The sequence below is a fragment of the Myotis yumanensis genome, unplaced genomic scaffold, assembly GCF_028538775.1.
Source record: "Myotis yumanensis isolate MYYU_CA2020_CCGP unplaced genomic scaffold, mMyoYum1.0.hap1 SCAF_16, whole genome shotgun sequence".
NCBI lineage: Eukaryota > Metazoa > Chordata > Mammalia > Chiroptera > Vespertilionidae > Myotis > Myotis yumanensis.
The window spans coordinates 14,038,310-14,109,022 of record NW_027223767.1 but is presented as its reverse complement, the minus strand read 5'-3'; the positions used below and the strand labels follow the sequence as shown (position 1 = coordinate 14,109,022).

At 45.9% G+C, this 70,713-nt stretch overlaps 3 protein-coding genes and 1 pseudogene across 3 annotated transcripts; 3 read left to right on the top strand and 1 right to left on the bottom strand.

Moving 5' to 3' along the window:
* The first annotated feature begins 22,823 nt into the window (after window positions 1–22,823).
* On the top strand, window positions 22,824–33,362 carry LOC138994085 (polyunsaturated fatty acid lipoxygenase ALOX15). The gene is made up of 14 exons (XM_070393730.1): window positions 22,824–22,995; window positions 24,559–24,763; window positions 25,075–25,156; window positions 25,248–25,370; window positions 25,581–25,684; window positions 25,867–26,027; window positions 26,678–26,821; window positions 28,157–28,366; window positions 30,249–30,335; window positions 30,433–30,602; window positions 30,781–30,902; window positions 31,516–31,616; window positions 31,748–31,915; window positions 32,025–33,362. The coding sequence occupies exons 1-14, from the start codon at window positions 22,861–22,863 to the stop codon at window positions 32,202–32,204; spliced, it is 1,992 nt and encodes a 663-aa protein (XP_070249831.1). The 5' UTR covers window positions 22,824–22,860; the 3' UTR covers window positions 32,205–33,362.
* Window positions 33,363–37,486: 4,124 nt separating this feature from the next.
* Window positions 37,487–40,347, top strand: LOC138994975 (proline-, glutamic acid- and leucine-rich protein 1-like). The gene is made up of 3 exons (XM_070395359.1): window positions 37,487–37,502; window positions 39,641–40,074; window positions 40,237–40,347. Exons 1-3 carry the CDS (start codon window positions 37,487–37,489, stop codon window positions 40,327–40,329), a joined length of 543 nt encoding a protein of 180 aa, XP_070251460.1. The 3' UTR covers window positions 40,330–40,347.
* A 3,571-nt stretch (window positions 40,348–43,918) lies between these two features.
* LOC138994974 (ras association domain-containing protein 3-like) lies at window positions 43,919–51,299 on the bottom strand (annotated as a pseudogene).
* Window positions 51,300–69,437: 18,138 nt separating this feature from the next.
* LOC138994973 (SNRPN upstream reading frame protein-like) lies at window positions 69,438–69,686 on the top strand. The gene has a single exon (XM_070395357.1). The coding sequence runs from the start codon at window positions 69,438–69,440 to the stop codon at window positions 69,684–69,686; it is 249 nt and encodes an 82-aa protein (XP_070251458.1).
* Window positions 69,687–70,713: the final 1,027 nt, after the last annotated feature.

The window sequence follows — 70,713 nt, the reverse complement described above, 5'->3', positions numbered from 1 at the left end:
GTGGGACACAAAATTGGAATGCTAGTCTGTATTCTGTGGCTTAGCAGAAAGGGGATTCAGAAGTAGGTGCGGGACTCAGAAGAGCCTGCCTCCTCCAGGCTGCTTCAATCAAGAGCTGGATGGAGCTGGGCAGGTGGTGATCAAAGGAGGCACTGGGGTGGGGTTGGATGGGTTTGTGGCTCAGGAGCTAGGGCTTTGTTCTCTAAGTAGCAGAGATTCCTTTCAAGTTTAACCGGGAGGAGGGAAGTAACTAGTTTTATTTTCCATCAGCTTTGGAAACCTGTGGAGGAGAGCTGGAGCCCAAGAGACCAGGGAATGTGCTCTGGGCTGGGCAGCAGCCATGGTGGGCATGCAGAGGTCTGGCTGCCTGGCGTCTAAGGGTGCCCGTGGTCTGCTGTCTGGGGCAGGGCTGCCACCCAGTCCCGAATGCTTCAGTTTTGGGGACACTTGCTGAAGGCTGGCTGGGCCTCACCTGGGCGCAGTGTCTCCTTGGGAAGAGCGGGCTGCCTCGCCCAGGCCTTTCAGTCCATTGTCACTCAGTAGGCTGTGTCAGTGTCCTTATTGCTTATAAGCCCCCAGAGAGGGGCCTTTGGGATAACCCCCAAACGGCAGGATCTGTAGCCCAAATAGGAGCAGTTTTAGGCTTTATGGAGTGCTGATGGTGTGCCAGGAGGGTACCAGGCATTGGGGAAATAATACATTAATTAGATCTTTCTCGAAAGGAAGTCACAGTCTGGCAGTAATTTAGAACATGGAAGCCACTGGGTAGGTGGGGTTTGGAGCTCGCGAAGGGGGTTCAGGGCTGCAGAGAAACTTGGGAGGGGCCAAGGCACCCAGGGAATATGATTGGAATGAAAAGAGAAGTGAGCTGAGTATGGAACCCAGATGACACCAACCTTTTAGGATCAAGAGGTGCCTGTAGCCCTAACTGGTTTGGTTCAGTGGATAGAGCATCGGCCTGTGGACTGAAAGGTCCCAGGTTCGATTTCAGTCAAGGGCAAGTACCTTGGTTGTGGGCACATCCCCAGTAGGGGGTGTGCAGGAGGCAGCTGATCGATGTTTCTAACTCTCTATCCCTCTCCCTTCCTCTCTGTAAAAAAAAAGTCAATGAAATATATTTAAAGAAGAAAAAAAAAAGAGGTGCCTGTAAAGGAGAGAAGAGAACTTGGAGAGGGTCGTGTCCTAGAAAAGGAGAAGAGCTTCCAACAGGAGGGGAGCCTCAGTGCTGCGGAGGAATGGCAGGGGGTGTGTCGGCAATCAGTGCGCTCAGGGAGAGCAGTCTCAGAGGGCAGGGGGTAGAGCCCGTGGGAGGATTGGGAGGCGAGCCGAAGATTCTGCCCGTGAGGAGGGAGGAGGGCACCGGCCCAGGCTCTGCGCCACTGCCATCTCCACCCAGGGACCGTGGCCACCCGCTGCTCCGCAGCCACCCACGTGCCCTTCCTGTTCAGTTCCTGGCCTGTTCTCTGGTTTCTGTCTGCCAGGGAGGGTCGCTCTCCAGCCTCTCCTCAGCCTGGCATGTGGTTCCTGTCTCAACCGATAGGGGGAGGCAGTGTTTCCCAGATCCCCGCCAGGCTCTGGGCTGGGCCCTCTCTCAGGGAGGCAGAGATTTGATGTTTTCAGATGGCTTTACTTGGCCATGCTGTTGGAAATCACTTCTTCTGCCCCCATCTCCCATTGTGAAGCCCTTACCCTGCCCCTTGACTTTAACACATCACCACCTGATATATGCTATTTGTTTTTTGTTTTTTTTTTTTTAAATATATTTTATTGATTTTTTACAGAGAGGAAGGGAGAGAGATAGAGAGTTAGAAACATCGATGAGAGAGAAACATCGATCAGCTGCCTCCTGCACATCTCCTACTGGGGATGTGCCCGCAACCCAGGTACATGCCCTTGACCGGAATCGAACCTGGGACCTTTCAGTCCGCAGGCCGAGGCTCTATCCACTGAGCCAAACCGGTTTCGGCATGATATATGCTATTTGATATAAATTTGTTTAGAGTGTGTCTCCTCCCAAAAGAATGCTAGCACCATGAGAGCGGAGACTTTATTTTTGCGCTGCCCACTGCTGAATCTCCTGTCCCACGTTCCTGGTTCATAGTGGGGACTCAGTCACCTCCATGTGGTGGCATAGTGCTTACGCCACATTTTTGGGTCTCAGACACCAAGAATCTAAACCCTTTAACACTTCGATTATTTCAGTCCCTATCAACCAGCCTGGAGGGTACTTGCTTTCATTCGTAATATTCCACCTGTTATGGGTAGAGGAGGTAAAAGAGGCAGGAAAATGAATTTGCGATGGTGTTACCAAAGAACCCTCCGGTTATCCCATCTGTCTGTCTGTCCATCCAACAGGCCATTCCTTCACTCACTGCTTCCACATGTCCATAGTACTTCCTGCAGGCTGCCCATTATGCTAGGTGCTGGAGGTTACAAAAATGAGAGCTACAAGGATATCTCCGTTTCCTGGGAAAGAGAAAGGTAAATAGAGGAATACAACGCAGTGAAATTATGTTGTTGTAGAATACAATGGGGGCCCCAAAAGAGAGCTGTTGGGGATAGTGGGGAGACATATGGTACCAGAGGGCTTTGTGAGAGCAATGCCTCTTGTGTGGGCAGTCTGGGGGGCAGGCATTTTGGATGGAAGAAGGTTGGGGAACTCCACCAATCCTGTCACTGGAACCAAGAGGCAGGACATTTTGACATTCACACTGTAGCAAACAAAGTATTTTAGTTTTGAAAAAATAATTTAAGCTTCCTAACAGACATTTTTTTTTCAAATCTGTAGGGTAGTTAACAGAATAGCAGTATAATAGACACCCATATACCTTTCAGTTAGATTAATCAAATGTTGATATTTTGCCTCATTTGCCTTCTCTATATCTATATTTTTTTCTTGAACCATTTGAGGGTGTGTTGTATTTCCTGGTTTTGTTTCTTGCCTGCAATCAAAGTAAGCTGTATTATTGTGATACTTTACCCTTACATACTTCCACACCCCTAAATATTTATACAGTATTGCTTGATTAGTAACGTTCTCTTACATAATTATGATATGTTTTGTCAGCCAAAAATTTAACAATTGAGAGAACACTGTTACATAATATGTTGCTCATATTTGAATTTCCTCAATAGTCTCACTAATGTCCATGAGAGCCATTTGTGAGTTTCAGCTTTTTAATGCCATTAAGTTCCAGGTACTGTTGTCTCATCTCTGACCTGAACTCTGTCCGTTGTCCCATTCCTGAGCCTCATCCCTTTCCTGACCCCCACCTATGTCCATTCATGGCCCTTAGAAGGATCTCTATGGCCTGGGCCACCTCTGCTAAGTCCTGCTCAGTTGTTAAAGCTTGAGATTCTGGATTTAGTATTTACCTCTTCCTTTCTCTTCAGTCAAAAGCATGAATAATCCCAACTAACAGATATTTATAACTTTTAACTAAAAAGATACCTGTTAAACATGAATGCCATAAAGTCCAGGTTGTGGCAGGATTGATAGACTACCAGGCTCCCACCAAGCATCTCTCTCCTCTCATCAGGCCACATAGAGGCATCAAGGGAGGAGCCCTTGGCCATTGGAATGAGGACACACACACACACACACACACACTGGACCTAGTCTTACTGCTTGTGTCACTTCAGTTTCCGCAGAACACTGAGGCTGGCACCCAAAACGACCTGTGAACTTACTGGTCAGACTTGAATAGGTGATACAATTGCTCCTTTTTTTTTTATTTGTTTGTAAATAATCACCTGAAGATATTTTTTCCATTGATTTTTAAAGAGAGTAGAAGGGAGGGAAGGGAAGAGAGACAGAGAGGGCGAGAGAGAGAAACACTGATTGGTTGCCTCCCACACTCACCCCAACAAGTGCTGGGGATTGAACATGCAACCCAGTTATGTGCCCTTGACCAGGAATTGAACCCAAAACTTTCAGTGTGTGGACCGATACTCTAACTGAGAACACTGGCCAGGGCACAATTGCTCTTTTAACAACACAGTTTGCACTCATTTTTGTGAACTGAATGAAATATAAAGGGATAGTTGGGGAAGCCAGGCATTGACTGGACATCAGGCAGCAGGACAAGATACTTTGGGATTTGTTATAGCTATGTCCTTATTAGTTGGCATTGCAAGTGGGAGTAGGAGAAAACAGATAAACTAATATAGTGCAGAGAGCATTTAATGGAGAAATCCATCTTATTCCTTATCGTTTGTTGTGACATCTCTACAATAACTTTAAAAATATTTCTACATCTTAACATTTTAATTTGTGTATATTTTCAAATCCTCACCTGAGGATGTTTTTATTGATTTTAAAGAGAGAGAAACATCAATCAGTTGTCTCCCATATGTGCCCCAACGAGGGATGGAGCCCACAATCTAGGTAAGTGCCCTGACCTGGAATTGAGCCCCAAACCTTTTGGCGTACAGTACGATGCTTCAAACAACTGAGCCACCTGGCCAGGTATAATTTGTATTTTAATCAAAGTAAAACTTTGTCATTCATTCATTCATTCATTCATTATATGGATATACTTCCTTCTTGACTCTAGATAGTTCTGTAGACCTGCTATTTAATTGTTATTCTCTCACCATCATCCTTGGGAATTCTCTTTGCCTTTCCTCTGTTTCCTGGATCCCATGCCTTCTTTCTCAGCTTTTTTTCCTTAGGACAGTGGTACACATCCTCCAGTAGCTTCTTGAGAAAGGGTCTTTAGGAGGTATAATGGTTTACTTCTTGTATGTCTGAACAGAACCTTATCTTCACATTTGATTGACAATTTGGCCAGGTATGTGGGTCAGAACTTTCCTCAAATTCTTGTAGGCATTGTCCCACTTCTTGTGGTTTCCAATGTTGCTATTGAGGAGTTTGATACCATTTGGACTCTCTATGTGACTTTAAAAAATTCTCTCTGGAAGTGTTTAGGATGCTTTTTCCTTGTCCCCAGCATGCTGACATCTCACAGTGGGATGCCTGGTCTATGTGTTTTATGTTCATTTTGTTGGCACTTGGTGGGTTGTATCAATCTGGAACTAATGCTCTTAGTTCTAGAACAATTTCTTATTTTATAAGTTTTCCTTACCCTTCTCCCCGCTCTTCGCTCATTCACAAAGTCTTAAAGTCTTATTTTCTTTGTCTTTTTCTGGGCGATTTCACTAACTCCTCCTCCAAACCTTCTTTTGAAACTTTAATTTGTGCTATCAAATTTTTATTATCAAGGGCCCATCCTTAATCTCTGAATGGTCATGTTTAAAAAACAATTTCCTGGTTTTGTTTCTTGGCTGCAATATCACCTCTTATCTCTCTTTTAATGTCATCAATAATTTCAAAAATGTTTTCTTCAGTCCCCTCTTATCTGTCTTTTGCAAGTTCCCTTTCTCTTAGGTCTCTGTTTTTCATATTAGAAGCTTTCCTCAGATACCTGGTGATGCTTGGCTATCTTTCATTTTACAAGCAAGGCATTAGGAGATGCCCATTGGAAAGTTTGTGTGCACCTTCCATTGGGACTCTTCTACTGGAGGCCTTTGCTGAGGGTGATCAGGCGGGACCCGGCTGTTCTGTGGGAGGACCTTAAAGCCAGTATCTGTAGATCATTTCACTTGGTCATGCTCATTTCTCCAAATAGGCGTCCTTATCTCAGTCTGGCTACTGCTGTTTCATACAGGTTGGGCAAAAGTAGGTTTACAGTTGTGAATACGTGAAACACAGAGTTTATTCTTGTTTATTAATTATTGCATTATTTTCCATACGAAAAACTGTGAACCTACTTTTGCCCACCCTGCATTAAAAACCCACAGAAATAGACAGGAGATGAGATGTCAACAAATGTTGTCATTTGAGGCTTGCAAGGGTGACAATTTGAAGCTTGGGTGGGTGGGGGAGCTGGGAATTCCCTGCTCAGTAGGTTGTTTTCATGATCAAATTGCTCTCTCACGCTGTCTTGCCTGGTGTTCCCAGGAAGTGCACTTCTACTTTTCCTCCAGGGCTGGGCAGAGGCAGTTGCCTGGCTGAGCAAATGGGGGAAAGATCTGCTGCCTTTAGGGATTGTCAGTGAGTTCTTCAGTGTCCAGTCCTCCTCTGCACTCGGGCCTTGGTATCTAGTTTTTCATTTTTTTTTTTTTTTAAATTTAGAGAGCCTTTATTGACTGGCCAGTGTCCGCTCCTCCACTCGGGAAGCCCAAGAGAGAAGCGGCCCCGACCATCTGCAGAGTTCAATATTTAAAGGGGACAACTACATCCGTGCTCAGGTTCCCATAACAAGCAAAGCCAAGTTACAAAAGCTAATTGTGTAGTTTTAGCCAAGCTATTCACCATCCTCCTGTTACTCATTTCTGGGTAATTTAAAGATCAGGACTAGTCTTAATTTTAATCTGTCTGTTCTTTGTAGGCCATTGCTCAGGTGTGTGAGCTCAGTTCCTAGAAACCTTGCACAGGCTGTCAAGCTGCTGAGGTGGCTAGGTAATTAAGCAGCCTAAAAATTTTTCTACTCTGTAACAATGGGTCGACACTCAACCACTGAGACACACCGGCTGGGCTCTGGTTTTCATTATATTCACATCACTGTCTAAAAGTACCAATTGACTGGATTGCACACTCAAATTTACAACCGCAGAAGATTCCAAATATCAAATAAACAACATACAGTCCCATTTTGTAATTAATAAGAAAACTGTACATTTGCAAGAAATCCTCAGGTTTTGTGTCCTCATGCTGCTGTCCTCCTCACAGACTAGCCCTAAACTTAACCACAGTCTTCCCAGCCCTGAACTCTGCTGGACAGAAAGGCACAGGGTCACGCTGCCCCAAGGCTCAGGGCGACACTAGGGCGCTGTGGCCCCCGCAGTCCTGGCCTGGGACGTCTCCTTTCTCCTGAGTGGTGGCTCAGCAGCAGCCTGCAGGGAGAGTCTTCTTTCACAATCCCACCCCCCTCAGGTGGCGCCCATTCATCATCCCCTGGCCACTGAAGGCTGCGTGCATGCCTGTCTTCAGGCTGCAGTTCTGTTCTCCATTTCCTTCCTCTGCTTCTGGTCTACACGCAGCTCCAAGGGCTGCTCTCCTGGCTCAGGAGCCCTCGGTCCTGGCCAATCCAGACAGTAAACTTCTCACACTCCGAACAGGCTTGGTGCAGCCTTCTTTGTGGGTGGCTGTGTATTGTTTCCCCCACGTCCTGCGTGGTTCAGGATAGATCTCGAATTCTGCAGCTGATCGTGGGCTTTGTGTGCGGTGAAATATCTCCCCACCTATACGGTGTGCCCACCTATCCGGTGAATAAATCTCCGTTTGCGCCAGATGTGATGTGTTTCCCCACATCCCGCATGGTTCAGGGTTCAGGATCTGGAAGAGGGGCTGCACGCAAATGAAAGAGATAATAATTTGGAAATTGGGGGGCCAGGCGAGAGCCCATCCCAAGAGGATGGACTCCCTCATCTTTTTCTTAAAAAAACAATTGATTTTAGAGAGAGGGAGAAAGAGAGGAAGAGAGAGAGAGAGGGGAAGAGAGAGAGAGAGAGAGAGAGAGAGAGAGAGAGAGAGAGAGATCGGTTGCCTTTCACTGAGACTCGAATCTGCAACCTGGGTATGTGCCCTGACTGGGAATCCAATCTGCCATTGTTTGGTGCACGGGAGGAAGCTCCAACCAACTGAGGCATTACACTGGCCAGGGCTACTCTTTCATCTTTAATCTATTAAGGCTGTTATCACCTTATTGCTTCCAGGTGATAAAATTTATTGACATCGCTCATCTGCAGCTGTCACCTCTCCTGCTGCCTTTATTCTTGTGGGTTTTTTATGTTTAAAAAAATTGCACTGCTGTCATTATATTTTTATTGATTTCAGAGATGAAGGGAGAGAGAGAAAGAGACAGAAACATCAATGATGAGAGAGAATCATTGATTGGCTGCCTCCTGCACACTCCACCGTGGGGATTGAGCTTGAAACCTGGGCATGTGCCCTGACCCAGAATCAAGCCGTGACCTCCTGGGTCATAGGTTGATGCTCAACCACTGAGCCATGCCGGTCTGTCTGCACTGCTGTCATCATAGTGTCATTAGGAGGGGATGGAGGTAAAGGTGTGTTTGATCATCCATGTTTTTGAAACGTCTGCAATTTCTCTTTGGACTGAGAAGTACTGCCCTCATCCTGGTTATAGAGGCAGCTTTCTCAGGAAAAGTATAGAGTGGACAGATGTATCATTTATGGAGGAAAAAGGGCAGATGATAAACTTTTGTGTGTTTATTTTGTGTATTGCGTGCTCTGTGTTTGAGGCAGGCTGTAGGGACCTCTACGCAACCCTATTCCTTGCACCTCCTTGAGCCGAACTCTGCTCTTCACTATGGGGAGGCAGGTACACTGGTCAACAATGCTCCAATTCTTTTTTTAAAATATATTTTTATTGATTTCAGAGAGGAAGGGAGAGGGAGAGAGAGATAGAAACATCAATGATGAGAGAGAATCATTGATTGGCTGCTTCCTGCACGCCCCACCCTGGGGATTGAGTCTGAAACCCAGGCAAGTGCCCCTGACCAGGATTCAAACCGCGACCTCCTGGTTCATAGGTTGATGCTCAACCACTGAGCCTCGCCAGCCGGGCTCTAATTCTTGAGATCCCTCCTGTCTATGCTTATGGACCACAGATTAGAGGGTCACATGGGGTGTTCTTCAGCTCAGTCTGAGTCTTGTGAGAACTAGAGTGGAAACTACCTGGGACTCAGGAAAGAAGATTGTTAGAAGCACCAAGATAAAACCTTCTGATCAGCTGAAGTGTGGTGTCTACAATCCCGAGGGCAGGATTGAAGGAGAGAGCTCTGCGCAGGCCCCTGAAAACCTCCCTCCAGGTTACCATGGGCTTGTTAAGCAGCTCCCTTGGGAGGCAGTCACTCTGCAGTAGAAGTCTAGAAAAGGCACCATCATAAGTCAGTGGCAGAGATATTCCAGGCAGTTAAGCTTCCCCTGGCCAGTCCCTGCATAGAAAATCGTAAAGTTGTGAATGTGTTAGAAATGTTTCTGGCACAAAGGCCCTCGCTCAGCTCTCTCCTCGCAGGCCTGTCAGGTAATGGCCTTCGTCAAACCTGTTTTCTATGGATTTATCTATTCTGGGCATTTCATGTAAGTGGAATCACACAATATGTGGCCTTTTGTGTCTGGCTTCTTTCACTTAACATGATATTTTCAACTTCATCCATTGTACATGCATATTATTAAAATTCAACAATGACTTCTGCTAAGCCCAATGCAGCCTATCTTTCCCACTGATTACAGTGGGAAATTCTGAACAAATACAAACTGCAACTAAGGACCTGAGGAGTCTGTGAAGTTACTTACTAATGGCATGCAGACTGAGAGGGAAGCCAAAACTTGAAAGTCGGCCCTGAGATGACTCAGCCATTGGCATTAGCAGACAAAGATGTTAAAGCAGATGTTATGACAGTTCCTTGGTAAAGGGCTGGAATGGAGAAATAGATGTTCTTGGCTGAATAGAGACTATAAAAAAGAATTACGAAAGTTTTAGAACTGAAAAATACAACATCTGAAATAAAAATTCACTGGGATAGCTCAACAGTGGCATGGAGGTGACAGGAAAGAGGCAACAAATAATTGGACATTTTCCAATCTGATAAACACATAGAGAAAAAAATGTAAAAAACAATAAATAGAGCCTCAGTGTTCTGTGGGACAATATCAAAAGTTCTAACATTCGTGCCATTAAAGTCCCAGAAAGAGAGGAGAGAATACTTTGGATGCAAAAAACATATTCTGCTAGAGCATCTCACAGGACTCACAGAAATATTTGGCTTACTAGATCCTTGGTTTATTATAAAAGGATATAACTGAGGAACAGCCAGGTGGAAGAGATGCATAGGACAAGGTAGGGGCAAAGGGTGTGGAGTTTCCATGCCCTCTCCAGGTACCACTCTCCCCCATTTAGAGAGCTTCAAACCTGGAAGCTCTCTAAACCCAGCCCTTGGTTATACATAGGTGGGATTGATTAAATCATTAGCCATTGGTGACTGAGCCAACTTCCAGTCCCTCTCCCCTCCCCAGAGGACTGGGAGTGGGGCTGAAAGTTCCAACCCTCTCCTCAGTTTGGTTTCTTTAGCAACCAGCTTCCATTCTTAGGTGAACAAGAGGCTTTCCCAAAACCACCTCATTAACATAGTAAAAGACACCTTTCTTGCTCTTATCATTTAAGAAATTCCAAGGGTTTTAGGAACTCTGCCTAAAATGAGGAGGAAGACCAAATATATATTTCTTTTTTTAAAAATTTTTTAATTTTTTTAATTTTTATTAGTTAAGGTATTACAAATGTGTCCTCTCCCCCCATTAACCCCCAACCTCCCCCAAAAATATATATTTCTTATTAAAAATCGCAATACCAACCCTAGCCCATTTGGCTCAGTGGATAGAGCATCAGCTTGTGGACTGAAGGGTCCTGATTGGATTCTGGTCAAGGGCACATGTGCGGGTTGTGCGCTCGATCCCCAATAGGGTGCATGGAGGAGGCAGTCGATCAATGATTCTCATCATTGATGTTTCTATGTCTCTCTGCCTCTCCCTTCCTCTCTGAAATCAATAAGAATATATTAAAAAAACCACAGTATCAGACGGATGAATGGGAGGGAAGGGAGGCGAGCAAGACAGTACAGACTCAGGGTACCAGGAGGAAAGTCTGTTACTACTACTGTGATAGGATGCTGGAAATTACTATTAAGGACAAGGCTATCCAATGAAGCCTCATCGAATCTGCATGACTCACAATTTGCTACTTAACTATGGTCTCTAAGGCAAAGTGGAAATCTATCACCCTCACAAGCCCAGGCTGAGGAGATGACCAAGTACATAGTGATGACTACATAAAATTCTTGCACTCCATCCTCCCAGATAACACGTCTGAGTACAGCAGGCAGCTGCAGAGATTCAGTGCTGGTGAGGACGGTCCAGTGCTTGATGGCCTGTTTGAGTTCTGCCAGTTATCTATTGGTGGCTCTGTGGCAAGTGCTGTGAACCTTACTAGTACCAATAATAAGCAGCAGGTGGATATAGTTGTGAATTGGGCTAGGGGCCTGCACATTCAAGTAGAGTTCATCTTGGGAATGCAAGGATGGTTATACACTTGAAAGTCAATCAATGCAATTACAATCTTAGCAGCTAGGGGGAAAAATCATATGATCATCTTAATATGTGAAGAAAAAAGCATGTGGTAGCCGTAGATGGTTTGGCTCAGTGGATAGAGCATTGGTCTGCGGTCCAAAGTGTCCTGGGTTCAATTCTAGTCAAAGGCACATACCTTGGTTGTGGGCTTCTCCCCAGGCCTGGGCCCTGGTTGGACTCATGCAGGAGACAACCAATCAATGTCTCTCACATCGATGTTTCTCTCTGTCTTTCCCTCTCTCTTCCACTCTCCCTAAAAATCAAAGGAAAAATATCCTCGGGCAAGGATTAACAACAACAACAAAAAAGTATGTGATAACATCTATTTATGGTAACTACCAGCAAACCTATGAGTAGGAGGGAACTTCCTCAAACTGATGAAATTTAAAACCTACAACTAACACCATATCTAATTATGAAATACCATATGCTTTCCCCTCACAGCAAGCACAAGGGAAAGTTGTCCACTCTCATTGCTCCTATTCAGTATCACATTAGAAGTCATAACTAGTGCAGAAATGCAAGAAAATAAGCAAAAATAAAGACATGAAAAGCTGCTCAGTACAATTAGTCATTAGCAAAATGTGAATTAAAGCCACAAGGACATACTACTATACACCTATTAGAATGGCCAAAAAGACCCCACAAATTTCTCCCCAGCTGACAATAACAAGTACTGATGAGGATGAAGAGCAACTGGTATGCTCAGACATTACTAGTGAGAGAACCTACAAAAGGACAATGGCCAGAGTCATATGAAAACATAGAATTCTGACCTACAACCTGTGGAGCAAGTAGCAGAGAAGCCAAACCACACCTCTGCAGCAACCAGTCCAGGAAGCCAAACCTCAACCTCTGCAACAATTGACCCCCAACAGTTAGCACTTGGTCAATAATTGCCAACTTCCCTAATTTTTGCCCCTGTTTCCAAATTAGGACCAACCAGAGAAAGTCAAAAGGTCTTCCCCAACCAATCACATAGGACATCCTGCTTCTGGTTAGCTTGCCTGCAGCTTTCCCAGGCTAATAGCTTCCAATCAGGAAATACCTAAAGCCCTCCCTTTTTTCCATTGCAAAGCGTTCCAACTACCCTGCCTGCCTTTGAGTCTCTGCCAAACGCAAGTGATGGTGGCTGACTGCCTTGGTTTGTAGCAAACTCTGAGTAAACAGCCCTGTTTGTCATCATTTGGGTGATCTTTGTTTATTTCCACTCTGGTGGGAATGCAAAATGGTACAACCACCATAGAAAACTGTTGGCAGTTTCTTATAAAGTTAAACATACACTTTCCATATGATTCAGCGATCCTACTCCCAGATATTTACCCAAGAGAAATGAATACTTATGTTCACACAGCAACCTGTGTGCAAATCTTTATAGCAGCTTTATTTGTAATCACCAGAAAAATATAAGCAACCTAATGTCTTTCAATGGGATAATGGAATCCTGTTCAGCAGAAGGAACAGAGAGTAGACTGATCAAGTTCAAGGATATCAAACATGCTTCCTGAAAAGCTCTACTCTCTTAAGGTATGGGGTGTCTAGAGGCTGGTGAACACCAGACATTGAGGTCTTCTGCCACCAGTTATTTCACCAGAGAATTTCTTAGGCTGGGTGACTCTAAGTTCATGTAATGATGTAGATATAGCTTACCATTGCAACATCCAACTCCAGATTGTGTATTCATTCCCGAAGGCTATACGACTGGTTTCAGTGCAGTCACACAGCTTCCTGTTCTGTTGTCTTTGCAGTGGATCTCCTAGGACCATAGAGGCTTTTGTGGGCTGAGCATCAATACCCTGACATACATTATCCAAAATTGGGCAGCAGTGGGGAGCGTGCACTTCTTGCTCAGGATCAACATGCAGTTGGCTACACCACCTTGGTTCAAACTATCCTGGATGGGACCTCAAATGTAACATAATGGTCAATTATAACATCCCTGTCCTTTTCTTCTGGGGAACATCTCCTTACTCCTCTCCCCAAATGTCCATGGTCTAGAGAAGTCCAAAAGTTTTCCCCAAATTTCTGTGGAAATTTTCAGACTAATAGCCTTACCTCTTACCTGTCATCTCAACTCCCAGTATAGTGTCTCTGATGGCCTTTGAGTAAACTTAGATGCAAAATTCAGTGACTTTACTCAAAATAACATCAAAGATTTCATAATTTTTATAGAAGGGCCAGAAGGTTTATTGGAGAAACCACATCATGCAACACAGAGCATTCAGCAATTTCTTTACCTTTTCTTATATCCTGCTTCTTTCCCCCATGACTGTTCGGAACACTATAATCCATTAAATTACATTCCACTTTGATGGAATAATACTTATAAAATACAAAATGAACATATGGGTTTTTATGGTCCTGATACTTCCATGATTTCATTTGTGCCTACCGCACTTGAGCCTCAGTTTTGGATTTTTGAGTTTCAAAGCCTGGACATAAAGGGAATAGGAATGCCTCCTATGCATAGATGAGGGCTGTGGGAAAAGAGTGATGAGTGAGGATTGGGAGGAGCTATGGAGTTAAGTAGGATCAATATCCAGGGCTCTCTCTGCCCTTAAATTGAGGACACCATCTGTTGTCAGTGCACAGGAGCCACATGGGGACAGAGGAGGGCAGAAAAATGACATGTGGACATCACCTGATAGAAAAGCTTTGCTGATTGTCTAAGCTTGCTCCTTTGACTGTAGCCAATATGTCACCTATTGACAGTCTGCCCTGAAACCTTGCTTAGCCTCTGTCTGAATTATCTCAGATGGATGGGTCTTCTTCCAATGTCAACATTGTCAATTGCTTTGCTGATTGATTTGTTTTCTAACAGCATGGAAATGGACTTTGTGAGATCCTCTTTTTAAAAACTTGAAGTTAGATGAGCAAGGTTGGCAGGAACACATGAGGACCAATTTTGTAAGAGGTCAGTTCATCATGAATATTTTTAGTTTTACAGAAGCTCCTGAGTTCAGGGATTCAGAAAATAAGTATGGCACCATATTTGTTATTTCTTATGTATTGCTGCATTACTGTTACCTCTAAATTCAGTGGTCTAGAACAACAAATATTTATTATCTCCCACAATTTCTGAGAGTTAGATAGTTCTAGCTCAGGTCTTTCATGAAGTGTTAGTCAAGATGTCAGCTGGGGCTGCATCATCTGAAGGTTTGACTGGGGCTGGAGGATCTGTTTCTTAGATGGTAAACTCACATGGTTGTTGGCTGGAGGTCTCAGTTCCTCTCTGGCTGTTGGCAGGAGAGCTCAATTCGTTGTTATATGGACCTTTCCACAGAGTTTCTTAAGTGTCATTATGACATGGCAGCTGACTTCTCCCAGAAAAGGAGAAAGAGAAAGAGAGAGAGAGAGAGAGAGAGAGAGAGAGAGAGAGAGAGAGTGTTTCTATTGGTTCATAGATTAACCACAATATAATTTGGGAGATTTTGGAGGATACTATGCAAGGACATGAATGCCATGAGATAGGGCGTCACTGCAGGCTGTTCTGAAGACTAGCTACCACTGTATGCCCTCTGGCCCCTAATGATTCATGTTCCTCCCACCTGCAAAATACTCACCCCCCTCAAGGTACCCCAAACTTTAATCCTATTATAGCATTATCTTGAAGGCCAGAATTTTGCCATCTAAATTAGGTTCAGGTAGTCCCTAGCTGGTTGGCCTTAGTGGATAGAGCATTGGCCTGTGGACCAAAGGGTTCTCAGTTTGATTTCGGTCGAGGGCACATACTTCAGTTTCAGGGTCCTTCCTGTCCAAAGCCCTGGTCAGGGATCATGCGGGAGGCAGCCAATCGATGTGTTTCTCTCACATTGATGTTTCTTTGTCTTTCCCTCTCTCTTCCACTCTCTAAAAAGAAAAAAAAATCGATGGAAAAAATATCCTTGGGTGAGGATAAAAAAAAAAAAGGAAAAGAAAAAGAAATGTGATCTTTAAAAAATAAAAATAAATTAGGTCCAGGTATGAATGACATTTCTCAAGTACATTTCCTTAAGTACAGCTGCTCCCTAAGTATTGATTTAAGTGAAATTCCTCTCCTTCTTAAGACCCATGAACTTGAGGAAAATCCCATATGTCCCTTCCTCCCAATATAAAATGGTGGAACAGGCATAGGGTAATTGCTATAGCTAGCCTTATTAAAAAAGGGGGGGGAATGGCCTGGGTTTTACCTCTCAAGGTTTCAATTGCATCATACGCTAAACTCACTGAAACTACCTGCAAGTTACTATGAATGACTTTGGGTGTCTTCCCAACTCTTCAACCACACTTTTGGTCCATAAGAAAATTACTAATTTTGTGCCATTTCTACAAATGATGAGTTTTATTCATTACATTTTAATCTTTCTGAATTTCATTTACAAAAAAAGCTTGAACTTCAGTTTGGGGCTTCCCTTAAAGTTAATGCTTTTATGATAGCATTATAGGCTTGGATTTTTTAAAAAATATATTTTATTGATTTTTCACAGAGAGGAAGGGAGAGGGATAGAGAGTTTAGAAACATCGATGAGAGAAACACCGATCAGCTGCCTCCTGCACACTCCCCACTGGGGATGTGCCCCCAACCAAGGTACATGCCCTTGACCTGAATCTAACCTGGGACCTTTGAGTCCGCAGGCCGACGCTCTATCCACTGAGCCAAACCGGTTAGGGCTGGATTTTGTTAAAGATTAAAATTTGAGCAGAGCAGCCACAAGAGATGCCTGAAGTTCTGAGGAGCTGTCCGCAACGCAATGGAGCAGGCCAGGGACACTTACACTTGAGACGGACTACGGAACAGCACACACCAGATGTGAAAGTCCAAGTCAAACGTAGAAAGACAGCCTTGCTGAGCAACCACAGGTGTCAGCTGTCCCTGAGGTGATCTCAGCAGCAGCAAGTGCCTGCGGTGGGATTCCAGCGGGGACCGAGGCAGGTATTCTTAGCTGAGACACCAAGAGGCGGTTGAAGCAGTCTTGGACTAGCCCAGCTGACAGTGTAATAAAGATATTATCGACAAAAAATATTAATAATTTGAGATTATAGAAATAACTCAGGCTTCTAGTAAAAAATTTCAAAAATTCCAAAGTAGTTAAAAATGAAAGTATTCTCCCCACCTTCTATCACTCCCTGGCAACAATCTCTGCTGCTCCTTTGGTGTACACACTTTTAGGTACTTTTCTATGTTTATTGTTGATAGGACTTTTAAAGTTTAGGTTTATTTTTGTCCATGGAGAGAACATTCCACAAATATTTGTATATATTTTTTGGTTATAAAGGCAGACCATGTTTATTAATATACATATTCAATAAGCACATATTACATAATATTAATGATTATAGCAAGAACTCCTAAATGGTACTTACTATGTGACAGATCTGTTCTAAGGTGCTTTATAAATATTAACATATTGACTCCTACCATAGCTCTATTAAGTAGTGGCTATTAGTCTCTTGCATGTTACAAATGAAGAAACTTAAGGCCTTGAGATGGTAAGACATTCAATAATTTGCCACGAAAGTGGCAAATTATTGCCATTTTCAGCTGGAAAGAGGTGGAGCTAGAATTGGAACAAGTCAAGGTGGCTCCATGCTAGATCCTATTTGGCCTCATCACTGTTTGGCCAATGAAGAAACTGAGCTGCTGAGAGATGAAGGCCCCCCCACCCCCCAAAAGGCCATCCTGGCTTTGGCAATGGTTCTGTGGCTCTGGGCTCAGACATAACCCTGAGGCCTCTGCAGCTTTCCCCTTTCTTAGTTTTCTCTGCCTCTTTTCCTGAATGTTGGTTCATGGATCATGGAACTGGGGAGTAAACTTGAATAAACTACTCTTTGTTCCCGTATCTGTGTCCAGCTGCCACTGAGAAAGCATCACACAGAATCATGTGGACTCTTCTCATGTAGCTCAGCAGCCTTCTGCTTTATTAGGCTCAGAGAAACTGTTATCGTGGAAGTGGAGTTCTTGAGATGTCACGAGGAAAAGAATTTCCTGAGACTGGCTTGGAGGATAAGGATTATTTGTTTGGGTGGAAATAAAGCCCTGGACTTCCAATGTCCCATTTCCCTTCGTCACACCCTGGGCGAAGGCCAGCCATGTCTTCAGCAGGGCCAGAATAAAGGCCATTGCCCACGGTTCCTGCTCCATATTAAAGTCCAGTCCAGCATTCCGCACAGGCCAGCAGGAGTCACAGAACAAGAGAGAACAAGAATAAGGGAACTCTTTGGGGATTTTAACCAGTAGCTTCTTCAAACTAACTTTTCCAGATTTTCCATGGTGTTCACCGCCTATAGACAATACATTGTCCCCCAGGCTAGACTGACAGGTAAGCACCTCCCCTGCACCACCAGCCTTCTACTGTGAGTGTGCCTGTCTTCCTCTTCTATTCTCCCACTAACAATGCAGTACCTGATGGGGGAAGGGAGGGGTGTCAATATCCTTGGAGGAACAATGTAGCTTTCTGAAGGTTCCCAGGAACCCAGGCTTACAATGTCCGACTTCCCTTTTCTTTCTTTCCTTTATTAATATTAACTAGCTAATAACAACAATACTAAAACTGCCTCACTTAGATGCCCTACTTGATTTACCTACTGTTTACTTTTCTTTTTCAGGCTTAAGGCCACAAGTAGGTGAACAATAGAATATTTTGTTAAATAGTGTTAGTCAAGGTGAGTCACAGATTCTGAGAAAGGTGCCTTTCCCAGAGTTTATAGCAATTCAACTGTCAATTAAAAGAAGATCAAACTTTCCAACAGGTAAGAACAGGTAACCCCAGAGCACTTGGCTCCTCCAGAGGTCTGGTGTCCATTAAGACCCAGTGTCGCCCAGCTGGCATGACTCAGTGATTGTGCTTTGACCTATAAACCAAGAGGTCATAGTTCAGTTCCTGGTCAGGGTACATGCTTGGGTTGAGGGCTCGATGCCTGGTGGAGGAGGGGGGGGCGGTGCAGGAGACAGCCAATCAATGATGTTTCTTTCTCTCTCTCCTCCTCTCCCTCTGTAAAAAAAAAAGAAAAAGAAGAAAAAAGAAGACTGGGTCTCATGCTGCCTTTAATCAGAGGACCACACAGGTTGGAGCCTGGAGAGGAACCTGTTGGGTTTAGATTTTGCCTCTACCTGGCCAATTGAATGTCCTTCAGCAAGACACTTAAATTCTGGGTCTCAATCTCCTCACTTGAAAGGATGAGATTGTTATGGACGGTAAACAAAAGTCACAGGAAATCGTCTCTGCAGCATGAAATATCTTCTATGTCCCTTTCAGGCCTTAAAGAATTGCTAACTTTCATTGATGACTGAGAACGAACAGGATAGGTGTTCTGGATGTCCAGTTGGGGATTTCTCATCCATGCTCTCTGGTCCTGGGTGGTGCAGCACCAGCCTGGCTCCAGGTTCCCAGGGACTGTGGGGAGGGAGTTGGGGTCGCCCGGGACAGGATCTGGGCTGCCTGTACTTCTGGAGGCCAAGCACAGGCCCTGGGGTGGCAGGGCCGTCAAGTCCTCGGTCGCCTCCATGTGGTCACAAGCAGAGAGTAGACTGGGCCTGCTGAGCAGGCCCAGGATGTGCAGGCATGGAGGGCGCAGGCTAGTGTCAGCCACGATGGTTCGATCTTCACCTTGATCTTCACTGAGTAGGAGGACTCAGCTAGGCTTTTCTGGAGAGCAAGGGAGGTCTATTTGTATTTTTTAAATATTGAATTTACTAAACACATATCTATGAATAGAACTTTAATAAATAAATATTAATATTTAATCAGTGATTGCAAACGTTATCAATTTCCTTAAACAATATCAACTGCAATTGCAAATTTAATATGATAATTATTTGAATACACTTTAAACACTACACAAAACCAAACCAAATACAATATATAAACATAAATAAACATTATAAACACATATGTACTGTCATTACAATTAAATTTATTTTAAGACACCAACACCGTAGACTTAATTCATTACTTCATTGTTTTCTACTTGCTATTGTTTTTCTCTGGGAAGGAGATACTTTCTTAAGGTTGCTCAAATACATCTTTTGATGTTTTCTTGGTGTTACTGAAAATTTGTTGGACTCCCTGCACCCCCAAAGAATATTGCCTCAGGACCTCATATACACCTGGCTACAGAATTCTTCTCAGCAGGTTGATCCATGCTTCAGGCTCTCAAGCTTGTTGTATCTCCCAAAGAGTTATCTTTGTTCCAGTAAAACTTATCCTGTTACCCTATTAAGTCTTTTGATGTTTGTGTCTTCTACTATATTTGTAGTTTCTGCATCTATAATGATGTATGCCTTTGGTTTCACTTGAGCAGAGTTATGGAACCCCTTGTTCTGTCATTATGATATAGTGACTTACCTTGTTAGCGTTACTTTAAAATTATCCATGTGCTAGTAATGACATATGGTTAAGGGGTGGTCTAGTAGATTCATCTTCTGGGAGAGAGGATTGTGTTTGTGCCCATCTTTGGACATTTGGCTCACCCAGCATCTCAGGACCCTCTTTCTCCTTGATCATGGAGTATGAGCAATGGTGGTTAACTAGTTGAACTTTTTTTTACCTGGTTATCATGTGTATGTAGCCACATGTACTGATCTTGGGACACTTCCTATTTTTTTGGGACTATTAGCTCACACACAATTTTATGTTTTCATTCTTTTCCATTGACAGTGAAAACAAGCACATATCTGTTCATTATAAACATACTAGAGGCCCGGTGCATGAAAATTCATGCACTGGAGGGGTTGTCCCTCAGCCTGGCCTGCCCCCTCTCACAGTTTGGGAGCCCTCAGGGGCAGGAGGTGACCCAGTGATCGGAGGAAGGCGAAGCCCCCATCACACCTCTGCTGCTGCCACTGCTGGCAGCACAAGCCTCAGTTGGCACTGGTTACCTCAGCCTCAGGCAGCCCTGGATGGCTGGGCAGCTGCCATCTGAGGCTTGCCTGCTCCTTGGGCCTGGCCTGGGTGGCTGGACAACCAACATCTGAGGCTTTCCTGTGCCTTGGGCTGGCCCTAAGTGGCTGGGCAGCTGACATCTGAGGCTTGCCTGTGCCTCAGGCCAGCCCTGGGCGCCTGGGGGGCTGAGGGCAGGTCCAGCTGGACCGTGCACCTGCCACCCCCCTGGCTGAGCTGAAAGGACTGGGGGACTCCGGCGGGGCTGAAGGGACTGGGTGCCGACATCTTGTGGCTATGGGCGCCACCATCTTTGTGATGACATGACAGCCAATTTGTATATTACTTCTTTATAAGATAGGATATGTACTTAGAAGAAACACACATACTCATAATTAGTAATATTCACTTTTCTATAAAACTTTAAAAACTTAAAAAAATCCTCTCTTTGTCACATCTACTGTGAGGATGAAGACCATTCTCAGCAATCATTCTGTGGACATCCCAGAAAATGTGGACATCACTCTGAAGGAATGTGCTTTGTGGAGAAGTAGAAAGGAACTGGCCACATGATCTGTAGTCATGTACAGAACATGATCAAGGGTGTTACACTGGACTTCCCTTACAAGATGAGGTCTTTGTATGCTCACTTCCCCATCAACGCACATGGTTATTCAGGAGAATGGTTCTTCTGTTGAAATTAGAAATTTCTTTGGCAAAAAATACACCCACAGAGTTTGGATGAGGTCAGGTGTTGCTTGTTCAGTATCTCAAGCCCAGAAAGATGAGTTGATTCTTGAAGGAAATGACATTGAACTTGTATCAAATCCAGCTGCTTTGATTCAGCAAGCCACAACAGTTAAAACAAGGATATCAGAAAGTTTTGGATGGCATCTATGTTTCTGAAAAAGGAACAGTTCAGCAGGCTGATGAATGAGTAGGATCTAAGTTGTCCAACTATAGAAACACCAAGATGCCAAATGATTTGTCACACTTATTTGTGATATTTAAAGATGCAATGAAAGCCTCACATTAAATTTAAAGAAAGTTAAAACATCCTAATATAATCACTCTTATACTTTTTGGGTGACAGTTTACAGTAACTTTTCTTCGTAATGTTATCGTGAAGTTAGGCCTTTTACAAACTAATTGTAACAGACACTCTTGGTGCCTAACTCCCAGTCTCTCATCCTTTTCTTGCTTATTGGTGGGGCCCCAAATATGTTTGTGTCTCCATCTTTCCTCATGTAATTCAGGGAAAAATCCTGGCAAGGTTAGGATGCTCAAGGTGATTTCATTTCCTTTGCCTATTTGAAGGACCTGGGTTTGGTGTCCAGTTTTGGCCAAAAATAGGTAAGGGGCAGCTGCTGGGTGGTTTCTGGGAAAGATTCCCCTGCTCTTAAAAAGAGAGGCACAGGAGGAAATGGCTCTTCTTTTCCAAATGGATGTTGCTATGTATTTATGGGATTATTGAGGAGGCAGCAGGCATTTTGCTAAGGAGGTAATTTATTGAGGAGCTAACTCATGAAGGATGGAAAGACAGAAAAACAAATCCTGGCTTCCTTTTTTTTTTTAACTTAATTTTTATATTAATTCATTAATATATTTTTAGAAAGAGGGGAAGGGAGAGGGATAGAGAGATTAGCTGAATCCTGCGTGATCCCTACTGGGAATTGTGCCTGACCGGGAATCAAACAGGGGACCTCTTGGTTCATGGGTTGACGCTCAACCACTGAGCTATACCAACTGGGCAAACCTTGGCTTCTTAATGATGCTGTTGAGCCATGGAGCCAACAACCCTAGAGCCAATCTATCCTATGGGCTTCTTCTTTTCTGCAATAATAACTTTTCCTTATTGTTTGAGCCATTTTGAAATGATTTTTTTTGGTTAACTGCAACTAATTAATTGATTTTTGGGTTATTAACAAATACATTTATCTATTTCAAGCAACCCTATTTATTATTTAGTCTTTGCTTCTCAAAAAGTCACAACATAGCCAGTGGGGGCCCCTCAAATTGGACATCTTGCCCTATCAGAACTGTTTGTGACTTTCTTGAGAGCAAAGAACTTACACGCATATATGCACAACCCATGGACAGACAATAGTGCAGGGAAGGCCTGGGGAGGGGGCAGGAGCGGGGTGGAAGGGGGTCAATGGGGGAAAAAGGAACATCTGTAATACTTTCAATAATAAATGTAAATGAAAAAAAAGTTTGAATTTTCATCCTGCAGGCAACAGAGAGGCGGGGACTTGTAAGCTAGAAAGGAATGAGCCCCAGAGCCTTGCACAGGGAATGGACACAAGTGTTCCAACTTGGTTAAATTAATTTGGTGGCCTGATTGCACCTTCCTCAACTGCAGACCAGGCCTCCTTGGTTCCTCATCCACCCCACAACCTTAAGCATGACCATTGGCGGGGGTGAACCAACCTGTGAGGCCAGCAAGTGTGTGTGTGTGTGTGTGTGTGTGTGTGTGTGTGTGTGTGTCTATGTGTTTAGATGGAGGGGACTTCCCAGCTACACTCCATCTGCCTGCTGGGAGAGGCGTCAATTTCTTCTTCCTGCATGTTTTCGCCCAAATCCTCTCTGCTTCCTCATTCCATCTTCCTCCCACAAAGATAAGGGTCTGCACCCGAAACCCGCCTAGACCCCGCCTTCCTGAGCTGGGGCCGAGTTCTGGGCTGCCCAGAGCTTGTGGCCAGGCCGGGTTGGTTGGAGACCTGCCATCCATCCACACCCTGCAAGTCTGCAATGTCAAAACAAGGCTTTAGGGGGCGGGGTCTTGAGCCCTTTTATTAGGCACCTCCACTCCTCTTCCCCCTCAGAAGGCACGAAACGTCTTTGTGGAAGATGGGTGTCTACCGCATCCGCGTGTCCACGGGGTCCTCGCTCTTCGCGGGCTCCAACAACCAGGTGCAGCTGTGGCTGGTGGGCCAGCACGGGGAAGCCGAGCTCCGGGAGCGCCTGCGGCCGGCGCGGGGCAAGGTGAGCTGCGGGAGCTGGTCCCCAGCCCAGGGGACGTCACATTCCTGGGAAAAGAGGCGCTGGGCAGAGCGTGGCGCACAGCAGGCGCTCAATAAATGTCCGGGCCGTCTGGGATGGGGAGGATGCTCCAGCCCGCCCTCCTGCATAGAGCACTCTCTCTTTTTGCAGAGATCATGAAGGGGCTGCGTGTTTCTGGTTTCCTCGATTTTATTTCGAGAGGGGAGAGAGAGATAAATAGAGAGAGAGGAAGAGAGAGGGAGAGGAAGAGACAAAGAGAGAGAGAGATTGATTTTGTTCCACTTACTTATGCGTGATCGAGTCTTGTATGTGTCCTGACCGGGGATGAACCTGACTTGGGGTATCAGGACACGCTCTAACCACTGAGATACCTGGCCCGGGAAGTTTTCTCCAGTCTGAAACCCTATTTCAAACCTCTTCCACCGAGGCAGGGCATGGGGGGTGAGGGTGGGGGGAGGAGAGAAACGAAGAGCTGAATTTCCTGGCCCCGTCCCCTCTCTCATCACATCTACCTGGTTCGCCCCGGGCTCCTGTTACTTTTTCTTCCCCATTTCCCGTCGCCGTTGCCCACCCAGCTCTTTCCAGGACCCCCAGATCCGGATGCCTGTCCCGCGGACGCCTCAAAGGAACCTGCCCAAGCGAGATCCTCCGCTTTCCCACCCCCACCCCACCCCCCACCCTCCAGGGGTCCCGCGAGCGTCCAGCTCTGTTCGCCTCCAACCAAGAATCCAGCGCTGTCAATTCTGCCTCCTGGACATTCCGGCTTCCGCCCGACCCGCCCCCAACCATCAGTGTCCCCTTGAGCCTACGTGGCCACCTTCAGCTTCTTCACTAACCCCCCCCCCCCCCCCGCCCCCACTCCACCCCCGGCTGCTTCCTCTCCTGCCCTTCCAAGCCCTTCCGCAGTCAGATCGACGTCTTCCAAATACACCCCCACCTCTAACACGCCCCTCCCCACAAACATTTGAATGGCTTCTGCCGGTTCTCAGGACCGAATTCTTGGATTACCCTTCGAGACTGTTCACTGTCTATTCACGCTCATCTCCCACGCTCTCTGTGCTGGGCACAGCCTCCGCGCTCTCGCTTCCTCTCCCTGGCACGCATTTCCCCAACCTCCCCCCGCTCTCACTTTCCCTGGTTAAACCCCCCACATCTAGAGGTCTCCGCTCACACCGAGCGGAGGGGCGCTGGGGTCTCTCGGCTGCAAGTGTCTGGTCAACAGTGTATCTCCCCGCGCAACGGTGCGCTTGCCCGCGGCGGTGCCCAGCGCCCAGCTCAGCCCTCGGTAGTATCAGTGACTACGAGGAGGAAAGAGGGCAGGAAGGAGTGAACCTTCCCTCCTCCGCCTCACCCGCGCTGAAGAACTCCACGGCCCATAATGGGGACGTGGGAACACCTGGTCGGCGCGCCCCCCTTTCTCTTTTTGGCTCCTTTGGCACCGCTTCCCAGAGGCCCAGCAGAAGGGCCTGGGCGGGGAGCTGGGCTCAGTTCAGTCCCCACTCCCGGCGATCGCCATGGATGCTGAGCCCCTTGTGTTGCCTGCAGGAGACGGAGTTCCAGGCGGACGTGAAGGAGTACCTGGGGCCGCTGCTGTTCCTGAAAATGCGCAAAAGGCACTTCCTGCAGGATGACGCCTGGTTCTGCAACTGGATCTCCGTGCAGGGCCCTGGGGCCGGAGGGGACGAGTTCAGGTTCCCGTGCTACCGCTGGGTGGAGGGCAATGGAGTCCTGACCCTCCCCGAGGGCACAGGTGAGCGCAGGGTGGGGTGTGAGGAGGCCTCCGGGGCCCAAGAGAGGCTGGGGCTGGGGGAGAAGGGGGAACAGGGTGTGAGGGCAGGACCCGGAGGGCTGGGTCTCTTTCCTTTGGGAAGTTGTGGAATGCTGGAGTTGGCACGCAGGCTGGGGAGGGGCGTGATGCTGAAGGGTCACCCCTCCCCGGCAAGGGTGGGCTGAGAGGTACCCCTGGCAGGGACAGGGGAGGCGGGGAGAGGCTCTCGGGAGAGGCTCTCAGGGGAAGCCTCATCGTCCATGCCCTTGTCTGCGCCCTCCTTCCTCCTCTAGGCCGCACGTTGGTAGAGGACCCTCAAGGCCTGTTCAAGAAACACCGGGAGGAGGAGCTGGAAGAGAGAAGGAAGCTGTACCGGTTAGCCTTATCCCGCCCTGACCCCTCCTGACCTGGCAGTGAGTCCTGGCCCTTCTGGGCATCAATGCCTGATTTCATTTCTGCACCACAGATGGGGTAACTGGAAGGATGGGCTGATCCTGAATGTGGCTGCGGCCAATTTATGTGACCTCCCGCCAGATGAGAGGTTTCTGGAGGACAAGAGAACTGACTTTGAGACTTCACTGGCCAAGGGGTGAGAGCAGTGCCAGTTACCTATCTTCTTTTATCATGTTTCCTTTTTTTTTTTTTTTTAATGAACCTGGAGGAGAGGGAGGCATCCTGGTCCAGGGACTCCTATGAGCTGAACAGGGACAGGGCTGGATTAGCCCAAGGGGGGTGCTGATAGTTACAATGTGTGATTTTGAGACTAATTTTCAAACCCTTCGCCTATCCTTACCTGAAGGCTGGCCAAATTAGCCATCAAAGACTCTCTAAACATTCTTGCTTGCTGGAATGATCTGGATGACTTCAACAAGATCTTCTGGTGTGACCACAGCAAGTTGGCTGGTCAGTATCCCTATCCCAGTACTTCTCCCAGGATCCTTACCACCCAATCGAGGGAACCAGGGCTGGGATACCTGAGGTCTGGGTCCCTCTGGTGGGCTGGGGGCAAGAGGGAATGGTTTGGTGGGGGATAGAAGAACCAGGAGATCTGATCTCACAACCTGCTCCACAACTGCCACCCTCAGAGAAGGTGCGGGACTCCTGGAAGGAGGATGCCTTCTTTGGGTACCAGTTTCTCAATGGCGCCAACCCCATGCTGCTAAGGCGCTCCAGTCGCCTTCCTGCCCGCCTGGTGTTCCCTTCTGGGATGGAGGAGGTGCAGGCCCAGCTGGAGCAGGAGCTGCAGGTATGGACATAATGGCCCAAAGGAGGCCACACAGTGAAATGGGAGTGTGGTCAGTGTTTATGCTGCTCTGGGCCCCACTATGAGCCCAATTTGCCCCCAGATGCAAGAGGGGATTCTACAGGGGAAATCTTGAGTGATCCTGGAGGTGTGCAACCGCATGGCCTTCCTCCTCGACTGAGAAGAGCATATTGTGGAGGAAAAGTGTGTGATGGGTGATAGATGCAATCAAACTGAAGAAATAACTGGGCCTCGGTGCTAAGGATTTGGGGGAGTGTGTAGCAAGAGAATGAGATCAGGGGTGGGCTTATTAATCAGGAGTCAACATGGATCAATTGATGGGTTGTGCAGAGAAAATTCATGGATTATAGGGTGAGACAGACTTGGGTTTGAACCCTGGCTGTGCTGTTTATAAACTGTGTGACTTCAGGCAAGTTACCTCTCCTCTTTTATCATGTTTCCTTTTTTTATAAACCTGGAGTTAATTCAAGTGCTTGTAAGACTTATGTGAAGCCATAGCATGTGATTCATTGCCTGTTACAAAGTAGGTGATGGGGATAAGTTAGTTTCCTTCTTGTTCTTCTTCCTTTGGGGAATCAGGGTGGGAAGAAGATACCTTATACTGATAGCCCTCGCCCTGTGTCCCCACCCAGGGAGGCACGCTGTTTGAAGCCGACTTCTCCCTGCTGGATGGGATCAAGGCTAACGTCATCCTATGTAGCCAGCAATACTTGGCTGCCCCTCTGGTCATGCTCAAACTGCAGCCTGATGGGAAACTCTTGCCCATGGTCATCCAGGTGAGAGGACCCAGGATTTCTGTTCCCCCATTGTTGGCCCTCTCAGCTCAGCCCTTCACGGAAATTCACTAAGGACTCACCTGTGCTAAAGCTGTGGGGGTGGCAGTAAAGGAGGCAATGGGCAAAGGCAGAAAGGTGGGGTCTAGCTGGAGAGAGAGAGACTGGGAAAATCTAAATATGCTCCAGTACCGAGGAAGTACCTGAGGATGGAGATAGTGTGGGAGGGGTCATGAGAGGTGGGGTGGGCATGAGCCTTGGAGAAGGAGCAGGACCTCCTCCCAGGGGAAGATGGGTTGGGCAGAGATGGGGTGTGCAGAGTGTGAGAAGTTAGATTGTCAGTGGACAATTGGGCTGGCGTGCTGGGGGGTAATGTGAGGTGAGAGGGCCCAGACTGTAGCGGGTGGTGGATGCCAAATCAAGGAGTATGAAGACAAGAAGCTGGTGTAGGCTGTTGTGAAACATGCTAGATCCGGAGATAAGGGTGACATGTTACAACCATTGCCCAAGATGGGGGTAATGGACTCAGTTGTGGGGAATAGCTGTGGAGGTGCAGAGGAAAGCTAGATGGGCATGCAGAGGAAAATTAAACTGGCCTGGAAAGAGAAAAGGAAGAGTTAGGCAAGACAGCTGCAGAAATAGGACAAATAAAGAGAAAACAATGCTCAGGTGGGCTTTTGTCTGGCCAGTTATGAGGTCACTAGAGGCCAGATGCACGAAACTGTGCAAGAGTTGGCCTTTCTTCCCTCGGCTGCCGGCAGCGGCTCCCCTCTGTCACCAGGGATCCGGGCTTCCCTCCAGCCGCCACCAGGCACCCAGGACCCGGGCTTCTCTTGCAGCCCCTGCTTCGGAAGATCATCCGGAAGGACATCCGGTCTAATTAGCATATTACCCTTTTATTATTATAGATGGGGAGACAAACAAATTGTTACATCTAGCCAGTGACTAGCTGAGAACTGGAGACTTAATCAGCTGAATAGGGGTGGTGTTGAAAGATTAGAGAGAAGCTGAACTTTCTGAAAAAGTGTGGGATAAAGGAAGCAGAGGGTTTGAATCGTGTCCACACTGAGGGGAGTGAAAGGGCAAGTGGAGGCCAGGAAGTCGGTAGAAGAGGAGCTTGTGCGGAAGGCCGGGCAGAGCAGCATGTACATTGTTAATGCACTGAGTGGGTAGGAAAGTCAGGAGAAGGAATAGTGGCTGCTGGGAGTAGCAGCAGTGAGGTGGAGAAAGCTAAGCAAATTTGAGGAAGAAGGGAGTGGTTAAATATGCAAAAGGCGGGGAATCTGCTGGGCACCTGGCCACTCATCCTCTTTCCCCCACACTCTATCCTCTCTCCAGCTCCAATTGCCAAGCATGGGATCCCCACCACCACCACTTTTCCTGCCCACGGACCCTCCAATGGCCTGGCTCCTGGCCAAATGCTGGGTCCGCAGCTCTGACTTCCAGCTTCACGAGCTTCTCTCTCATCTTCTGAGGGGACATTTGATGGCTGAGGTTATCGCTATGGCCACCATGAGATGCCTTCCATCGATACACCCTATCTTCAAGGTAATACCTTATCCCCTTCTCTCCTGCCTGCCTCTCTGCCCCATGGCACAGTCCCACCTCTGAAGCCACCCTCTCTGTGGAATCTCAGGGTGTGGGGAAAAGCCAACCAATGAGAGACAAGAGAGCAAGAGAGTGAGGTGGCTTGCTCTGCATTTTCAACAGGTGACATCACCTCCCAAGGAGGTGGAAATGATTCATTGGCAAGGTGGGAGGTGAGGGGGTAAGAGGTCAGAAGTCTTACTCTTTTTATGTATAAAGCACAGATAGATGAACATACAGTATATAGACAGTGCACACAAATGACTGAGGATTCCATGGCAAAAGGGAAGACCAAGCAAATAACATAGAAGACTTTTCCAGCCAGTTTTGACCTGTGCTAAAATAGCAACACACAGGCCAGTTAGACAGGCTCAGGTCCACAACAGTGGCCTGTTTTTTTTTTTAAACAGACAATTTGAACTGAGTATTTACCCATTAACTTTTCTTCTTGGGCACCTCCAATGGGGCAAGAACCATTCTTTTTTTTTTTTTCTTTTCGTAAAATATTTTTTATTGATTTCAGAGAGGAAGGGAGAGGGATAGAGAGATAGAATCATCAATGATGAGAGAGAATCATTGATCGGCTGCCTCCTGCCCGCCCCCTACTGGGGATTGAGCCTACAACCCAGGCATGTGCCCTTGGCCGGAACCGAACCTGGGACCCTTCAATCCATAGGCCGATGCTATATCCACTGAGCCAAAGCAGCTAGGGCACAAGAACCATTGTAGATGATTGTGCTAAGCCAGACAGAGGTCCTGATCTTTGGGGATTTTCATTTCCATTTCGGGCTACCAGACAATAAAGACTGTATTATGTATGACAGATCAGCGGTGATAAGTACAATGCAGAGAATCCAAGCAGAGCGATGTGATGTGGAGTTCAGACTGAGTGGCCAGGAAAGGCTCCCTTGTTGAGACGGCATAGAGAATGAGGCTCTGAGGAGCCGGCCTTGAGATGATCAAGGTGCACATTGTTCTGTGCAGAGGGAACAGCTGAGAACAGTGCAGGGGTCCCAAGGCAGGAGCAAGCATGGCCTGTTTGAAGAACAGAAAGGAGGTGAGTGTAATGGCCAAAAGGGAGGAGAGAGGAGAGGAAGTTCTGCAGGTAGGCGGGGTAGAGCATGCATTCCAATGGAGGCAATTAGACCCCGACCAGGGGGTGAAAGTGGGTCCTAGAACCATGGAAAACTTCTAGGGTGCAAAAACTTAGAATATTTTATGTATAAAGCACATATATACAGCTCTAGCCGGTTTGGCTCAGTGGATAGAGCGTTGGCCTATGCACTAAAGGGTCCCAGGTTTAGTCAGTTCTGGTTAAGGGCCCATATTGGGGTTGTGGGCTTGATCCCTAGTAGGGGGCGTGCAGGAGGCAGCCGATCAATGATTCTTTCTCATCATTGATGTTTCTATCTCTCTCTCCCTCTCCCTTCCTCTCCGAAGTCAATAAAAAAATAAATAAAGGGCACACACATATACATATAGTACATAACAGATACAGTATAGTGTAGCATTACAATTTCCTGGGGGCGGGGAGAGGAAACACTATCTGAAGAGGTTCTGTAGAGGAGTGATAGTGAAAAAAGGTTGAGAAACATTGAACTTGAACAGTCTTATATGAAAAGAAAAGGAGAATGATTTCTTCCATTATCATACAGCCATAAGTCAATGGTTTGTGGAATGAATTACAATTTGACTGAACACTCTTGGTGTCGAGGGACCACCGAACTTCATGTCTCTGCTTTTCCTGAAGACTGGGCACCTTTCCTGTTCTTCAGCTCCAATTTCCCGCAGGGACTTGCCTCAGGTCTCTCCTGACTAGTTCTTCCCTGCTCTCTTCCTCCAGCTGATAATCCCCCACCTGCGATACACCATGGAAATTAATGTGCGGGCCAGGAATGGGCTGGTCTCCGACATGGGCATTTTTGACCAGGTAGGAAGAGAGAAGGGGGTTCCTGGAGTTCATGCTCCCTCTGGCTCTGGCCTCTGGCAGGTGGAGTTGCCTGACCCTGCCCATCCTTGCTTCTCAGGTGGTGAGCACCGGTGGGGGAGGCCACGTGGAGCTGCTTAAGCGCGCTAGAGCCTCTTTAACCTATAGATCATTCTGTCCCCCTGATGACCTGTCTGACCGGGGGCTTCTGGGAGTCAAGTCCTCTTACTATGCTCAGGATGCTCTGCGGCTGTGGGAAATCATGTATCGGTGAGGCAAGGGGAAGGCAGGGCTTGGGGGGAGGGTGGGCGGTCAGGGAGTGGCTTGAGAGAACAGGTGATCTGTGTTGGAGGGCTGGGTGCCCTGACCGGGCCATGTGGGCAAGGAGCAGAGGGCCTGGAGCTCCCTGTCAGCTTCAGCTCTCTTGGCCCAACCCCTTGGCTGACAGCTATGTGGAGGGAATTGTGAGTCTTCACTATAAGACGGACAAAGCGGTGAAAGAGGACCTTGAACTGCAGACCTGGTGTCGAGAGATCACTGAGATTGGCCTGCTAGGGGCCCAGGACCAAGGTGAGTTGAGCCCCTGCCCTGAGACCTCCAGTGTGGAAGATTCCTCCTGGGAACATCCCCAGAACCCCCCCTGCTCCTATGAAACTGTCCAGAAGCATGTCCAACCCCTATTATAATGCCCATGGCCTCTTCATATTCTTATGCAAGAAGAATCCCTCTAGGTCCCAGAGGCAGTGGGACCAGTAGTTGCTCATAAATGCTTAACAACTGGCTCTCTGGGGTCGGCGGCGGGCGGGGGGTGGGGGGGGGTGGGGGGTGGGGTGGGGTGGGGTGGCGGGAAAGCCCTGGTTTGTAGCATTTGCACATTTCCATGGTGTCAATATTTTCACTGTAGCTCCCGGTGTGATGTCAACCAGCTTGCCACATTCCTGAACATTTAACATAACTGACACATGTGAGCCAGTGTGAGCCATACCAGTACCCCACTGAGTAGGGCCCTCCCAGGAGATCTCCCTGTTTCTCCCACCACAACTCATGCTCATGTCAGTTCCCACAATAGTTCCTCAGAGTCCTTGACACCCTTTCTTCCCTCTCGTATTCTCCCTGCTCAGCCTCTCTGAGCTCTGTTTCTGTTCCTTGCCTCCCAGCTTCTAACTCTCCTTGCCTCTTGCAGGATTTCCCATGTCCTTAGAGTCCCGGGACCAGCTTTGCCACTTTGTCACCATGTGCATATTCACCTCCACTGGCCAGCACTCCTCCGTCCACCTGGGCCAGGTACTTGTTATACGGGGGGGCAGTGGGCATTTGCACCTGGAGTGGGGGCGGGGGGTGGGGAGTTGTGTGCAGGTGGCTAAGGGGTTTTTATGTTTAGCAGACTTTGATTCTGGATATCTGCCCCTTCTTAGCTGGATTGGTATGCTTGGGTTCCTAACGCACCCTGCACAATGCGGCAGCCCCCACCGACCACCAAGGATGTGACACTGGAGATGGTGATGGCAACACTGCCCAACTTTCATCAGGCTTCTCTCCAGATGTCCATTACCTGGCAACTGGGCAGACGTCAGCCCATTAGTGTGAGAGCCGGGTGGCCTGGTCCCTGAGGAAGGGGGCAGCTGTGGGGAGGTGTGGTGCTCCAACCTCGGGTTCATAAGGCTCTCAGCGGCTTTTCTCTCTCCATCTCAGGTGGCTCTGGGCCAGCATGAGGAGGAGTATTTTTCAGGCCCTGAGCCCAAGGCTGTGCTGAAGAAGTTCAGGGAGGAGCTGGCTGCCCTGGATAAGGAAATTGAGGTCCGGAATGCAAAGTTGGATATGCCTTACGAGTACCTGCGACCCAGCATAGTGGAAAACAGTGTGGCCATATGAGCACCCCCGGCCTGTGGTTGTCTCAGCATCTCTTCCCCCAACCCACAGCCCCATCCCTTAGAGCTTTCGGTCTTCCGCTCCCAGCCAGGCCCCTTTCTATCTCCACCCACCATAGGGAGTCCCTTTTGCTTTGTGTGTGCCCACAGTGAACACATTGTACTCTAGAGCCACCGCCTCATTTTCCCTTTATTCCTCCCACTTTTCCTATTGTCCTCCCTTCCTCCCTCATCACTGGGTTCTCCCAAAGGGCAGATAGTAGTCACATTTCTATAAACGGTTTCATTGGACGAGGCAATAATACATATTACTCCACATGCTCATAATTTTGAGTTTAACAATAAAAAAGATATTTTAGACTAATGAAAGAAATGAAATTAGATAAAACACTGGCCAAAGAATATACAGGAGGTAATTTTAACTCAGTGGGATTTAACACGCCCTGAAGCCAGACACAACACAGGGCAGACCATGGACACCGCAGTTCTCAAGATTTTCACTTTGTGGCTCACTTAGAAAATGACACGTGGAAGTAAAGTGGTGAAACCCAAGAAGCTGCTCCCAGCTGGAGGGATTTGGCCTTGGGGCGTCTGTCTGAGGGGTCCATACTTATAATCCATTTGTAGTTCACCAGCCGGGAGGCTCCAAATAAAAATAATGAACTGGAAAGATAGCAAAAATCTCATGGTTATTTTAATGAGTGACAACAAAGGAACCAATATTCTCTAACTTCTGTATCTTATTAAATTTTGGAAAAATAAACTTGGAAGTTTCTTTCTTTCTTCCCTCCCCCCAAAGTATTTTTATTGATTTCACAGAGGAAGCTGCCTCCTGCACGCCCCCTACAACTTGGGCATGTGCTGTTGGGCAGAATTGAACCCAGGACCCTTTAATCTGTAGGCCGATGCTCCACTGAGCCAAACCAGCTAGGGCAGAAGTTTGTTTCTTTTCTTTTTTTAAAATTAAATCTTTATTGTTCAGATTATTACAATTGTTCCTCCTTTCCCCCCCCATAGCTCCCCTCCACCCGGTTCCCACCCCACCATCTGTCCTTACCTGTCCCCCACCCCCACTGTCCTCATCCATAGGGGTACGATTTTTGTTCAGTCTCTTCCCGCACCCCCCACACCCCAACCCTCCCCCCCAAAAATAGTCAGTCCACTCCCTTTCTATGCCCCTGATTCTATTATATTCACCATTTATTCTGTTCATCAGATTATTTATTCACTTGACTTTTAGATTCACTTGTTGATAGATGTGTATTTATTGTTCATAATTTGTATCTTTACCTTTTTCTTCTTCTCTTCTTCCTCTTCTTAAAGGATACCTTTCAGCATTTCATATAATACTGGTTTGGTGGTGATGAACTCCTTTAGCTTTTTCTTATCTGTGAAGCTCTTTATCTGACCTACAATTCTGAATGATAGCTTTGCTGGGTAAAGTAATCTTGGTTGTAGGTTCTTGCTATTCATCACTTTGAGTATTTCTTGCCACTCCCTTCTGGCCTGCATAATTTCTCTTGAGAAATCAGCTGACAGTCATATGGGTACTCCCTTGTAGATAACTGTTTTTCTCTTGTTGCTTTTAAGATTCTCTTTGTCTTTTGCTCTTGGCATTTTAATTATGGTGTGTCTTGGTGTGGTCCTCTTTGGATTCCTTTGGTTTGGGGTTCTCTGCGCTTCCTGGACTTGTAAGTCTATTTCTTTCACCAGGTAGGGGAAGTTTTCTGTCATTATTTCTTCAAATAGGTTTTCAATATCTTGCTCACTCTCATCTTCTGGCACCCCCATAATTCAGATGTTGGTATGCTTGAAGTTGTCCCAGAGGCTCCTTACACTATCTTCATATTTTTGGATTCTTTGTTCTTTTTGCTTTTCTGGTTGGGTGTTTTTTGCTTCTTCGTATTTCAAATCTTTGACTTGATTCTTGCAATCCTCTAGTCTGCTGTTGGAACTCTGTGTAATATTCTTTATTTCAGTCAGTGTATGCTTAATTTCTAGTTGGTCCTTTTTCATAATCTTGAGGGTCTCACTAGATTTCTTGAGGGCCTCACTAAATTCATCGGCAGTTCCTAGAAAATTCTTGAAAAACTTAAACCCATGGTTTTGAACTTTATATCCAGTAGTTTGCTTACCTCCATTTCTGTCATTTGTGACCTTTTTCTTTGTCTCCACATTTTGGCTGCTTCCCTGTGTTGATAGAGTGGCTTTCTGTGCAAGGTGTCCTATAGGGCCCAGTGGCTCAGCCTCCCCAATTACCTGAGGTGAACACTCTTGGTGCACCCCTTTGTGTGCTTTGTGCACAGTCTTGTTGTAGTTAAGCCTTGATTGTTGTTGGTACCAGTGGGAGGAATTGACCTCCAGGCCAATTGGCTGTGAGAATCAGCTGTGTCTGCAGTGGGAGAACTTCTGTGCTGGAGACACCCTTCTGGGGCAAGACTTGCTTCAGTGGGGCTTTGGTGCTCACTGAGTCTGCCCCCTGAGTGTGTCCCTTATGGATCTGAGGAGTTGTAATCTGGATGGTCTCACTCTGACCACTGGGTACACTGGCTCTTGGATCTCTAAGGAGGTGCTAATTTAGCCTCTGCCTGAGGCTACCCAGCAGGAGCTATGGAGAAATCAGCAGATTCCTCTTCTTTGTTTGAGGTTTGGAGGTGCCCAGATGATGCCCAGCTGTGAAGCAATGCAATCTGCTGTGGGGCCTTGGACCTTCTTTTGGATGTTCTGGTCTCTCTGACCCAGCTGCAGTTAGTTAGGTAATTTTCAGATTGCAATGGCTAGGCCTTTCATATGCAAAAGCTTCTTCGCACAGCTTGGGTGGGGCCGGGTCTTGTGATCAACAGGGTGGAGCAAGCAGCTCTGGCTGATCCCCAGTCCTACCCTAAGAGGCCCCGCTTCTCAGTGTCTGGGTAATCGCTGCAAGTACCTCTGAGAGAAAGCCGCCCTCGAGTTCCGACTGATGCCAGACAGTCCAGTTTCTCCCCGTATGAGTCTGGATCTCCAGAGACTCACCCGGAACTGGAGTTCAGAGCAGTCGGGAGTTTGAGACTCTCTCCTGATTGAAAAAGACATCACGTCCTCAGTTGCCAGCCCTTTCCGCGTGCACCTCTGTACCTCTGCACTTTACTTCTGCACCTCCTCTGAGTCTCAGTGTGCTTTTCTCTTTCCTTCTAGTTGTAGAATTTCCACTCATCCAGCCTTCCTGTGGTTCTGGATGATGTCCGTTTTGTCTTTTAGTTGTATTTTTGAAGTGGTTGTGCGAGGCAGCAATATCCAGTGTTTACCTATGTGACCATCTTGGTTTCTCCAGAAGTTTGTTCTTAATATGATCATCTGTAGATATGTATTTTTAAACCTTTATTGTTGACAGTATTACAGATGTCCCTCTTTTTCCTTCATTTTCCCCCTCTACCTGGTTCCCGCCCCACCCCAGGCCTTAATCACCTATTGTCTGTGAAATGGATTATTTCCAATTTGTCAATACTACCTTTGCGACCTGGTGAAAAGTCAATTTTTATAATGTGCTTTATGTGCCTGAAAAAATTTATATTCCAGACCACCTGGTATGGCTCAGTGGATAAGTGTTGACCTATGAACCAGGAGGTCACAGTTCAATTTCCAGTCAGGGCACATGCCCCAGTTGCGTGCTCGATCCCCTGTGGGGATGTGAAGGAAGCAGCTGATTGATTATTCTCTCTTATCATTAATGTTTCTATCTCTCTCTCCCTCTCCTTCCTCTCTGAACTCAATAAAAAAATTTAAAAAACCTTACATTCCATGCTTTTTGGGAGCAGGGTTACATATTTCTCTGTTAGATCAATCTTTTAATTATGTGGTTCAAATGATGTATAGTCTTTTTTTTTTTAAATGATCTATATTCTTATTGCCTGATTTATTTGTTTCTGGTGAGTGCACTAAGCTCTTCTTCTGCATTTGAGTAATTATCAATATTTCCTACTAATTCTTCCAGTTCTTACTCTATATATTTTGAGACAGGATATTTAGATATTTAGATGATAGAAGCTCATGGTTGTTATATCTCTTTAGTGGAGTGTTTTTTAAAATCATGATGTATTGTACTTCTTTATTTCTCTTATTATTTTTTTGACTCAAATTTTGTCTCATATTAAAATTGCTTTCCTTTAATATTTGCCTGGCCTTGTTTTTTTATTTTCTCTTTATTTCATATTTTCTCTGTTACTTGTAAGCAACATGTAGTTGGATTTAAAAAAATCTAAACTGGTAGTCTGTCTGTTCTTTTACGGATGAGTTTAACCTGCTAACCTTTTTGTGTGATTACTGCTGTACTGTGTCTACCAACTTATTTATGTTTTTTTTTACTTCTGTTTTCCTACTTTTAAACTGTCATTAGATGATTAGTTTTTTTTCTATTCCCCCCCTACTACCATTGACTTGGAAACTATAAAGTATTACCGTTCTTTTAGCAATGACCTTTATATTTTTGGCATTTCTATTTTGCTATTAATTTTTCTAAGAAAGTCAAAGGTTATTCTCAATTTCTATTCTCTATCAGATAGTATACTTTACTCACAGAACCCTCATGTCTTTTGGTCTAGAAATTATTGTGATTTAGTAATTATACAGTACTTAAATAGAATGATTTAACAATTAAATTTGTCCATATTTTAAAAATATATTTCATTGATTTTTTTACAAAGAGGAAGGGAGAGGGATAGAGAGTTAGAAACATCGATGAGAAACATCAATCAGCTGCCTCCTGCACACCCACTACTGGGTACATGCCCTTGACCAGAATGGAACCTGGGACCCTTCAGTCCACAGGCTGACGCTCTATCCACTGAGCCAAACCGGTTAGGGCTGTCCATGTGTTTTTACCAATTTCTGAGTTCATCTTTGTTTCTTGCATGACACTCATTTCCTTTGATTTTATATCTTGTTGCTTAAGTACAATACCCGCCCTTGTTTCATTTCTGTTTGCTTTGGTTTCACATTTCCTTGTTGTTATGATTCATGTTATTTCTCCTTTATCCCTGTGGACCCTATATAACCAGAACAGTTGTTTGGTGGTTGCTCTATCACCCTACTTTGGCCTGGGTGAATTAGCCTCCTGAGAATTGGCTTTCTTTCTTAGTGTTAGACTTCCTCACGTCCTTTGGAACTTGGCTTTATAGGATTATCTTGAATGGGAAGCCCACCCATTTCCCCTCCACACATTCACCTTCATAGTCATCTCCAACAGTCACCGAGGCCCCCATCAAAGGACCTGTTCTCGATGGGTAGTTAAGGCTCCAGTTCTCAGAGGGGATGGAAGAGGATGCACGTAAGAGCCTGGCTGGGTGTCCCAGAGCCTGGCTGGAAGGCTGCACCTCCCTACCTCCACCTTCCGAGTCACAGAGCTTCCTGCGAACCCAACCCTGGGCCGGGGTGCATCACAGGTGTTTTTAACTCCTTTAGCGCCTGCCAGGCCCAGTGAGTTTGAATCAAAACCCCTGCCTTATGTGTGACACTTTTAGTCCCTTGTACCCCAAGGGCTAGAGCTCCCGGCCAGCTCTGCCTGCCTCTTGGCACCAATCCCAGCACACCTGCAATTCAGCCAGCACTTCCTCTTGTTTTTGTCTTCTATAGCGAGTCCAGAAAGATGTCTTCTTTATCGAGTGGGACCTTTCTTTTCCGGGAGGGGCTGAGAGGGGAAGCTGAGGATCTAACACCCCAGGTGTGAAGCAGGGAGCTCGGGGCATGTTGAGATGGTGTCAGAGCACAGCTGTTCTGAGTCTGTATATTCTTCTGAATTCTGCTAACGGTTACACCAAGTGTCAAAGCAGGACCTAGTTCTCGGAGTACTTACTCCTAAATCCTCCTCACAGCACCAGGTGTGAGAGCACTCACTGCTCCATCCTGCCTGCTGGTCCAAGTGTAGGAGCAACATCCTGCCTTCTGGTCCAAGTGCCCTACTATGCTAACTATCAGGGCTGAGCCCCTCTGTCAGGGGCTGGACGTTCTTGGAAGACAGGTGGTAGACAGAGAAGCCATGAGAAGCTGTGGGTGTATAAGCAGGAGTCTTTATTGTAGGAGCCAGTGGCCATATGTCCATCAGACAAAACAGTTCTTCACAACAAAGTCTCAATAGGCAGCTGCACACCAGTTGATGAACAAATACATCTTTGCTGGAAACCAAGATCAACAGTAATTAATATAAATGTGAAAAGTCCACCAGAAGGCTGAGTTTGGGTTTTGATATTCACAGGGTGAATATTTACATTTTATTACCTACTGCTGACTCAATGGCCTAAAGCAAACTCCCCCCAAACCTGATAATTTTATTGTTTACTAAACATTACCATTGATATGTCTGTTTGCATTCCTAAAAGGCAATTGTGTATTCTAGTAAATAAAAGCAGACGCGAACGGAGACTCAATGGAACTTGACTACTACAGCTGAGTTTTCCCTGGCTTCCCCCCATAATTTCAAAATTAACATTTCTTATATTTCTTGTCTTGTGTGTCAATTGGCATGTCAGCTATTTCTCCAAGCCTTTGAACCCGAAAGCCACGCTGGCCATGGCCTTTCACACATCTTTCCCACAAAGTAGCAGTAGCCTCTGTGCCCACAGTCATTATCTGAGCAGCTGCACGCTGCCTCAACCTACCGCCTCACATAGCAGCGGCACCTGAGCTCCTAACCTCAGCAACCTTAGTAGCCTCTGTCCAGCCTCTCCAGCCTTTCCCCCTTTTCCGCACCACTCTAGCTGGTCAGTCACGTGGATTTTAGCACTTAGACCAGTGGTTCTCAACCTTCCTAATGCTGCGACCCTTTAATACAGTTCCTCATGTTGTGCTGACCCCCAATTTCATTGTTACAAATTGAACATAATTAAAGCATAGTGATTAATCACAAAAACAATATGCAATTATATATGTGTTTTCCCAGGGTCTTAGGCGACCCCTGTGAAAGGGTCGTTCAACCCCCAAAGGGGTCGAGACCCACAGGTTGAAAACCACTGACTTAGACAAAAGAGGCCTCTTGCCAATAGTGACATCATATTTTGGCTACAGAAAGGCACATGTGCACAGTGTACCGTGAGATTGCTGTCCTTGCACCTGTGTATGGCATCTTAGCCTTGAACATACTGATTAAGATTCCCATATTCAGAGTGGCCTTGGCCATCGGCATGCTAACAGCAAGACCTTCACTCTCTAATTGACCTTGAGTATCCAGTGACTCTGGCATGGCTCCCACAGATGGGAATGGTGGTGGTGGTGGCATCATTTCCATTTTAAGGATGACTAACGGAGGCCAGGGAGCTGAGCCACTTCCCCCAAAGCCACACGACTGAGGCAGCTGAACGAGAACTTGAAGGCTTGGCCCTGAGCACAGTGCTCTTTCTGTGCCTGCGTCGAGGGAGAACTGAAAGTGACAGTTGCCTGATTCTTGGTGTCTGCCTCCTTGTGATGAGGAAGGAGAAATAGCCAATGTTCATGAATCTGCAGCCGATGTTGCCCAAAAACCTGAGGTAGAAGAAGGAGGACCTCCACCCACCAACCTGCCTCCAGCTCTGCCTCCCCCCGAGTCCCCCGAGGTGCAGCCTGAGCCAGAGCCAGAGCCTGGGCTACTGTTGGAAGTGGAGGAGCCGGGGGCCGAGGAGGAGCGTGGGGCTGAGACTGCACCCACACTGGCCCCTGAGGTGCTCCCCTCCCAGGAGGAGCTGGAGAAGGAAGGGGGAAGCCCCCCAGCAGGGCCACCTCCTCAGGAGCTAGTAGAAGAGGAGCCCTGTGCTCCTCCGCCAGCCCTGTTGGACGAGGGGACTGAGGGTGGGGGTGATGAGGTCCCCCCGCCACCAGAGACATCTGCAGCTGAGGAAATGGAGACGGAGACGGCCCCTCCCCAGGAAAAGGTGAGTGGGCCAGGCTGGGAGGGCATCTCTGGGTGGGGAAGGTGGGGCGGGGCGGGCTGGAGGAAGAGGGGGTTGCTTGTGTTAGGGAAGGGCTTTGCCCAAGCCTGACCCACTCCTGTATGTGTGTGAGACTGTTTTGAATCATGTCTTTGTCCTTCAAAGGAGCAGGATGACACAGCTGCCATGCTGGCTGACTTCATTGATTGTCCCCCTGATGACGAGAAGCCACCACCTGTCACAGAGCCTGATTCCTAGCTGTCTCCTACACCCCCACTGGTGTCCAATAAAGTTATGTACTTCGGCATCGACTGCTGCTTCTGCCTTTTGCCACAACTGTGTCCCCCCTTCTATCCCTTGCCTTCGTCAGCACCTCCCTGGCAGGAATTTGGCAAGTTCACCCCAGGCCTTCTGACCCGTTCTTGAGATTTGGACATTCCTGGTCAGTGTCTGATCCCTTTAAGCAGTTGCATATCCTAGGCCTTGCCGGGGTGCATGTGTGAGCAGGAACCTAGAGGAGGAGACGTGAGGGCATTGAAATCTATGGGCTGGAGGTAGGTGCCCCCTGGTTCTTTCACTCAGTCCATTGAAGGGTGAACATAAGGAAAGGGCCTCGGAAATGCAGAAAAGGGAGTGACTTCCCAGCTGGGTGTATTCTGCGAAGTGATGTTTGAGCTGATTTGGGGAAACTTAGGGATTTTAGTTTCCCTCAACTTGTTTTTTCAAAAATGTCAAGCCTGCAGAAAAGTTAGAAGAATAGAATAGTATAATACCTTTGCATAGGCTAATCAGTTGGAAACATTTTCTCATGTTAGTGTTTATAATGTCTGTATCTGCATATAGACTTGTATTTATATATGTGCTTAAACCTGTCTGTAATCAATACACATTTATATGTGCACACATTTTTTGTGTGTGGGGCCATGTTGCAGACGTCATGACCCTTCACCTCTCAGTTCTTCAACATTAACTCCCAGGGTTAAGACATTTTTCTACATAATCACAGTACCATTATCAGACCTAAGAAAAGTCCCAGCAATAAACTATTACGTGTACTATATTGTGAGATCCAAGTGTCCTATTTATCTCTAAAATGTTTTTGATGGCTGTCTCTCCCCCACCCCCACTTGATTTAATTTCAAGGGTGTTATTTTCTTAGGTGGAGAGGGCCGTTTAAGGCTTAAGGATCACTGCAAGGACAGGTGCGAGGTGTGCAAACTCTTGGAATAGTGATTTTTCAAAAATGTATAGAACCCGAATTCTGGAAACGGTAGGTAAAGTTGACATTGACCCCGAGGAAGAGGCTAGAACAGAAAGTTTTAAAGTTTACACTATATTGTGAGTAGGATAACATATTCACAGTTCAGAACCCAAGAGAGACAAAACGCTAGTTGAAAAGTTTCACCATGTTGCTCTGTCACTTAGAGGGACCAGTATGATCAGTTTTTATGTGTTCTTCCAGAGATAATGTATATAAGCAGTTATGTATAAAAGTCCTTCCTTTTATTTTTCGCAAGAGGGTAGTATGTTATCACTTAATAAAGTCAATTTCACTAAGTCATGGGATTCATTCAATAAATATTCAGTATCAATTAGGTACTTGGCACTGATTTCTCATTAATATATGTTTTTTTACAACATCAGCTTTTAAAAATGGAAACAAATTGCCATCCCAAAAACAATTTTAGAGAAGAAAAGTGTTCCCTATAAAAATAAACTTACACTCCTCAAAATTATAAATATCATAACTTTTATGTCTGTAATTTGCAATGCTCCCCTGCAATATTCCCCCCTTCATTTGACATCATTCTTGTATCATCACATAGCGAAGAGAAAGCAGTATTACAGCAAAGCTTAGATAGTTCAATTTAACGTAAGAATTTGCACAATGATTTTTAAAAATCGGTGGCCTTCCTGGCCCTTCTTTTATACATTAACCTCACTGCAGTAACCAGTGTCTTGGAGAGAGCATCAATATTCAAGAACAGTAAGAATTTTCCGAATTGACACTTGTAGTGCACACGATGATGACCAGGGTCTGGATGATACAGGGGAGGATGCCTATTTTAGACAATTTACTTCAAGTGAAAAAGAAATCCACAGATACCCATCGGCTACTATGTTAGGTTCTAACAGTGTCTTAATGTGAGAAACAAATGCTTCACAAAATATAAGCTTACTGGGATGGGTAAAGAAAAGAGCAGGTGGTTGATAACACCGTACTCAAACCCAAGCCACAGTCTGAATAGTAAAACCAGTGTAAAAACTGTGAAGGCATTCCCTGAATAATAACGTGTTGGATGACAATGACACGAAAACCTCATCAATGCCCTAAAAAGAAGTCACATGCAAATTAAACAAGATGTGCCATGCATATTGTATAGCTAGCTCTACTTTTTTTTCTTTTGTTGAAAAGCTTAGGAAGATACGATTGCCTCAGTAATGTGTGGCACCGCATCGCCAACACTTCTGCCTCCGAGAGGGAGTTCTCTGATGGTCAGAAGAGCCCCCAAGAGGGAAACAAATGCATTAAAAGGCACAGTTTGAGAAAAAGGCAAAGAGCGGAAGCACCTTGAAAGTTCACAAGGAATCCAGTAGGTGTCACCAAAGCATTAACAATTCCTTGGGAATTTATAAAAACAAAAAATAGCTAGACAGAAAAATAGACTGTAAATCCCTCTCTAGAACCACAGTGCACCTTTCCCATTGTTTTCGGATTAATTGCTGCATAAAATGAGGTTATTTAACTTGCTTTAAGGGAGGCTTCTATTGCACATGCATTTCTTTGGTCGGAAGGAACATGCACTGTTGTTAAAATGTTTCCATAAATTGCCCCTCTGTGGTCGCCAGGGGTGGGCCTTCCCCCTTCTTGCTGTCCTCCTCCTCAGTGAAGTCCTCCTCCGAACCGAGGCTCTGGTAGTGTTGGGTCTAACATCCATATCCCTCTTCTCCATGACATAGACCGGACTTCCATTCATAAGAGAAAGGGAGAAGGGGAAGGGGAGCAGGGAAAAGAAGGGGAGGGGAAGGAAAAGGGAAACAGAGGAATGATGGTCACAAAGTGTGCAGGGAGCTCTTTCCTGGACAAATCTCCCAGCCAACCATCCGGAGAAACGGGGGTCCTTACCCAGACTCCTTTTCAGCTTTGAAAACAACCTCAGGGAAAAGCAATAACCTAGCAGGAGTAGCAAACTGTCCTTGTTCCACCTGCCCAGGGAAGCTGCACCTTCCACTTGAAAAGAGAATCTGGGAAGGCAGGACCCGGGAAAGCAGACCCCGGGAAGGCAGGCTCCCCTCCCCGGTTCTGGGCCATCCCCTGCCGGCAGGCATGCTGACGTTCGGTCGGCCTCAGTCACCATCCCTCTCTTTGCTCCTACTTTCTTTGGCGCTGTTTCCATATTTCACTCACTAAGAAACCAAGCAGCACTACAGTGGGCCTAACACCTCAAACGGGATGCTTTTAACCCCTTTACAAACAAAGACACCTTTCTCTCTCCACCATCAGCTCATCATCACCCAAACCACCCTCACGCAGAGCTCCTCCAACTCCACTCACGCCTTCTTCCAAACTTGCTCTTTACTTTCCTGAAATGTCAAGCTCCTCCAAAGTCCCTCCAAATTCCTCAGAGTTCCCGGCTTCCTGTGCCTTTCATTCACATGGCTGTTCCCTCTGATATTGAAAAATAAAAGAAAATAAAAGACAGGTAGTTTCAACATAGGACAAGTTAGATTCCTTGTTAAGCTTTAAAAAAATCATTTGCACATCCTGAAGCTCAACATCATCATCGAATAATTAAAACAACAAAGAAAATGAGAAAGCAAAACCCAGAGTCCTTGCTTCCAAGCACTAGCGTGGCCCAGCTCCACAGCTGGCGGGAGGGACACGCAGCTGTAACAGACAAGCTCGCAGGATCCGGGACAGAGGACGCCAGGCGCAGGGGCTGCTGCACGCGTTTGGAGAACTAACTCTAGAGATAAAAGGGGGAAGACTCTCGCATCCCGGGGCCAGGAAACAGCCCTCCGAGAAGAGACTGGCTGCTGGTTTGTCCGCAGGCCCTGCGCGCCCTGAGCCACCGGCAGCCGGCCTTGAACCGGGTTTCCACACCTCGCTCAGGGCCGCCTCCAGCTTCTGTCTGCAGGCCTGTAGCGCCTCTTCAGGTTACACAGCTGCGCATCCTCTTCCTTGCCCAAGACACGCAAGAAATTCCGCCGTTCTGGAAGGCTGGAGGCTTTCCACTCTCCAATTTCATGTTCATGGAGAACAAAACTAAGTGTGCCTGTTCTGGGCCCTGCTGCCAAACGCAGGCAGAGTGGGTGCTCCGGGCCTGAGAGCTTGCGGGCACAGACTTGATCTTCCCGGTAACAGCGCTTATAAAGTGCAAACTTGGCAGAGCTCAGGGTCACGAGGAACTTTTATTTATTTATTTATTTATTTAATTTTAAAATATATTTTATTGATTTTTTTACAGAGAGGAAGGGAGAGAGATAGAGAGTTAGAAACATCGATGAGAGAGAAACATCGATCAGCTGCCTCCTGCACATCTCCCACTGGGGACGTGCCTGCAACCCAAGTACATGCCCTTGACCGGAATCGAACCTGGGACCTTTCAGTCCGCAGGCCGATGCTCTATCCACTGAGCCAAACCGGTTTCGGCCACGAGGAACTTTTTTGAACAGGGCCTCGATCACTTCCCCCACGGTGTCGGTGTCGGTGTCGGTGTCGGTGCTGCTGATGTGAAGAGTGTTCATGCTGCCGCTGCTGCTGGGAGCGGGCCTTCCAGCCGCAGAGGCGGCTGCGGGGGCGTGCAGAGTTCCATCTGCACCTCGGTGAAGCCAGTGTAAGTCCCATTCGGATTCAAGGTCATCTTCAACTTGTCTGTGACTGCTAACTTGTGTTTATGAATTTTCTCTTGGGTTTCCTCTTTGCTGAGGTAATTGTGGGTTCCCTTCTCTTTCTCCACATCCTAATCCGTGGTATTTGTTAACAGCAGCCCAAGAAGACCAAGACATCACTCAAAGTGTCTAGTAAACAGAGAGGGGCTTTCCCTGGGGGGCTCTCTTGAAGAAGGCGGTCCTCTTCCTCCTCCTCCTCCTCCTCCTCCTCCTCCTCCTCCTCCTCCTCCTCCTTCTCCTCCTCCTCCTCCTCCTCCTCCTCCTCCTCCTCCTTCAGGCTGCTGTAGCCACTGCTCACGCTGCTGGTCCAGGCGCTGGCTGGCCGCCTCCCCAGGGCGCAGGTGGCCAGGCCCGGGGGTTTGTGGCTCAGGAGTTGGGGCTTTGTTCTCTAAGTAGCAGAGATTCCTTTCAAGTTTACCTGGGAGGAGGGAAGTAACTGGTTTTATTTTCCATCAGCTTTGGAAACCTGTGGAAGAGAGCTGGAGCCCAAGAGACCAGGGAGGAAATGTGCACTGGGTTGGGCAGCAGCCGTGGTGGGCATGGGGAGGTCCGGCTGCCTGGCATCTAAGGGTGCCCGTGGTCTGCTGTCTGGGGCAGGGCTGCCACTCAGTCCTGAATGCTTCAGGCTGGGTGGGCCTCACCTGGGTGCAGTGTCTCCTCGGGAAGAGCTGGCTGCTTTGCCCAGGCCTTTAGTCTGTGGTCAGTAGGCTGTGTCAGTGTCCTCATCCTATATAATAAAGAACTAATATGCAAATGGTAGTCACACCCTGGCGCCCAAGCACTCTTGCGCTGGGGCCAGGGACCTGAGGCCGTGCCCCCCCACCCCAGCACAGGGGCTGGGGGACCTGAGTCTGCGCCCTCCGCCCGACACCAGGCCAGGGGACCTGAGGCTGCACCCCCTGCCCTGTGGGGCTTGACGGGGGTGGGGCCGGCTGGGTATGGGTCTCATGTGATTTCCAGTTGCACTTGGGTGGTGGTGACTTGACGTTGGGTCCCAATGTGTGCTCCAGATTCTGACAGGAGGGAGAATTTTCTTTCATCTGTGACACTTCTATTATAGAGAAAGGGCAAATAGCAATATTAAAATATTTTCTCTAATAAATTCCCCCCTTTTTAAAAAAATATATTTTATTGATTTTTTACAGAGAGGAAAGGAGAGGGATAGAGAGTTAGAAACATCAATCAGCTGCCTTCTGCACACCCCCCACTGGGGATGCGCCTGCAACCAAGGCACATGTCCTTGACCGGAGTCGAACCTGGGACCCTTCAGTTCCGCAGGCCAACGCTCTATCCATTGAGCCAAACCGGTCAGGGCTAAATTCCCTTTTAATGTGCACAAATTTTGTGCACTGAGCCACTAGTTGCTTATAAGCCCCCAGAGATGGGCCTTTGGGATAACCTCCAAATGGCAGGATCTGTAGCCCAAATAGGAGTAGTTTTAGGCTTTATGGAGTGCTGATGGTGTGCCAGGAGGGTACTAGGCATTGGGGAAATAATACATTCATTAGATCTTTCTCGGAAGGAAGTCACAGTCTGGCAGTAATTTAGAACATGGAAGCCACTGGGTAGGTGAGGTTTAGAGCTTGCGAAGGGGGTTCAGGGCTGCAGAGAAACTTGGGAAGGGCCCAGGCACCCAAGGAATATGATTGGAATGAAAAGAGAAGTGAGCTGAGTATGGAACCCAGATGACACCAACCTTTTAGGATCAAGAGGTGCCTGTAGCCCTAACTGGTTTGGCTCAGTGGATAGAGCATCGGCCTGTGGACTGAAAGGTCCCAGGTTCGATTTCAGTCAAGGGCAAGTACCTTGGTTGTGGGCACATCCCCAGTAGGGGGTGTGCAGGAGGCAGCTGATCGATGTTTCTCTCTCATCGATGTTTCTAACTCTCTATCCCTCTCCCTTCCTCTCTGTAAAAAAAAAGTCAATGAAATACATTTAAAGAAGAAAAAAAAAAGAGGTGCCTGTAAAAGAGAGAAGAGAACTTGGAGAGGGTGGTGTCCTAGAAAAGGAGAAGAGCTTCCAACAGGAGGGGAGCCTCAGTGCTGCGGAGGAATGGCAGGGGGTGTGTCGGCAATCAGTGCGCTCAGGGAGAGCAGTCTCAGAGGGCAGGGGGTAGAGCCCGTGGGAGGATTGGGAGGCGAGCCGAAGATTCTGCCCGTGAGGAGGGAGGAGGGCACCGGCCCAGGCTCTGCGCCACTGCCATCTCCACCCAGGGACCGTGGCCACCCGCTGCTCCGCAGCCACCCACGTGCCCTTCCTGCTCAGTTCCTGGCCTGTTCTCTGGTTTCTGTCTGCCAGGGAGGGTCGCTCTCCAGCCTCTCCTCAGCCTGGCATGTGGTTCCTGTCTCAACCGCTAGGGGGAGGCAGTGCTCCCGAGACCCATCCCAGGCTCTGGGCTGGGCCCTCTCTCAGGGAGGCAGAGATTTGATGTTTTCAGATGGCTTTTACTTGGCCATGCTGTCGGAAATCACTTCTTCTGCCCCCATCTCCCATTGTGAAGCCCTTACCCTGCCCCTCGACTTTTAACACATCACCACCTGATACATCAGTGGTTCTCAACCTTCCTAATGCTGTGACCCTTTAATACAGTTCCTCATGTTGTGGTGACCCCCAACCATAAAATTATTTTCGTTGCTACCTCATAATTGTAATTTTGCTACCGTTATGAATCGTCATGTAAATATCTGATATGCAGGATGTGTTTTCATTGTTACAAACTGGACAAAATTAAAGCATAGTGATTAATCACAAAAACAATATGTAATTATATATGTGTTTTCAGATGGTCTTAGGTGACCTCTGTGAAAGGGTCGTTCGACCCCCAAAAGGGTCCGGACCCACAGGTTGAGAACCACTGTGATACATGCTGTTTGATATGAATTTGTTTAGAGTTTGTCCCTTCCCAAAAGAACGCAAGCACCATGAGAGTGGAGACTTTATTTTGGGGCTGCCCACTGCTGAATCTCCTGTCCCACATTCCTGGTTCATAGTGGGGACTCAGTCACCTCCATGTGGTGGCATAGTGCTTATGCCACATTTTTGGGTTCAGACACCAAGAATCTAAACCAGGGGTGGGCAAACTTTTTGACTCGAGGGCCACAATGGATTCTTAAACTGGACCGGAGGGCCGGAACAAAAGCATGGATGGAGTGTTTGTGTGAACTAACTAATATAAATTCAAAGTAAACATCATTACATAAAAGGGTATGGTCTTTTTTTTTTTTCAGTTTTATTCATTTCAAACGGGCCGGATCCGGCCCAGGGGCCGTAGTTTGCCCACGGCTGATAAACCCTTTAACACTTTGATCATTTCAGTCCCTGTCAACCAGCCTGGAGGTTACTTGCTTTCATTTGCCATATTCCACGTACCATCTGTCTGTCTGTCCATCCAACAGGCCATTCCTTCACTCACTGCTTCCACATGTCCATAGTACTTCCTGCAGGCTGCGCATTATGCTTGGTGCTGGAGTTTAGAAAAATGAAAGCTACAGTGACTATCTCTAAGGATCTCTTTGTATCCTGGGAAAGAGAAAGGTAAATAGAGGAATACAACGCAGTGAAATTATGTTGTTGTAGAATAGAATGGGGGCCCCACAAGAGACTGTTGGGGATAGTGGGGAGACATATGGTGCCAGAGGGCTTTGTGAGAGCAGTGCCTGTTGTGTGGGCAATCTGGGGGGCAGGCATTTTGGATGGAAGAAGGTTGGGGAACTCCACCAATCCTGTCACTGGAGGCAAGAGGCAGGACATTTTGACATTCACACTGTAGCAAAGTATTTCAGTTTTTTAAAAAATAATTTAAGCTTCCTAACAGACATTTTTTTCAAATCTGTAGGGTGGTTAACAGAATAGCAGTACAATAGACACCCATATACCTTTCAATTAGATTAATCAAATGCTGATATTTTGCCTCATTTGCCTTCTCTATATCTATATTTTTTTCTTGAACCATTTGAGGGTAAGTTGTATATCCTGGTTTTGTTTGTTTGTTTCTTTTTTTTTCAATTAAATCTTTATTGTTCAGATTATTGCAGTTGTTCCTCTTTCTTCCCCCCATAGCTCCCCTCAACTCGGTTCCCACACCACCCTCTGCCCTTACCCCTCCCCCCACTGTCCTCATCCATAGGTGTACGATTTTTTCCAGTCTCTTCCCGAACACTCCACACCTCATTTCCCCCCAGAATTGTCAGTCCACTCCCTTTCTATGCCCCTGATTCTATTATATTCACCAGTTTATTCTGTTCATTAGATTTTTTATTCACTTGACTTTTAGATTTACTTGTTGATAGATATGTATTTGTTGTTCATAATTTTTATCTTTACCTTTTCTTCTTCTTCCTCTCCTTAAAGAATACCTTTCAGCATTTCATATAATACTGGTTTGGTGGTGATGAACTCCTTTAGCTTTTTCTTATCTGTGAAGCTCTTTATCTGACCTTCAATTCTGAATGATAGCTTTGCTGGATAAAGTAATCTTGGTTGTAGGTTCTTGGTATTCATCACTTTGAATATTTCTTGCCACTCCCTTCTGGCCTGCATAGTTTCTGTTGAGAAATCAGCTGACAATCGTATGGGTACTCCCTTGTAGGTAACTGACTGTCTTTCTCTTGCTGCTTTTAAGATTCTCTCTTTGTCTTTTGCTCTTGGCATTTTAATTATGATGTGTCTTGGTGTGGTCCTCTTTGGATTCCTTTTGTTTGGGGTTCTCTGCGCTTCCTGGACTTGTAAGTCTATTTTTTTCACCAGGTAGGGGAAGTTTTCTGTCATTATTTCTTCAAATAGGTTTTCAATATCTTGCTCTCTCTCTTCTTCTGGTACCCCCATAATTCGGATGTTGGTGCGCTTGAAGCTGTCCCAGAGGCTCCTTACACTATCTTCATATCTTTGGATTCTTTTTTCTTTTTGCTTTTATGGTTGGGTGTTTTTTGCTACTTTGTGTTTCAAATCTTTGACTTGATTCTTGTGATCCTCTAGTCCGCTGTTGGAACTCTGTATAATATTCTTTATTTCAGTCAGTGTATGCTTAATTTCTAGTTGGTCCTTTTTCGTATCCTCGAGGGTCTCACTAGATTTCTTGAGGGTCTCACTAAATTTATCGGCGGTTTCTAGAAAATTCTTGAAAAACCTTAAAAGTGTGGTTTTGAACTCTATATCCAGTAGTTTGCCTTCCTCCATTTCTGTCATTTGTGACCTGTTTCTTTGTCTCCGCATTTTGGCTGCTTCCCTGTGTTGATAGAGTGGCTTTCTGTGCTAGGTGTCTTATAGGGCCCAGTGGCTCAGCCTCCCCAATTACTTGAGGTGGACACTCTTGGTGCACCCCTTTGTGGGCTTTGTGCACAGTCTTGTTGTAGTTAAGCCTTGATTGTTGTTGGTACCAGTGGGAGGAATTGACCTCCAGGCCAATTGGCTGTGAGAATCAGCTGTGTCTGCAGTGGGAGAACTTCTGTGCTGGAGACACCCTTCTGGGGCAAGACTTGCTTCAGTGGGGCTTTGGTGCTCTCTGAGTCTGCCTCCTGATGTGTCCGTTATGGATCTGAGGAGTTGTAATCTGGATGGTCCCACTCTGACCACTGGGTACACAGGCTCTTGGATCTCTAAGGAGGTGCTAATTTAGCCTCTGCCTGAGGCTACCCAGCAGGAGCTATGGAGAGATCAGCAGATTCCTCTTCTTTGTTTGAGGTTTGGAGGTGCCCAGATAAGGCCCAGCTGCGAAGCAATGCAGTCTTCTCTGGGGCCTTGGGCCTTCTTTTGGATGTTCTGGGTCTCTCTGACCCAGCTGCAGTTTCTTAGGTAATTTTAGATTGCAAAGGGCCAGGCCATTCATATGCAAAAGCCTCTGCACACAGCTTGGGTGGGGCAGGGTCTCAGGGACTCAAGAGGGCAGAGCAAACAGCTATGGCTGATCCTCAGCCCTGCCCTAAGAGGCCCAGGGTCTCAGTGTCCCATGGTAATCTCTGCAAGCACCTCTGAGGGAAAGCCGTCCTTGAGTTCCGCCTAATTCCAGACAGTCCAGTTTCTCCCCCTATGAGTCTGGGTCCCCAGAGACTCTCCCGGAACTGGAGTTCAGAGCAGTTGGGAGCTTGTGACTCCCTCCCGATTGAAAAAGACAACCTCGTCCTCAGTTGCCAGCCCTTTCTGCACTTGCCTCTGTACCTCTGCACTTTAGTTCTGCACCTCCTCTGAGTCTCAGTGTGCTTTTCTCTTTCCTTCTAGTTGTAGAATTTCCACTCATCCAGCCTTCCTGTGGTTCTGGATGATGTCAGTTTTGTCTTTTAGTTGTATTTTTGAAGTGGTTGTGTGAGGCAGCAATTTCAGGTGTTTACCTGTGCTGCCATCTTGGTTTCTCCTGGTTTTGTTTCTTGGCTGCAATCAAAGTAAGTTGTATTATCATGATACTTTACGCTTACATACTTCCACACCCGTAAATATTTATACAGTATTGCTTGATTAGTAACATTCTCTTACATAATTATGATATGTTTTGTCAACCAAGAATTTCACAATTGAGAGAACACTGTTACATAATATGTTGCTCATATTCGAATTTCCTCAATAGTCTCACTAATGTCCATGAGAGCCATTTGTGCGTTTCAGCTTTTTTTTTTTTTTTTTTTTAAATATATTTTATTGATTTTTTACAGAGAGGAAGGGAGAGGGATAGAGAGTTAGAAACATTGATGAGAGAGAAACATCGACCAGCTGCCTCCTGCACATCTCCTACTGGGGATGTGCCTGCAACCAATGTATGTGCCCTTGACCGGAATCAAACCCGGGACCTTTCAGTCCGCAGGCCGACGCTCTATCCACTGAGCCAAACCGGTTTCGGCGCGTTTCAGCTTTTTAATGCCATTAAGTTCCGGGTACCATGGTCTCATCTCTGATCTGAATTCTGTCCGTTGTCCCATTCCTGAGCCTCATCCCTTTCCTGACCCCCACCTATGTCCATTCATGGCTCTTAGGAGGATCTCTATGGCCTGGGCCACCTCTGCTAACTCCTGCTTTTTCGTTAAAGCTTGAGATTCTGGATTTAGTATTTACCTCTTCCTTTCTCTTCAGTCAAAAGCATGAATAATCCCAACTAACAGATATTTATAACTTTTAACTAAAAAGATAGCTGTTAAACATGAATGCCATAAAGTCCAGGTTGTGGCAGGATTGATAGACTACCAGGCTCCCACCAAGCATCTCTCTCCTCTCATCAGGCCACATAGAGGCATCAAGGGAGGAGCCCTTGGCCATTGGAATGAGGACACACACACACACACACACACACACACACACACACACTGGACCTAGTCTTACTGCTTGTGTCACTTCAGTTTCCACAGAACACTGAGGCTGGCACCCAAAACGACCTGTGAACTTACTGGTCAGACTTGAATAGGTGATATAATTGCTCCTTTTTTTTGATTTGTTTGTAAATAATCACCTGAAGATATTTTTTCCATTGATTTTTAGAGAGAGTAGAGGGGAGGGAAGGGAAGGGAAGAGAGAGAGAGAGAGAGAGAGAGAAACACTGATTGGTTGCCTCCCACACTCGCCCCAACAAGTGCTGGGGATTGAACCTGAAACCCAGTTATGTGCCCTTGACCAGGAATCGAACCCAAAAGTTTTAGTGTGAAGGCCAATGCTCTAACCACTGAGAACACTGGCCAGGGCACAATTGCTCTTTTAACAACACAGTTTGCCCTTATTTTTGTGAACTGAACGATATATAAAGGGATAGTTGGGGAAACCAGGCATTGACAGGACATCAGGCAGTAGGACAAGATACTTTGGGATTTGTTATAGTTATGTCATTATTAGTTGGCATTGCAAGTGGGAGTAGGAGAAAACAGATAAACTAATATAGTGCAGAGAGCATTTAATGGAGAAATCCATCTTATTCCTTATCTTTTGTTGTGACATCTCTACAATAACTTTAAAAATATTTCTACATCTTAAAATTTTAATCCTATATAATAAAGAGATAATATGCAAATGGTCATCACACCCTCATGCCTTCATGCCTTAAGGGCTCAGACACTCAACACTGGGGAAAGAGGGATGGGGACCAGCCAGGCACAAATGAGCTCACAAGAGAGGAATGAGAACCAGCCAGGCTGCAGCCAGGAGAGGGACAAGCCGCCCGCCTTGTGGTCCCGAGTGCCAGTGGCTGTGCCTGTGCCTGTGGCCTGGGAGAGGAACAAGCCGCCCACCCCACGGTCCTGTGTACCTGTGCCTGCAGCCTGGGTGAAGCCACGGTCCCCTGTGGCAGCAGCCAGCCTGGGCCCTGAGTGCCTGTGGCTGGCCAGAGGGAGGGAAGCCTGGGTCCCGGGTGCCTGTTTCTGGCTGGAGGAGGGAACCCTGGGTGCCTAGTGCAAGGTGAGGTGGAAGCGGTTAGGGGCAATCAGGCCAGCAGGGAAGCAGTTAGGGGGGATCAAGTCAGTAGGGGAGCAGTTAGGGGTGATCAGGCAGGCAGAGATAGTTAGGGGTGATCAGGCAGGCAGAGGTGGTTAGGAGCAATCAGGCAGGCAGGCAGATGGGTTAGGAGCGATCAGGCAGGCAGGCAGGCAGGCAGGCAAGCAGTTAGGAGCCAGTGGTCCTGGCTTGTGAGAGGCAGTTGGACATCCCCTGAGTGGTCCCAGATTGAGAGGGTGCAGGCTGGGCTGAGGGACCCCCCCTCCCATGTACAAATTTCATGCACCGAGCCTCTAGTTTGTATATATTTTTAAATCCCCACCTGAGGATGTTTTTATTGATTTTAGAGAGAGGGGAACAGTGATGTGAGAGAGAAACATCAATCAGTTGTCTCCCATATGTGCCCCAACGAGGGATGGAGCCCACAATCTAGGTAAGTGCCCTGACCTGCAATTGAACCCCAAACCTTTTGGTGTACAGTACGATGCTTCAAACAACTGAGCCACCTGGCCAGGTTTAATTTGTATTTTAATCAAAGTAAAACTTATTCATTCATTCATTCGTTCATTCATTTTTGGGACAAGCTTCCTGCTTGACTCTAGATAGTTCTGTAGACCTGCTATTCAATTGTTATTCTCTCACCATCATCCTTGGGAATTCTCTTTGCCTTTCCTCTGTTTCCTGGATCCCATGCCTCCTTTCTCAGCTTATTTCCTTAGGACAGTGGTACACATCCTCTGTTGGAAGCCAATCCACCTTGGCTGCTTGAGGCAGTCCCTGCAGCGATGTTTCAAGGGACCTGGCGTATATGGCATATTGTTCTTAATATGTTTGCTCCTCTCTTAACAGCTATGTGTTTTAAACAGGACCACCTCGCTGAGAAAGGTTGTTTCCCCAGAGGGGCGGTTGGTCGCTTTGATCTTTGCTTGGAGTGACCTCCTTCAGTTACTTCCTTGTAGCTTAGTGGAACAATAGAGCAACCTTTGAATGGAGTTGGGAAGCCCCCTGGCCTTTTGTATAGAATGGATAGGATTGGGACCAAATAGTACATATACAGATGTTAGATGACAATAAAAAGAAGAACCTGGCCATGATGATCACCTAAACGCTGCTTCTGTGTCATTCATTCTTCGCCAACTCCGTCCACACCTTTGGGAACCCCTGGACCCGCTGGGGCTGGACCCCAGCAATCCTCCAGTAGCTTCTTGAGAAAGGGTCTATAGGAGGTAAAATGGTTTACTTCTTGTATGTCTGAACAGAACCTTATCTTCACATTTGATTGACAATTTGGCCAGGTATGTGGGTCAGAACTTTCCTCAAATTCTTGTAGGCATTGTCCCACTTCTTCTGGTTTCCAATGTTGCTATTGAGGAGTTTGATACCATTTGGACTCTCTATGTGACTTTAAAAAATTCTCTCTGGAAGTGTTTAGGATGCTTTTTCCTTGTCCCCAGCATGCTGAAGTCTCACAGTGGGATGCCTGGTCTACGTGTTTTATGTTCATTTCGTTGGCACTTGGTGGGTTGTATCAATCCGGAACTAATGCTCTTAGTTCTAGAACAATTTCTTACTTATTTTATGTTTTCCTTACCCTTCTCCCTGCTCTTCGCTCATTCACAAAGTCTTAAAGTCTTATTTTCTTTGTCTTTTTCTGGGAGATTTCACTAACTCCTCCTCCAAACCTTCTTTTGAAACTTTAATTTGTGCTATCAAATTTTTATTATTAAGGGCCCATCATTCATCCTGAATGATCATGTTTTAAAAAACAATTTCTTGGTTTTTGTTTCTTGGTTGCAATATCACCTCTTATCTCCCTTTTAATGTCATTGATAATTTTTTTATTTTTAACACCAAGGTAGGCCTCAATTTATTTTTATTTATTTCTTTTTCTTTTTCTTTTTTTATTGTTTAAAGTACAGAACTTTTCTCCGAGGCTCGTTTTTGGGTATTATTTCCTGGATCTTCATGGTTGTTTAGAAATGGGTTAAATTTTTTCAACTCTTCTCCATGATATCTCCTCTGCAAAATCTACACTACCCCCGTCAGTATATATTTCTGATGGTGATATATTTGTTCATGTTGGATAGAAGCTGGGAAAAAGTATTAGTTAAGGGTGACTTGGAGAACAGAGAACTAAGAAATTCTTCCCCCCGACCATATTGGAGTTGCTAGAGGCCCACCCATATGTTGACATCCACAAAGTAGAATGCCATTTGTTGGACAGATGCGGTTTGACCCCATATGCCTGTGCCTATATAGTTCTGTCTCTTATAAGGCAGGGGGCCTATCATCTTTGTCAACACTTTTCGATACAGGACTGGGTTAGCTCTTCTCTAGGCCTTCTTCTCCTTCCTCTCTTTGGCTTCTGCATGTTTGTTCCAATTATCAATTGGGATAATGAATCATCCTAAAACTTAGTGACTTAAAACATTAACAATCATTTTAGTGACTTCAAACATTAACTTAAACATCAGCTTAGTGTCTTAAAAGATTAACTCAGTGACTTAAACATGAACTTATTGTCTTAAAACATGAACTTATTGACTTAAGACATTAACAGTCATTTATTGTTATCTTACAGTTCTGGTGGCTCAGCTATTATTCTCACTTAGGGAATCTCCTGTAGTTGTAGTCGGACAGTGGCTGAGGCATCCACCATATCTGGTGGTCGATATTGCCTGTTGACTGGGATCTCAAGTTTGGGCTGTTGGCTGGAACATCTATATGTGGCCTCTTCATGAGGCTTGGGTTTCTCACTGCATGGTGGCTAGGTTCTACGCGCAAGTAGCCCAAGATAACATGGTGCAAGGAAGAGCATGACATTTAACCTAGCCTTGGAGGTCACATTGCATCACTTTCATTGTGTTCTATTGGTTCAGGTGGTCACAGAAGTCCAGACAAGACACAAGAGGGGGAATCTCGATTCCACCATTTGATGGGAGTAGTGTCAGTGTTACAAAAAGGCATGTGGGATGTTAGATATTATTGTGGAAATATTTGGAAAACACAGTCTGTCACAGTCTATCTTTTGATCACAAGTCACATCCCTCCCACCTGCAAAGTACACTCAATCCTTTCCCCAAGTTACATCCCATTATGGCATCAGTTAAAAGTCCAGGATCTCATCCAGATGTGGATGAGGCTTCTTGGGGGTGGTTTCTCAGGCATAGCTACTGAGATTTTGTTTAGTTCTACTGCCTGTGAATTCACTGTGGCTCTTGGTTTTATCCTCTAGGCCAGTGGTCGCCAACCTTTTGGACCTCACGGACCACCAGTGGTCTGCGGACCACCAGTTGGCGACCGCTGCTCTAGGCTCTTTCTCTTCTAAACCATCCTTTCTTTTCACTAAATAGTAGCCCATGTTTATAGGTAACCAGTTCCTTAGCCTGATTCTTTTTAAAAATTTATTTTATTTTATTCCACTGTTGGCCACAGTTTGAGCCCTACACAATCCCTTCCTTTTTACCTCAAAGGGAGGTCCTTAATATGCAGCCACATAATCATCATTAGTGTAAAGACCAGGCTAGATCTGCTTCCAGATGAGCTATCTGGCCAGGGCCACACACACACACACACACACACACACCTTGTGGGTATTGTAGGCAGCAATTATAGAACAACCCGCTGGACAAAAATCTGTATATAAATTTCTTTGCAATTACCCCTTCTCTAGCTTGGACTCCTTGTCCTAAAGATTCTGATATGCCCTATTGTTTTAATAGAGATATTTTGCTGGATATACCTCTGAGATCCTTACAAAGCCTTTGTTTGAAGCACCACCTTAAATCTTTCTAAGGTTTTATAAAATAATTATATAGTTTTATCTTTCACTTAATTTTCAGACTATGCTTTCCTTAAAATGCCCTGCATTTGACTCTGCCCAGAAACCATTTCTTAATTTTGGCGTTATTAGTCATTTGCAGTGATTAAGATAAGAAACAACTTTATTTTGATCTCAGCAAGTTATGGATCATGCATATGTAACATTTCATCTTTAATTTATCTCTCTTTTTAAAAAAGTATATTTTATTGATATTTTACAGAGAGGAAGGGAGAGGGATAGAGAGAAACATCGATGAGCGAGAAACATCGATCAGCTGCTTCTTTCATGCACCCTATTGGGGATGCGCCCGCAGCCAAGGTACATGCCCTTGACCGGAATCGAACCTGGGACTCTTGAGTCTGCAGGCCGACGCTCTACCCACTGAGCCAAACCGGTTAGGGCACCAGCGAATATCTTGAAACACTTGAGGCCTTCACTAACTTCCTGCTTAAGGCCCTTTAGGCTTCTGACCAACTCCTAGTCCTAATGCCAATGCCACATGTTTTTGGTTTTTGTTTCAGCAGCACCCCACTTGGTGTTGAAATCTATTCTGGGTACCTAGTAAATCGCAAGCAGTAGGAAGTCTAAAATATTGATAGTATTTTATTATTATCTCTAATGGTTCTGGAGGTTACCTGGATGAAGTGGCTCTCTCTTGGGATCTCTCATTAAAGTCAGGTTGTGACTGGAACTGGAGTCATCTTGGAGTTCATTACTCACACATCCAGTGGTGCCGAAACACCTACATGAGGCCTCACAGCATGGTGGCTGGGTTCCAAGAGAACAGGTGGAAGGGAATGTATGACATTTTTATGACCTAACCTTGGAAGTCACAGATATCATTTCTGTTGTTCTCTCTTGGTTGAGGCAGACACAAGGGTCCTTCCTCCCCCCCCCACCCCCTTTAAGCAGGAGGAGATTGGACGTAGAGTGGGTCACTCAATGGGAGGAAAGTCAATGAGGCAACTATGTTTGGAAACTACAGTGTGCTAGGTGGGCTCTGATGGCTTTCTCAATTTAAGTCATGGGTTGTGAAAGAATTCACACAGAAGAGTAACTGAACAAAAAAGGTTTATTCACTTTCTAAGGGAGGACAGGGGCCGATAGCTATAGAGAGCTAATGGCCCTATCTCTGTGAGGGACTGAGGTTTAAAGGTTAAGGTGGAGCCCTGACTGGTTTGGCTCAGTGGATAGAGCGTGGGCCTGTGGGCTGAAGCGTCCCAGGCTCAATTCCAGTCAAGGTCACTGCCTGGGTTTCGGCTCGATCCCCCAGTAGGGTGTGTGCAGGAGGCAGCCGATCAATCGTTCCCTCTCATCATTGATGTTTCTATCTCTCTCTCCTTCCCCCTTCCTCTCTGAAATCAATTAAAAAAAGTGTTAAGGTGGGGTCTCTGGGATGGAGCTGGCAGCTCCCTCTGGCTCTCCTGATAAAGTTAGGTTATGGTGGGGGCTCTGGGGTGGAGCTGGCATCAGTGGGTTCCAGATGTACAACATGTTCTGTTCCTCAGGTAGGGTGTGGCCATATGTAGAATAGACTTAGAGTTGGGTGGGGGGGAGTAGTGGAAATTTATGTGGGTTAAGTAGAAGGTCTATGGTCTTAGATGGGTCTTGGGGCAGGGTCTGTCACAGTGTGTCACAATGTCTAAGGGAAAGTTTTAATCACAGGTGCCCTCCTTGCTACAGTCAACACCAAAGGGCAGCTGTGTACTTTGCTTATTTGACACTCAAAGCAGTTCATTTTTAACACCCTTAAATTAATTTTAGTAATCATGAATAAAAAAAAAATAATTATAATAATCATGGTTAAAAAACAATGAGACAGGGAACATTTTCTTTTATTTAAGCTTTGTCTACATAATCATGCCAGTAAATTTCAAAAATTAAAAGTTAAAAAATCATACTAAGAAAAGCTATGGATTCATAGCTTGAATTATTTTAAAAACTTATTCTTTTTTTCTTATTTTTTTTAACTTATTCTTTTTTTTAATATTTGATTCCTTTTTCAATGTAAATGCTTATTTTCTTACATTTTGTTGTTGCAGAGTTAATGACCTTCTCCACATTTTCTGTGCTCATTCTTCAAGCAACAATTTAAAGTGTGGTGCTTTGCTGTGTATTGTTTAAGGCTGATTACAGCTGTTTGCAAATATTTTGGGTCTGATGAATTGCACTTAAAACTTCACAGCAGAAAACAAAAAGATAACTAAGAAAAGAGAAACTGCATACACAGAGAGTAAGATCTGAGATGTTCCTCTTGTGTTTGCATTAAAAAGAAGCAAAGTAAACTTCAGAAATTGAGATTAAATTTTAAAAAATTGTCCTTGATGTTTGAATAGCTTAAAAATGAGTACTCCATCCAACTTGGACTGGAAACAAAAACTGTATCCAAAGTGAGCTGGAATCATTGTGAACTGTCAGTGAACTTGCTCTTGCAATGAACATGTTTAATGATGTCAGGGGCTAACTGCACAACAGGAAATTCTCAAAATTAACTTTCAAGTAGAATACAGTATTTGTTGAAAATAAACAATAAAAATCATATATATATATATATTTGATTTTTTATAGAGAGGAAGGGAGAAGGATAGAGAGAAACATCGATGAGCGAGAAACATCGATCAGATGCTTCCTGCATGCTCCCTATTGGGCATGTGCCCGCAGCCAAGGTACATGCCCTTGACTGGAATCGAACCTAGGACCCTTGAGTCTGCAGGCCGACGCTCTATTCACTGAGTCAAACCGGTTAGGGCTACATATATATTTTTTCAAAATAACAACTTGAGATGTAGTTCACATACCATGAAATTCACTCTTTTAAAAGTTTAAAAAAATATATATTTGCAGAGTTATGCAACCATCACCACTACTTACTTTCAGGACATTTTGCATCCACAAAAGAAACCCCCTACAGACACACCTCAGAGATATTGTGGGTTTGGTTTCAGACCAAGGGGAAGGGTCTTGCCTTCAATTTGTGGAAAAGGCAGCATTTGTGAAGCACAATAAAGTGAAGTGCAGTAAAATGAGCTGTGCCCGTCCATGGGGTTTCCTCTCATTCACTCTGCATTCTTCCCGTCCCCTCAAACCTTGGAAACACGAGTCTTTTTTTTCTGTTTTCTATGGGTTTATCTATTCTGGGCATTTCATGTAAGTGGAATCACACAATATGTGGCCTTTTGTGTCTGGCTTCTTTCACTTAATATTTTCAACATTTATCCATTGAACATGCATATTATTAAAATTCAACAATGACTTCTGCTAAGCCCAATGCAGCCTATCTTTCCCACTGATTACAATGGGAAATTCTGAACAAATACACACTGCAACTAACGACCTGAGGAGTCTGTGAAGTTACTTACTAATGGCATGCAGACTGAGAGGGAAGCCAAAACTTGAAAGTCAGCCCTGAGATGACTCAGCCATTGGCATTATCAGACAAAGATGTTAAAGCAGATGTTATGACTGTTCCTCGGTAAAGGTCTGGAATGGAGAGATAGATGTTCTCGGCTGAATAGAGACTATAAAAAAGAATTATGAAAGTTTTAGAACTGAAAATACAATATCTGAAATAAAAGTTCACTGGGATAGCTCAACAGTGGCATGGAGGTGACAGGAAAGAGGCAACAAATAATTGGACATTTTCCCTATGATAAACAGAAAGAAAAAATGTAAAAAACAATAAACAGAGCCTCGGTGTTCTGTGGGACAATATCAAAAGGTCTAACATTCATGCTATTGAATCCCAGAAAGAGAGGAGAGAATACTTTGGATGCAAAAAACATATTCTGCTAGAGCCATGGTCGGTAAACTGCGGCTCGCGAGCCACACGTGACTCTTTGGCCCCTTGAGTGTGGCTCTTCCACAAAATACCAGAAAATGCCACGTGCGGGCGTGCACGTACAGTGCGATTGAAACTTCGTGGTCCATGCTCAGAAGTCTATATTTTGTGGAAGAGCCACACTCAAGGGGCCAAAGAGCCGCTTGTGGCTCGCGAGCCGCAGTTTGCTGAGCCGCAGTTTGCCGACCACTGTGCTAGAGCATCTCACAGACCTCACAGAAATATTTGGCTTACTAGATCGTTGGTTTATTATAAAAGGATATAACTCAGGAACAGCCAGGTGGAAGAGATGCATAGGACAATGTAAGGGAAAAGGGTGTGGAGTTTCCAAGCCCTCTCCAGGCACCACTCTCCCCCATTTCCCTGTTTTCAAACCTGGAAGCTCTCTAAACCCAGCCCTTGATTGGTATTCATAGGTGGGATTGATTAAATCATTAGCCGTTGGTGACTGAGCCAACTTCTGGCCCCTCTCCCCTCCCCAGAGGACTGGGAGTGGGGCTGAAAGTTTCAACCCTCTCATCAGCTTCCATTCTTTAGCAACCAGCTTCCATTCTTAGGTGAACTAGGGGCTTTCCAAAAACCACCTCATTAACATAATAAAAGACACTTAAGAATCAGACAGAGGCTGAAAACCAGGACTACAGGCTTTATTAGAGGAGAAGGACCTGCTGGGCTGTCTCACAAGGGGAGGACAGCAGCACGTGCAGGGGTGAGCACGCCTTTTGAGGGGCGGAATGGGAAGGGGTGGGGGCTTAGTGTACTCAGCGCACACTGGTTGGTGGCTTACTGTACGGTCCATATAGGACAATGGCTTAGGGCAGTGGTTGGCAAACTGCGGCTAGACAAACCGCGGCTCGAGAGCCACATGCGGCTCTTTGGCCCCTTGAGTGTGGCTCTTCCACAAAATACCGGCTCTTCCACAAAATACCGACTTCTGCGCATGGGCCACGAAGTTTCAATTGCACTGTACGTGCGCGCCCACACTCAAGGGGCCAAAGAGCCGCATGTGGCTCGCGAGCCACGGTTTGCCAACTACGGGCTTAGGGTATTTAGCAGGTGTGGATTGGTGGTCCATATAAGGTACATGGTTAGTCACTCAGGTATTTCTGGGCTGCAGGTTACGTCATACTCCGCCCACCCGTTGCGGGAAGGGAGGATCTATCAGACACTTTTCTTGCTCTTATTCTTTAAGAAATTCCAAGGGTTTTAGGAACTCTGCCTGAAATGGGGAGGAAGACCAAATACAAATTTCTTATTAAAAATCACAATATCCTGTTCATCAGATTTTTTTATTGACTTGATTTTTAGATTCACTTGTTGATAGATATGTATTTGTTGTCACTTTGTTGTTCATAATTTTTATCTTTACCTTTTTCTTCTTCTGATGAACAGAATAAACTGGTGAATATAATAGAAGCAGGGGCATAGAAAGGGAGTGGACTGACAATTCTGGGGGGGGAAAGGGGGTGTGAAGGGTGCGGGAAGAGAATGGACAAAAATCTTACACCTATGGATGAGGACAGTGGAGGGGGGTAAGGGCATGGGGTGGGGTGGGGACGGGGTGGAGGGGAGCTATGGGGGGAAAAAGAGGAACATCAGTAATAATCTGAACAATAAAGATTTATTTTTAAAAAATCACAATATCAACCCTAGCCCATTTGGCTCAGTGGATAGAGCATCAGCCTGTGCACTGAAGGGTCCTGGTTCAATTCCCGTCAAGGGTACATGTGCGGGTTGTGTGCTCGATCCCCAATAGGAGGCATGGAGAGCAGCCGATCAATGATTCTCTCTCATCATTGATGTTTCTATGTCTCTCTGCCTCTCCCTTCCTCTCTGAAATCAATAAAAATATATTTTAAAGAATCACAATACCAGATGGATAAATGGGAGGGAAGGGAGGTGAGCAAGATGGTACAGACTCAGGGTACCAGGAGGAAAGTCTGTTACTACTACTGTGATAGGATGCTGGAAATTACTATTAAGGACAAGGCTATCCAATGAAGCCTCATCGAATCTGCATGACTCGCAATTTGCTACTTAACTATGGTCTCTAAGGCAAAGTGGAAATCTATCACCCTCACAAGCCCAGGCTGAGGAGATGACCAAGTACATAGTGATGACTACATAAAATTCTTGCACTCCATCCTCCCAGATAACACGTCTGAGTACAGCAGGCAGCTGCAGAGATTCAGTGCTGGTGAGGACGGTCCAGTGCTTGATGGCCTGTTTGAGTTCTGCCAGTTATCTATTGGTGGCTCTGTGGCAAGTGCTGTGAACCTTACTAGTACCAATAATAAGCAGCAGGTGGATATAGTTGTGAATTGGGCTAGGGGCCTGCACATTCAAGTGGAGTTCACCTTGGGAATGCAAGGATGGTTATACACTTGAAAGTCAATCAATGCAATTACAATCTTAGCAGCTAAGGGAAAAAAAATCATATGATCATCTTAATGTGTGAAGAAAAAAGCATGTGGCAGCTGTAGATGGTTTGGCACAGTGGCTACAGCGTTGGTCTGCGGTCCAAAGGGTCCTGGGTTCAATTCTGGTCTAAGGCACGTACCTTGGTTGCAGGCTTCTCCCTGGGCATGGGCCCTGTTTGGACTCATGCAGGAGGCAACCAATCAATGTCTCTCACATCGATGTTTCTCTCTGTCTTTCCCTCTCTCTTCCACTCTCCCTAAAAATCAAAGGAAAAATATCCTCGGGTGAGGATTAACAACAACAACAAAAAAGTATGTGATAACATCTATTTATGGTAACTACCAGCAAACCTATGAGTAGGAGGGAACTTCCTCAAACTGATGAAATTTAAAACCTACAACTAACACCATACTTAATTATGAAATACCATATGTTTTCCCCTCACAGCAAGCACAAGGGAAAGTTGTCCACTCTCACTGCTCCTATTCAGTATCACATTAGAAGTCCTAGCTAGTGCAGAAATGCAAGAAAATAAGCAAAAATAAAGACATGAAAAGCTGCTCATTATAATTAGTCATTAGCAAAATGTGAATTAAAGCCACAAGGACATACTACTATACAACTATTAGAATGGCCAAAAAGACCCCACAAATCTCTCCCAAGCTGACAATACCAAGTACTGATGAGGATGCAGAGAAACTGATTTGCTCAGACATTACTAGTGAGAGATAGAATCTACAAAAGGACAATGGCCAGAATTGTATGAAAACTAGAGGCCTGGTGCACAAAATTCGTGCATGGGGGAGGTCCCTCAGCCTGGCCTGCACCCTCTCCAATTTGGGACCCCTTGGGGGTTGTTAGACTGCAATCCGGGACCGCTGGCTCCTAACTGCTCACCTGCCTGCCTGCCTGATTGACCCCAACCATTCTGCCTGCCAGCCTGATCATCCCCTAACCGCTCCCCTGCCAGCCTGATTGATGTGTAACTGCTCCCCTGCCAGTCCAATTACCCCTAACTGCCCTCCCTGCAGGACTGGTTGCCCCTAACTGCCCTCCCCTGCTGGCCTGGTTCCCTACAACTGCCCTCCCCTGCAGGCCTGGTTGCCCCTAACTGCCCTCCCCTGCTGGCCTGGTTCCCCACAACAGCCTTTCCCTGCAGGCCTGGTCACTCCCAACTGCCCTCCCCTGCCAGCCCGATTGCCCCTAACTGCCCTCCCCTGCAGGCCTGGTTGCCTTCAACTGCCTTCCCCTGCAGGCCTGGTCCCCGCCAACTGCCCTCCCCTGTAGACCTGGTCCCCCCAACTACCCTCCCATGCAGACCTGGTCCCCTCAAACTTCCCTCCCCTGCAGGCCTGATAGCCTCCAATTGCCCTCCCCTGCAGGCCTGGTTCCCCCAACTGTCCTCTCCTACATACCTGGTCCCCCCAACTGCCCTCCCCTGCAGACCTGGTCCCCCCAAACTGCCCTCCCCTGCAGGCCTGGTTGCCCCCAACTGCCCTCCCCTGCAGGCCTGGTCCCTCTCACCTGCCCTCCCCTGCTGGACTGATTGCCCACAACTGCCCTCCCCTGCTGGCCATCTTGTGGTGGCCATCTTGTGTCCACATGGGGGTGGCCATCTTTGACCACATGGGGGTGGCCATCTTGTGTGTTGGGGTGATGGTCAATTTGCATATTACCGCTTTATAATATAGGATATAGAATTCTGACCTACAACCTCTGGAGCAAGTATCAGAGAAGCAAAACCACATCTCTGCAGCAACCAGTCCAGGAAGCAAAACCTCAGCCTCTGCAACAATTGACCCCCAACAGTTAGCACTTGGTTAATAATTGCCAACTTCCCTAATTTTTGCCTCTGTTTCCAATTTAAAACCAATAAGAGAAAGTCAAAAGGGCTTCCCCAACCAATCACATAGGACACCCTGCTTCTGGTTAGCTTGCCTGCAGCTTTCCCAGGCTAATAGCCTCCAATCAGGAAATACCTAATGCCCTCCCTTTTTTCCATTGCAAAGCTTTCCAACTACCCTGCCTTTGAGTCTCTGCCAAATGCAAGTGATGGTGGCTGACTGCCTTGCTGTGTAGCAATAAATAGCCTAAGTAAATAGCCCTATTTGTCATCATTTGGGTGATCTTTGTTTATTTCCACTCTGGTGGGAATGCAAAATGGTACACAACCACTATAGAATACTGTTTGGCAGTTTCTTATAAAGTTAAACATACACTTTCCATATGATTCAGCAATCCTACTCCCAGATATTTACCCAAGAGAAATGAATACTTATGTTCACACAGCAACCTGTGTGCAAATCTTTATAGCAGCTTTATTTGTAATCACCAGAAAAATATAACCAACCTAATGTCTTTCAATGGGATAATGGAATCCTGTTCAGCAGAAGAAACAGAGTGTAGATGATCAAGTTCAAGCATATCAAACATGCTTCCTGACAAGCTCTACTCTCTTAAGGTATGGGGTGTCTAGAGTCTGGTGAACACCAGACATTGAGGTCTTCTGCCACCAGTTATTTCACCAGAGAATTTCTTAGGCTGGGTGACTCTAAGTTCATGTAATGATGTAGATATAGCTTACCATTACAACATCCAACTCCAGATTGTGTATTCATTCCCGAAGGCTATACGACTGGTTTCAGTGCAGTCACACAGCTTCCTGTTCTGTTGTCTTTGCAGTGGATCTCCTAGGACCATAGAGGCTTTTGTGGGCTGAGCATCAATACCCTGACATACATTATCCAAAATTGGGCAGCAGTGGGGAGCGTGCACTTCTTGCTCAGGATCAACATGCAGTTGGCTACACCACCTTGGTTCAAACTATCCTGGATGGGACCTCAAATGTAACATAATGGTCAATTATAACATCCCTGTCCTTTTCTTCTGGGGAACATCTCCTTACTCCTCTCCCCAAATGTCCATGGTCTAGAGAAGTCCAAAAGTTTTCCCCAAATTTCTGTGGAAATTTTCAGACTAATAGCCTTACCTCTTACCTGTCATCTCAACTCCCAGTATAGTGTCTCTGATGGCCTTTGAGTAAACTTAGATGCAAAATTCAGTGACTTTACTCAAAATAACATCAAAGATTTCATAATTTTTATAGAAGGGCCAGAAGGTTTATTGGAGAAACCACATCATGCAACACAGAGCATTCAGCAATTTCTTTACCTTTTCTTATATCCTGCTTCTTTCCCCCATGACTGTTGGGAAAACTATAATCCATTAAATTACATTGCTGGGCCCCACTTTGATGGAATCTACACCAATAAAAGAGGAACATGCAAATTGGTGACACTCTGCTACACCCACCAGCCAATCAGGATGAGTATGGAAATTAACCCAACAAAGATGGCGGTTAATTTGCATATGCAGGCGCAGAGCGAAGACTGAAGGCTCTGACCCCAGCGAAGACTGAAGACAACTGAAGACGACTGAAGACTGAAGACGACTGAAGACTAAAGAGGCTTGGCTTCTCTGCTGCGGCCAGAGTGAAGGCCTGGGTCCTGGATGCCAGAGGAAAACCAGTGCCGGCAGCCAGGGGAAGGAAGACCTATTGCACAAATCTCTTCATGCAATGGGCCTCTAGTAATACTTATAAAATACAAAATTAACATATGGGTTTTTATGGTCCTGATACTTCCATGATTTCATTTGTGCCTACCGCACTTGAGCCTCAGTTTTAGATTTTTGAGTTTCAAAGCCTGGACATAAAGGGAATAGGAATGCCTCCTATGCATAGATGAGGGCTATGGGATAAGAGTGATGAGTGAGGATTGGGAGGAGCTACGGAGTTAAGTAGGATCAATATCCAGGGCTCTCTCTGCCCTTAAATTGAGGACACCATCTGTTGTCAGTGCACAGGAGCCACATGGGGACAGAGGAGGGCAGAAAAATGACATGTGGACATCACCTGATAGAAAAGCTTTGCTGATTGTCTAAGCTTGCTCCTTTGACTGTAGCCAATATGTCACCTATTGACAGTCTGCCCTGAAACCTTGCTTAGCCCCTGTCTGAATTATCTCAGATGGATGGGTCTTCTTCCAATGTCAACATTGTCAATTGCTTTGCTGATTGATTCGTTTTCTAACAGCACTTCCATGGACTTTGTGAGATCCTCTTTTTAAAAACTTGAAGTTAGATGAGCAAGGTTGGCAGGAACACATGAGGACCAATTTTGTAAGAGGTAAGTTCATCATGAATACTTTTTAGTTTTACAGAAGCTCCTGAGTTCAGGCATTCAGAAAATAAGTATAGCAACCATACTTGTTATTTCTTATGTATTGCTGCATTACTGTTACCTCTAAATTCAGTGGTCTAGAACAACAAATATTTATTATCTCCCGCAATTTCTGAGAGTTAGGTGGTTCTAGCTCAAGTCTTTTATGAAGTGTTAGTCAAGATGTCAGCTGGGGCTGCATCATCTGAATGTTTGACTGGGGCTGGAGGATCTGTTTCCTAGATGGTAAACTCACATGGTTGTTGGCTGGAGGTCTCAGTTCCTCTCTGGCTGTTGGCAGGAGAGCTCAATTCCTTGTTATATGAACCGTTCCACAGAGTTTCTTGAGTGTCATTATGACATGGCAGCTGACTTCTCCAAGAAATGGAGAGAGAGAGAGAGAGAGAGAGAGAGTTTCTATTGGTTCATACTAGTAGATCAACCACAATACAATTTGGGATATTTTGGAGGATACTATGCAAGGACATGAATGCCATGAGGTAGGGGTTCACTGTAGGCTGTTCTGAAGACTAGCTACCACTGTATGCCCTCTGGCCCCTAATGATTCATGTTCCTCCCACTTGCAAAATACTCCACCCCACCCCGTCTCAAGGTACCCCAAACTTTAAACCTATTATAGCATCATCTTGAAGTCCAGAATTTTACCATCTAAATTAGGTTCAGGTAGGCCCTAGCTGGTTTGGCTTAGTGGTTAGAGTGTTGGCCTGTGGACCGACGGGTTTCTTCTGGGTTTGATTTCAGTCAAGGGCACGTACTTAAATTGCAGGCTCTTTCCTGCCTAGGGCCCTGGTCAGGGATCACGCAGGAGGCAACAATCGATGTGTTTCTCTTACATTGATGTTTCTCTCTCTTTCCCTCTCTCTCCCACTCTCTCTAAAAAGAAAAAAAAAATCAATGGGAAAAATATCCTTGGGTGAGGAGTCAAATAAAAAAAAAAAGGAAAAGAAAAATAAATGTGATCTTTAAAAAATAAAAATAAATTAGGTCCAGGTATGAATGACATTTCTCAAGTGCATTTCCTTAAGTACAGCTGCTCCCTAAGTATTGATTTGAGTGAAATTCCTCTCCTTCTTAAGACCCATGAACTTGAGGAAAATCCCATATGTCCCTTCCTCCCAATATAAAATGGTGGAACAGGCATAGGGTAATTGCTATAGCTATCCTTATTAAAAAAAGGGGGGGAATGGCCTGGGTTTTACCTCTCAAGGTTTCAACTGCATCATAAGCTAAACTCACTGAAACTACCTGCAAGTTACTGTGAATGACTTTGGGTGTCTTCCCAACTCTTCAACCACACCTTTGGTCCATAAGAAAATTACTAATTTTGTGCCATTTCTACAAATGGTGAGTTTTATTCACTACATTTTAATCTTTCTGAATTTCATTTAAAAAAAAAAAAAAAGTCTGAACTTCAGTTTGGGGCTTCCCTTAAAGTTAGTGTTTGGTATTTTTTTTTTTTTTTTTTAATACATTTTTATTGATTTCTGAGAGGAAGGGAGAGGGAGATAGAAACATCAATGATGAGAGAGAATCATTGATTGGCTGCTTCCTGCATGCCCCCCACTGGGGATCGAGCCTGCAACCCAAGCATGAGCCCTTGACCTGAATCGAACCTGGGACCTTTCAGTCCACAGGTGGATGCTCTATCCATTGAGCCAAACCGGCTAGGGATAAAGTTAATGCTTTTATGATACCATCTATACCCTTGGATTTTGTTAAAGATTAAAATTTGAGCAGAGCAGCGACCAGAGATGCCTGATGTTCTGAGGAGCTGCCCGCAGCACAATGGAGCAGGCCAGGGACGCTTATACTTGAGATGGACTACAGAACAGCACACACCAGGTGTGAAAGTCCAAGTCAAATGTAGAAAGACAGCCTCGCTGAGCAACCACGGGTGTCAGCTGTCCCTGAGGCGATTTCAGCAGCAGCAAGTGCCTGTGGTGGGATTTCAGGGGGAACCAAGGCAGGCATTCTTAGCTGAGACACCAAGAGGCGGTTGAAGCAGTCTTGGACTAGCCCAGCTGACAGTGTAATAAAGATATTATCGACAAAAAAAGATTAATAATTTGAGATTGTAGAAATAACTCATGCTTCTGTAAAAAATCCCAAAGTAGGTAAAAAATGAAAGCATTCTCCCCACCTTCTATCACTCCCTGGCAACAATCTCTACTGCTCCTTTGGTGTACACACTTTTAGGTACTTTTCTATGTTTATTGTTGATAAAACTTTTAAAGTTTGGGTATATTTTTGTCCATGGAGAGAGCACTCCACAAATATTTGTATATATTTTTTGGTTATAAAGATAGATTATGTTTATTAATATACATATTCAATAGGCACATACTATATAATACTAATGATTATAGCAAGAACTCCTAAATGGTGCTTATTACTATGTGACAGATCTGTTCTAAGGTGCTTTAGGAATATTAACATATTGACACCTACTATAGCTCTATTAAGTAGTGGCTATTCGTCTCTTGCATTTTACAAATGAAGAAACTTAAGGCCTTGAGATGGTAAGACATTCAATAATTTGCCACGAAAATGCTAGCTCTACCTCAGCTGGAAAGAGGTGGAGCTAGAATTGGAACAAGGCAAGGTGGCTCCATGCTAGATCCTATTTGGCCTCATCACTGTTTGGCCAATGAAGAAACTGAGCTGCTGAGAGATGAAGGCCCCCCCACCCCCCAATAGGCCATCCTGGCTTTGGCAATGGTTCTGTGGCTCTGGGCTCAGACATAACCCTGAGGCCTCTGCAGCTTTCCCCTTTCTTAGTTTTCTCTGCCTCTTTTCCTGAATGTTGGTTCATGGATCATGGAACTGGGGAGTAAACTTGAACAAACTACTCTTTGTTCCTGTATCTGTGTCCAGCTGCCACTGAGAAAGCATCACACAGAATCATGTGGACTCTTCTCATGCAGCTCAGCAGCCTTCTGCTTTATTAGGCTCAGAGAAACTGCTTTCGGTGGAGGTAGAGTTCTTGAGATGTCACGAGGAAAAGAATTTCCTGAGACTGGCTTGGAG

Coding starts and splice junctions, on each gene's coding strand:
- LOC138994973 (XM_070395357.1), top strand. CDS start 69,438: ATGCCTGATGTTCTGAGGAGCTGCCCGCAGCACAATGGAGCAGGCCAG.
- LOC138994085 (XM_070393730.1), top strand. CDS start 22,861: ATGGGTGTCTACCGCATCCGCGTGTCCACGGGGTCCTCGCTCTTCGCG. Junction 25,157..25,247: donor GAGAGAAGGAAGCTGTACCG/GTTAGCCTTATC, acceptor TCTGCACCACAG/ATGGGGTAACTGGAAGGATG. Junction 26,822..28,156: donor TCTTGCCCATGGTCATCCAG/GTGAGAGGACCC, acceptor TCCTCTCTCCAG/CTCCAATTGCCAAGCATGGG.
- LOC138994975 (XM_070395359.1), top strand. Junction 40,075..40,236: donor CGGCCCCTCCCCAGGAAAAG/GTGAGTGGGCCA, acceptor TGTCCTTCAAAG/GAGCAGGATGACACAGCTGC.